The 72,089-nt window shown below is 37.2% G+C and overlaps 1 long non-coding RNA gene across 2 annotated transcripts; it reads left to right on the top strand.

Annotated features, from left to right (window-relative positions):
- Positions 1-29,207: 29,207 nt before the first annotated feature.
- LOC134548615 (uncharacterized) lies at positions 29,208-49,269 on the top strand. Of its 2 annotated transcripts, none has more exons than XR_010079822.1 (4): positions 29,208-29,294; positions 31,298-31,412; positions 31,959-33,503; positions 48,162-49,269. It is a non-coding gene; the product is annotated as an uncharacterized LOC134548615 (long non-coding RNA). The 2 variants fall into 2 exon arrangements; XR_010079823.1 differs by lacking the exon at positions 48,162-49,269 and adding an exon at positions 36,750-38,319.
- Positions 49,270-72,089: the final 22,820 nt, after the last annotated feature.

Below are 72,089 nucleotides of genomic sequence, written 5' to 3'. Positions count from 1 at the left end.
TCAGATTCACTGAGGGAAATAGGAGAAGGATAATGGGAAGTTAGGTCTGGCCTTGTACTGTCATGCTTTAATGCACTTCATGGGAAGCAGTTAGGACACCTAACATGTTCCTCCCATATTACAGTTGAGTCCAAAGTGAATCTGTCCTGGACTGATAATCTAGATAAAGACAGATAATGTGTCGTAAGTCTTAATTAAGTAAGTAAGGCTATATTCCTATCTTTTTGTATTTTGGATATTTTGTTTATCTTTGATGATTCCTAGAACCAGAGACACCTTGGAAATTACCAAGGAAGGAAAATTCTAGAAACTTTTGAGATGATTTTTCCTCCTATACCCCTCTTTTTTTCCTGCATTAGAATCTGACTATTCTTTTGCCAATGTATCACCAGATGTCGGTAAAGCAAACAAACAAAAATGCTTTTTGTAGAAAATCCATGTCATAACTGCTGGCAAAATTCTCTATTAGTGTGCAACTAAGAGGCTCAGATGTAGATTTGTTATGTCCAGGCAGAAATAACCTGTGTCTGGAAAGATAATCCATGGTTATTAGATACTCTAGATTTCAAAATTGTTAGAAACCTGGCCTTATGGAAGTCAGTGCAAATGGTAGTTATTTCAGTGGATCAGGTTTTCCTTTCTTCTTCTCCTTCTTTTCATTTTGTTTGACAACTTACCTGACAATAAATCTGTAACCACAGGTCAGAAAAATTAATAATGTCAGGGGAAGAAAATGAGTCTTTGAAAAGTTACCGAATTTTTAAAAGTTAGATAACCTTTATTCATTGACCACATAGTGATTCCTGAAGAGAAAATCATCATCTCTGGTCTTTTAAAATACTTTACATAGTGTTAAAACTGTGCTAGAAGGGCATAGGGGCTTAAATGTATGCAAGTTTTTCTGCAGATCTTCAGCCATTGTTTTCTTTCTAGAATCTTTGTTTTGCCAGAATGGAGTATTCTTATGTATTTGTTTTTGAAAATCTGTCTCTCTGTGGTAATATAAGAATCCACTGATGAATTTAATTAAACCTATTCAAATTTGATTTTGATTAATATGGTAAATTGTAATTGCAATTTTGGAGGGTGTCTACTGTAAGACACAGTGATTTATTAGCATAATCACAGACTGTCTATTTAAAGGTCATTTTTACTTCCCAGTTTATTTGCAGTAACATAAAATATAACTTGCCCTCAAGATAAAGCAATATGAAAAGAACTTTAATGTATTTCCTTTAACAAAAATAGTTATTTCTAAGAAGGTCTGTTTTAATGACCATTAATTGCTTTGAAAAGCAACAGCTAGAAATCAAAAGTGTTCTAATATGTTTAAATCTGAGAATTCCTAAGTTCCGAGTATGTTCAGTAAATAAAATTGGAGTATTGCTGGAAAATTCAGTTCCTGTTTTGACATTGCCGGAATCAGAGAGGTGAATTTCATTCAATTGCTTTGTCAGAAATCCCAAGGCTACCTTAGGGTTTTTAAATGCTCAAGTACATTTCAAGGAAAAACAAATGGGAATAAATGTTAAAAATATTAGATTAAAAGTGATGATTATGTCAGACAGTGAGTAAGTAGAAAAATGACCCTGCACTGTGTTGAAAGAGAGTAATTTATCCCTAGTATAGACTAAAAATAAATGGTAGATTAAAAAGAAAACTCGTTTTAAAAGGAAGAGAGTGGTATTCTTGTAGAGATAGAACTGATTTGGTCAGTTTATTCAATCATCTATATGAAACATCTAGATAAAAGGCACTTTGGAATGCTACAGTAGAGGTAGCTTGCAGGCAAAATCAAAATACAGCTCCTTCAAATTTATAAAACTTGATTGAAACTAGCAAATAAATAAACTATTCATTATTGCCTGACAAGACTCAGCAGCACCACAGCTTGTGAGAGTCTGGGATCAGTGATTACCATCTCCCAGCTGAATGCCATGTCTCAGCTCCTCAGGGTAGATTTATCATCACGTATTCAAGTGCTGGTGCAACATTTCCTTCTCTGTGAATGTGAGGTTCAGAGTGCTGTCCCACAGATGCTTTTTCAAAACAACAATTTAATCCTCTTTTAAAAACTCTCCCATTAAAAAGAGAAAGTATTCAAGGTGTTCATCACAGTCCCACAACCGGGCTCGCTCTCATGTGGAAGCAGTAAACAGCCCCGTGGCACAGAAGCCAGTGTCCCACCTACAGAAATGTACTTCTTTCACCTCAGCACATGTTACTCCAGGCTGAATCTTGATCAAATATCAACTAAGTGCTATGGCTTCATCTGGACCATCTGCCTATAAGGTCTTCTTGTTAAAAATACTTAAATATCATTGGGTCCCTCTGCTGAACAAAGACGCTCCTGACTCAGGACCACAGGTGTACCAGCTGAGGGCTCTTGGACATTATGAGTATCTGAGCATCTTCAGCTAGATTAAGATGGACTTTATTCATTTACTTTTACTAAGTCATCATCAGAATTTTTCTTCCCAACATACAGGCCTGATTGGAGTTTTGTTTTCAAATTACAATAAAAAAATATATTATGGCTGTTTAGTGTGCTTAGTTCCATACAGGTGTGTGGCATTTGTGCTATGCAAGCTGATTGAAAAGAGCAATGCTATGAAGATAAAGAAAATCTATTTTAACTATGCATGAACTTGCCATGCACTCTCATTTTAAGGTTTTTTTCCATCATTGAGGCCGAATTCACCTATATTTTTACTCTGACACTTCTGCAGTTTTCTCACATGAACCATGATCATGAATAGTAAAAAAGCACTCATTTTATAGAGGCTAGGTTGCTGCAATGTGGGTCAGAGCCACACCACATCACCTGAGCTGCTCTCCAGGATCATTCCCTGCATGCTACTCAGTACCAAAGTACAGGGGTACCATGAATGCAGTTTGTATCTGCCATGAGTTTTCTCAGTGCCTGCATTCCTCCTACAACCCAAAATCCACTTGGACCACACTAGATAAGCATTCCTGTGCCTTAATCCCTTTAATCCCCTACAGATTAATCCTTCCCTTGGCACTACTGCTAGGCACCTGGTGGCTGCTTCCACTCTGCAATCATTGCTGGATATATGCTCTGCAATATATCAGCTGCTGGCAAAAGCCAAGGGGTGATGCAAATCCTGCTCCTGCTTTTCACCAGCTGAGGCAGCAGGAATGGGAGCGAGAGATTTCTCATATCAGGGTGAGAGCAGACATAAGCACAACTCTGCAGGCTGGACAGTGGGGTGCCTGCCTGGGACTTGAGAGGCTCTGGGATGTTTAATGTGGGAGCCACGAAGCAGAACTCCCCTTGTACAGATTGCATTTGTGCTCATTTGTGCAGATGTGCTGTACCTGTGACTGTGAAACCAAATCTCATACCTGAGGCTCCAGAAATTCCCTTTGGTCACAAGAAAACTTGGATTTCATCTGTTCTCCTTCTCTTTGGTGTTTGCTGATGCCAAGTGTAAGTGTTTGGCATGCCACAGCACCAAGCCCCACAGAGTTCAAGAAGCATTTGGACAATGCTCTCAGACACGTCGTGGCAACTGGAAATGGTGCTGTGCCAGGAGTTGGACTCCATGATTCTTGTGGGTGCCTTCCAACCCAGCTTCTTCTGTGATTCTGTGACTCACAAAATGTTATTTTATATTAAAAAAAAGTCTAATAGCTGAAAGTGAAGAATTTATATCCAGACCTGACCTGTAACTGCAGTGTGGCAGTGTCGTATTCACCAAAGCCTGGAGCAGCACGACAGAAGGGCTGTGGAGTGCCAAGCCTGACACGTTCTCATTAAGAAGGTTTAAAAACCTGAACTCACTCTGGTCTCTCATGTTTAGGGAGGATCATCTGCTGCGAGTCTTCATCTGTATATCTGTGAGGTTTGAGATGGCTTAGAAATTTGGTATATGTGGTTACATAAGCATGTATGAGGCACATTTGCTAAATGTGTGAGCATGGGAGACACACACCTCTGCACGTAGACCTTGGGTAGGTGTGGTTTAGGGTGCAAAGTCCTGCACTTACCTTGCTCCCATCCAAAATGGGGAAATTCCCTTCCTTTACACCGCCCAGGTTGAAAGCAGCAAGGCAATAGCAGCAATGGCAGAGGAACAACTCCAGGGAGCCTTTTTATCTGTCTGCAGTGGGAAACAAGGCACCTCAGTGGTGGGCAGGACTGACCAGCCTTACTGTGGAGTGTAGCCTTTGAGTTTCCCTTCGTGGCTGGTGTCACTGCTGCTGAGCTGTCCCTGGCTTCACTGAGGCCACTTCAGAGGGACACTTGGGTGGGGGCCAGAGCAGGGTGGAAACTTGAGTTGCACAGTGGTGGGTTGCCTCCTCTGGGTGGGTGGCTCTGGGGACAGCTTCATAAAACTCAAGCTGAGCGTGGGTGTGCTTTCCACTCCACTCTTTGGGCACCTCTGGACACAGCTGCAACCACGGAGGGCACACAGGGCAGCATGGCCTCCCTGTGGCCACACCGCCAAGGATGCTCACTTCATTTATCTTTCAGGAAAATCCACTCTTGATTAAATCTCCTGGACTATATTAACGTTAAGACCAGGTGCCAGATTTCTTTATATTATAAATGAATATGGCTAAGAGGGCTTGGGCTAAATTACTCCCTAAGTAGGTTTGACTCACAATTAACAAAGGCTGTTTAAAGTGGGCTGAGGTTACAAGAAGGCAAAAGACATTTTGCTGTCACAGACTGTGCCAGCACTGCAGATAGCCATGACAATGCATGACTGAGGGATGCATTGACCAGGTGTTGGCCTGAAATACCTGCTGCCTTTTGAGATCTGAAGAAGAAATCTTCATAGTAATTAATTTTGTTTTCTTTTTCATTATTAAGGCATATAATTGTTCAAACAGATAGATTTCAGAGCCATTTTAATGATGTACAAAAAGTGTAATTAGCATGTAAAATAATATCTCACTCTGAATTTTCTGTGTTTGCTCTGGGAAAATGTTTTAGTAATTATGCTGGAGATGCCAAATGCCATGAAGAAAACTCATTTGTAAGATATTTGGCATATGTTTCATTCTGTCCAATTTAGTTTTCTGCGTGTTGATGAGAAATACCAGCTTTTATTTTTCCTTTTTTTTTTTAGTGATGGGATTGCTTTTGTTAGCTTTTACATGCTTCTCTTGCTTCTCTTCAGTGTAATTTCTTTATCAAACAAACAAGATAATAAGACTAATTTGAGACAATAGCCTGATCCTTTATAGACCCGGAGTGAAATTTTTATTAGGAAAATTTTATGCTTTAAGGTGCACCAAAATGAAATCATATTACTTTTATAATGAGACTTGAAGTAATTTAGGAAACATTTTGAAAAAGAGTTTCATTAAAGAAATAAATTAGAAAAAAAAATCTGCACTTTCACTTGGAGCTTAAGTCCTGAGGAAGTCGTGAGGAAGCAGACCAATCAGAAATATTTTTTATACAATTGTCTAGTATGTAGGGATCAAAAAAATGTTTCATTTTGGGGGGACGTTTGACAACTATATGGATGCAGAAACAATCTGCATTTGTTGAAGAGACTGTTGTTTGCTTTTACAGGCTTAATCCTTCAAATATGATGGAGCAGTTTTCTTAGTAATTTGAGTTCCTGAAGTAAAGATATTAAAGATACCACATCAAAAAGTAATTACGAAAAGAAAGAAAAAAGGATTGTAAGCTCTATGATGACTTGCTCTCATTTGTAGGCTTATTATTAGCATATTGCTGTTTCTTTTTTTATCACTTATTCTCAATAATGTCATCTATTCAGTTTATAATATTCTCTTTCTGACGTGTCTTATCTTTCTAAAAGTATTGCAGTGTGATAAAGTTTAAGACATAGTTCAGGCCATTCATTTAAAGCTAGTTATAAAACTCCAGTTACGAGAAAAGGGTTCTTGTCTCTGACACTTTCAGCATCCGGACAGAAGTGTCAGAGCATATTTGAAAATAATCTTAAAAATGAAGCATGGTGAGATTCTAATGGATTATCGTGACAATTATTCTTGATAAATTTCCCTGGGATGCCCAGTGAACATAAGAGGACAGATGGGATTCACTGGTAATCTCACAACAGCCCAGAAAGTGTTGTCATTTTCTGTATCTTAACAGCCACAAATAGATCTTTAAACACTTCCTTTATGCTAAGACTTGTCTTGATGCCTGTGAAGGATAAAAAGTCATTGAAAGCCAAGCTGTGCAGCAGACAGGCCTTAGCAATTTTATGCTCTGAAGGAATTTGATCTCACTCAATGCGCTGATGTGTGTGGAAATTTCTAGGTCATACTTCATTGTACTTAGTACCATCATAGCAGAATCCATGCTGACATTCTATAATTGTAATTTGATTATAGATCCAGCATTCATAAACTGATATCTGAAAAAACATACACACAGCAAGAGGAGACCATAGTTCCTCATTGCAGATGAGGATAAGGAAAGATAATTCTTAGGCATTTTTTGTCAGCAGTTCATACTGTGTTTGCTTCTGAAGTCCAGTTTGACAACCTCACCTCTCCCCAAGAGAAAAGTTAATTTGGTCAGAATGATGTAAAATGGCGATGCTTACAAATACACAGACCAACTTACACCTTCCAGATTCAGGGTCAGGAACAGAAGGAACTAAAACCTTACTTGTAACTGCTGAGTGATACCACTGTCTCTCTAGGAGAACAAGTGCTTTATTCCAGTCAGTGCCATACAATGTTTCTACATTATGGCAGTGATGTCACTGATACTCTGTGTGAATCAGTCTAGTTTCAAAGAATGACTGTGAAAGTCTTGTTTGTCTAAAGATACTTTGCTTAAGACAGAGATTTCAGTCAACATTTCCCTCTCCAACTTATAAGTATAAATTGCATAAATACTCAGTTTACTCTGGACCAGTCTACAAAGTGGGAATGTTCAAATGTAGAGAAAAGATAATATATATTATATATAATACATATTTTAGCCTGTATTTTCACTCATTTTGTAGATCTTTTTTTGAGATAAACTCTGAAAATGAGCAGATTCCAGACATTTTCAAGTAAATGCCAAAAGTGCATACCTTCTTTCCTACCCTGTGAGAAGACTTGTCTGAGTCTTTGGGGCTCTCAGGTTTTTCTGTACTGAGATGTGTGTGTAGCCATGCCATTCCACAGGCAGAGATGCTGTTAGGATGCAGCTCAGTACACACACGTTTAAAATCAGATGCAGCCAGAATTTGACTGGTATGTGACGGGCTGTCACAGGGAGATGCTGCTCTAAGGCAGGGCCTCGGTAGGTCCCAGCTCATACAAAGGTTCAGAGGCAGTTCTGGATCACACCTGCTAAGATCTGAGTCTGGAGCCAAAAGCTTCATCTTCTCGCATGGTGCAGGTGAGGGGAGTTGCCATGACACATCTCTGAGAGAAAAGTTTTCCCACCCTCCATTGCATTTCTATTGTCACACTGAATCTCAATACATTGTGGTAAAACCCTTCTGAGAAAGGCAGTATTTAACAAGAATTCTTTCAAAGCAAAGAAGTCAGTCAGAAAATGATCAGTATCCTAATATTGTAACACCAAATCTTTCACTAACAAAAACTGTACTGGGATCAAAATACAGAATGTTCAGATAACCACAGGGTTCCTAATTACAGTTATTAGGATTAAGGCTTGTGTACTAGTTTCTTGTTTATTTCATTGCTGATAATTTGCCTGCAAATATGTTTTACTGTTCTTAGATTCAGCTAAAGAGTATTAAGCCCAAATTAATGGAATGACTCAACTTGTAAGCTGATGACTCAGGTACCTCAATAATGGGAGTTCAGGAGAGGTTTGCAATAAAAAACTCTATCTTATCATACAAAATGAAAACTCTGGGTTTAAATGCTCTTTTTGGTTTACTGCATATTCTATCTGGGCCTTGGTTTGCTCCTTTCTGAAAGTCATAAATGTGTTGAATTAACTAGGGGTTTTTGTACTGTGCACTTGAACTTCACTAGGATCATATCCAGCAATTCTGTAGAGAAGCTACAGGCATGAAGAATGTTGCTGTTGGACAATCATATACTAGACTACTGTAATGTCACACTTTAGCTAAATCCAAAATAATTAACCAATTTATATTGACTACTCAACAAAGGTATTCCACAGTCTAACAGAACTAACTGGGAATAACATTCTTACTGGGGAAAAAGAAACATGAGACTGAGCCTGAATTTTCTCTGGAAAATTCCAGGCATACAGCATAGCAACTCCATGACTTTAATATTTAATTTGATATAAAATGTTCTTTGACAAAGTTGGTTCATATGACTATGAATTGTTAAAAATCAAAATAATAATATTTAATCTGGATTAATACCGCAGTTTAGGCACTTTGCATGATTTCACTGTGTTTTATATTTTTCTAGGCATAGTAGTGCCTTTAGTCATTACAAAAAAGGACTTTTTGTTCCCTTTAAAAGACAAAACCATTCCATAGTTGCAGCAAAAGGACCCAAACTATGCAGGTTATCACTTATGCTCCATTATGCTATCACACAGCTGTATTATTGCCACATTCACCTTTCTTTCCTCATTTCCCTCAAGGTATTTGTCATTTCACATGTATTCAGAAGAGCTGATTTTTAATTGTCACTCTCTGAGGAAATTATTTTTCAGAAATGTATCAGCCATGTGGTAACACTTGTGAGCCCTAGGCAGAGGTGAAAGCTACCCTGTACTACCTGCACTGAACAAAAACATAATGAAACACAGCCTTTTCTGGAAAGCTCTAAGTGCAAAAGGAGAAAAGCAGCAGATATGTACGACACAATTAATTTTTGTCTCCTGATTTAATAATGCAGAAATCAGGACAAAGTCCCTAATCTCAGCTGGGCCCTTCTTATAGCCCAAAGGAGTTGGGGGCCCCTCCAGAACTGCTCAAAGGCAGAAATCCAAGTGGGGTGAACTGCACTTAGAAGTCATTATTTTCTTCCAAGGACTTCTAAGGGACACTGGGCTGACTGACTCTGATTAGAGAGACAGTTTCTAATGACTAGAATTCAGCATCTTACTGCTGTAGCAATTATCACTATTTCCTTTCTTTGTTCATAAACAGCTTAAATGCCATCATAGTCCCTCACTGTGAACTTTTGTCCTAATGCATCTGAAAAAAAAAGTCTTTCTCTTCCTCATTACTTTACTGGCTAGCATTAAGTGACTTTTTTTATCTGGTGTATTATGAGAAATAATTAATGTTTGTGTACTGCTTTGAAAATGAACATCTTTGCATCAAGTGCTAGTTTGAGGAGAAGGATGCTTTTTGATGTTCTTATTTGTTTTGTTTAGGCTTTAATTGGCTCTGTGTTCATCTTCCTCTCACTGTCATGGTTGCAATTTCAACTCTTTTTTCACCATTGATCTTTGAGTGGTTTCTCTGAAAACTCGCAATTGTTACTCAATCTGTTCCACACATGTCTTTCAGATGTTTTAGAGCCCAGGAAGAAGAAGGAGATGAAGACAATTTTTCAGGTCACAGGGATGGTATGATGGTTAAGTGGAGTGAGCAGAAGATTTTTGAAGGGCTTGTAGGGAATCAAGATTACCCCTAAAGAAAGGAGAAGTCACCATTGTTGTCCCTGTGGGTTTTTTTTTTTCCCCACTCTGAGAAGTCCTTCCCTGGGATGGGATTTCTATCTGATGTGAAGAGTAGGAAGTTCTTTCAGTTTTTGGAAAGTTTTTGATTCGGAGTTTTCTTCAGATAGATGAGACAAAATGCAAGTAGAACAACTGATCAAATGATGGATTTATGACCTGAAGTAAAAGAAAAATATAATGACCAACTCTCACTGGACTTGTATTCACCTTATTTCTCTGAAGAGGAGAATCTTTGACACTTGAGAATTGTGAAAATAAACTGAACAAACACACACACACACAAAATGGTAATGTAGAAATAGTTCCAAAAAATTGTGATTTACAAAGTGTCCCAGAACTATTTGTATTTCTAGTTCTAGAACCTTGAGATTTTGTACCTGTACAAATAGTTAATTTTTCTTCTATATCTTTCACTAAAATGCATGGTAATCTAAACATATGAATATGAACAAACTGAGAGTGATTTAATTACGGGAATCTGAGAACACTGGCTAGGTTTTTTTCAAAAGCCTGACATTGTAAAAGCTGGAGAATACGTGACTGTTGTTATTTCTCAGACGACTCACAGTAAAACATAATAACATTCTGGAAACTCACACTTACACACACAAAAATCCAAATAAAGTACATAGAAGTGAAAAAAGCAAAGAAGAGATCCAGTCCTTGTAAGTCTGTAAAGAATTTCTTTGAAATATTATGACATGCGTCCAGATCTGAATACATTTGATCTGAACTGTATTTGTTTTTCAGACTCCATTTTCTAAAATTTAACTACTGCTTTAGAATGGATAGAGACTATTTTTCATTCTAAAGGAACTAAAGTAGACTTGGTAATGTCAAGTGAGTATTTGACTATATGAGGTTCATTTAATCATGAAAATAAAATGTCTTTCTAATACCAAAAATTCAGTTTGGCTAGAAGCAGCTTTTTATGATTACATTTTTGACCGGTGATTGCAAGGAGTGCCATGAGATTCATCTGACCATCTGTACAGTTTGAACACTGAGCAGTGATTCTCAGACTTAGTACAGTGTTTATGGTAGGCTGCTTGGTAGGTATTGACAAGCCAGAAATTCATTCTCTGCCCTAATGAATTTTCAGTACTAAGTAAACTGCTAAAACTCACAACCTGTGTACGCACAAATAACACAGCAAAACTAGTAGGTAAGATGGTAGGTTAGATTTTATGCCCTTTATCTTTTATAATCCAGAATAACCTGTTTTAAAGCAGTTTTCCTTTTTGAAGTAATTCTGAATTTGAAGTAAAAAAAAAAAAAAAATTAAAACCTCTCTTAGCTGTATTATTTTCAGGCAGAGCTTCTGAATAAGAGAATAAAGCCCAGTAGATTAGGTTTTAAGTGGAGAAAAGAAGACACATGATTATTTTTACCTTCTATTAATTACCAAATGGACAAAAAAAAATTAAATTTGTCTGCCAGTGATTTTGCTGGGTTTGCTTTCCCTAACCTGTGATTTCTTGGATTGAATCGCCAATCATGCCATGTTGACAAAGAAAAGTGCCCAGAGAAAATGTCAATTAATTCACACAAAACCTTTCTTGAACTTACCTGTCTGACCTTATGTAGGTGTTATAATGCTTCCTGCACTGCAGGCACACAAAAGTTTATCTTGACCTTTGCACAGTCTCTTGCATAGTTTAGTCTTTCATTGCTTCAGCTGACTTTGTTCCTGTATTTTGTTATTGTTGTTATCCATGTGATCAGACTTCACTTAATTACTATGAAAATGCATCAAAAGAAGTTACAAAAGTTTGCAGAGTTTTTTCCTTTCCTGAAAATGTACTTCAATGTAATGGGGTAATATTTAGTATAACCATTTTATCTCACAATTATTATCAGAGAAACAGCACAAAACATCATACCATCTCTTTGTCTCTGCTCCTTCCTGTCTCTCCAATGTTCCGCTGGTTCAAGTCAATAAATCTTTTTGTTAATTTCCTTTCAAGTTCCGATAGTAACTGTGATCTGGATAAAACTGTTGCAACCATGTCAAGCCATCATAAAGTTTCTGAGATTTATGTGGGAAGTAGAGGTCTTAGATGCTGCGGAGAGAAACTTTATGGGCAGAAGGGAAAAGGGCAAAGAACACATCAGGACTGACCTGCTAGTGAATAAACTCCTCAGTGCTTACACTAGCATAGAGTTGTTTTGTTTGGGGAACTGTGCAATAGTCTCTAAGCCTGCCTGTGCTTAAAAAGAAAAATTATATGCAGGTTAAATGCATATATTGCTCAGTAAATATAATTTGTAGTGTGTATCATATCTATTGGTGGTAAAGAAATGATGTTTTGTCCCAGGGTGCATCCCAGAGCAGTAGATGTGAGAGAGCTGTTGAGAAACACGTCTTGATGTGTCCAGGGGTGTAGCAGCATTGTCTGGACGTTCAGCACAGGTGGTCTCTGCCTTGTGTTCACTTCCACTCGTGTCCGTGGGCCCTGAGATGCAGCAGGAGATGGGATGACTGTGCCTATGATTCCTTGGCCATGCAGCATTCCCTGTGGTACACTTTGAGAGCTGCCATGAGCCAGGGGTTCCCCAGTCTGTCTGGGAGGGCCAGGGCACAGTTAAGCATGTGATTTTCTCTGCTTTATGAAAAGCACAAGCCTTTACTTAAATATTACAGCAAAGTAGCATTACATCATTTCCAGAGCTAGAAATAATAGCCAAAACCCTAATCTGGAGGGAGTACAGCCAAGTATCATCAAGATTCAATTAGCAGAGGACTACATTTTGAAAACAGCTCTTTCTGAACATTTAAAAGTTGCTCACTAAATGAAATACATTCAAAGTGCACTTGGACCTGTCCCTTCTTTAGGACATGTTTTTAGTACATGTTTTCAGTATGTTCTGTGACTTGCACCCTTACTTAGAGCTGTGTAGAAACACTTAATCTGTTTTTTTCTTTCTCCAAAATCAGGCAGATATTCTTTCTGCAGAGAAAGGACTTCGAATTTTTATAATATTTAAAGTCCTTAAAAAAGATCACCAAACCACACAGCCTGAGGACACCTTTTTAAAAAGATACTGAGCTGCTATTCAAGGATATATGTGCCTAGTGGATTTATTATTTAAAATGACTGTTTTCTTGTAGTTTCTAACCAATTTTACTTTTAAATATGGGCCAATTTCTTCAGTGTCTGTAGATCAGCTATATTTATCTTAGCAAATAATTTAGCACCACCACCATGCTCTACCATGCTGGTGGAGCAAAGAAAACTTTGAGCAGGTGTTTACTTCTAACCAGGTGCAGTTTGATTCCCTAGACAAAACTTCCTCTGGCTGCAGGCAGTTTGAAGATGCTTCAAGGCACAGTCACTGATTCAGACCCAAATGTCCCTTTTGGGGCTGAGGGAATGTGATGGAGAGTTCCTGCTTAGTGTCCTATGAAATAAGTGGCATTCATTTGTGCACAAACCACTTCCTCCAGAGGCCCACGCATGAGGACTGCAGGTTGTTCAGGATTTTCTGTAAAATGACTTGATTGTTCAGGATCAAAACAGTGTCAAAGGCACTAGCTTCAACACTGGTTCACTGCAAATATATATTTTGCCAGTGGGGTTTATCTCCAAACATTGCAGAAAATCTTGTAGAACAAACCTTACCAGAAGTGCATCACATGAGGATATAATACTTAGAACGGTCAAGACTAGTACAGAAATGATGAGAAAATATGATTCTTGAAAGCAGAATTTCTTTTATCCATTGTGAGTTTGTTAGCACTTCTGACAAAATGCTCTGTTTTTTTGGAAACTTGCAATTCTACCAAGACTAGATAGGAAATTTTGCCTGAACTGCTACTGCATTCAGCATTAAAAAAAGGTAACAATTGTGACTATGAAAAGTGACATTGTATTGGTTTTCTTATTAGTATTAGAAAACATTAGAGGCTTGAACGAGCAATAGACAATTATATGACACAAGGAGAGGAGAGCATCATACAGAATTGTGACAGAATAGGCAATTGATATAATTAAATTACAAAACAAATTTAGTGTCTGAAAGACAAGAAAAGAACATGAGCTCTTGGGTGAGCTCAGGTCCCAAAAATTATTAAGTCAGAACTGGGTTTTCATTTGAGAGATTTAATTTAATCAAAAATTTCTACTAACTTAATTTTATCAGATTTTTCTGCTACCATTGATATTTAATTTATTAGGTTGTCATGCTACACCTTTCATTCCCTGAGCATTAACACATAATTTCATATAATTTTTCCTCTTGGTTTTAAAGTCCTTCAATATTTAGAGGGATTTTAAGTCTAGGATTTGGATTCAAGCTTATCACACTTTATATAAAGTGTCTGTCAGGCTGAGGTACTCGTTTCACATGGAAGCTTACCCAAAGATTTCCACCAAGGCAGAGAGAGGGAAGTGGGACATCTCGGGTCTGTGTCCTCCTTGGGGTCCTGAGGGGGTTTGACTTCCCTTAGCACTTGGCCAAACAACAAACCCAAAGACAAAACACATGATTAGGGGCAACTCACCATCCCCATAGCTGGAGCTGTGAATCTGTGTAGAAATCTGTAGAAAGAGCAGGTAAATTATCAAGCCAAACAGAAAGGCTGAAGCAGAAACAGCATGGCTGAAGACATTTGTCTAGTGGTTCCCTAGGGCCACACACAGAAACAGGGCCTGCAACAGGACAAGAAACAAGGGTTTAATTTCATGTAGCTCTGTTTCTTAGTAGCTCTGGCAGGTTTATCAAGAGACAGCTTCTTCAAGCCCTTTTATTTTTAATAAAAATAAAATCATAAAAAAAGAAGACATTTTTAATCTCATCCTAGTGTTACATAAATAAAACATTCTGATGCATGGGTCACACTTTGCTGTAGCAGAGAATTCCTTTGGCAGCAAAAGCATTTTAATCCGGTCTGCAGTGTCTCAACAGGGAATCGTGGAGCCACATTCATCTCATTTGTGATAGCTGAACTTCATTTCTTTTGCTGTGCAGTGGCTATTATAACTGTGAGCCAATTGTTTCGGTATATGGGGTTTTTAAAAGTCTGATCAGTGTAGTTCTTAAAACGGATTAAATGCTTATTAAGTCCATCCTCTTTATTCACTCTGAAAAATTCAAATAAAAAATTAATCATCTAAATTAGATGTAACAAAATGTAAAAATTAAATTGATCATTACAGAAATTGAAACTTAACAATATGACAAAACTAACTGCCATTTATGAATCATGACAGAAATATAAACAAAAAATATACAAAAAGTAAGTAAACAAAAATATAAACTACAATAAATGTTATTTCTTCTCTTACCACAAATTCAAAGACAGTAACACTGGTGTTACTTAAACATGTTTTGGTTTATTGTTGAGAAGGCCTGAGCTCTGTCCTGAGAGGGGCCAGAAGCAACACCAGTTGGGTGGACAGTTTTCAGGTCATAAGTGTTATTCATTCTGCTTTCCTCAGTTCTGGCAAGATAAATCAAGAAAAGCAAACAAAACTAACTATGTAAGTAAAGATTTTCATGTACAGTAAGACTTAATGTCCAAGAAAGTTGGCTCATATGACCACCCCATCACATTCACACTCATCAACCATTTTGTTTCGGTGAAAAAAAAAAAAAAAGGATAGTGACTTTTTTACATAACTTCAAAGAAAGCACAAAAGTACCACAGTTAACTGGAAATGATGCCTAGCTTTTTTGTGACTGGCACTGTCATCACAATAAATATTTGTGTTCTCTTTATGAGTTCAAAAAGTTTTTCTCCTCTTCTCCTCTTCTCCTTCTTTTCTTCAGTTTTCTGTCCATGAGACAACAAAAGGAAGTATAGAGTGATCTTTAGCATTGGAGGGGACAGTTGTATGGATCCCAGTTATTTTTTCTCAAGAATCTTATTCCCAAAGTAGTGTTACAGGTACTGTTCACTTTATATTTTACTTTGCATATAAAGCATATGAAAATCTTTTGGCCATTCTTGTTAGCTCCTGCCAAGTAGATAGATCAGATATGCCAAGTGAGTTGAGCAACAAGAAAGACATTCTTTTCTCCCATTACTCTTTGTTAATTAGACTATATCAGGACACAAATCAACTTTTAACATAGCATTCAAAAATTGTAAGGAATTGCCATAATCTTTATAGCTATGACTGTACCCTAAAAACTCAGTGCAACATCTGCTTAGGGTTTTAACTAGGGTCTGAGATTTGATTGCAATTAAACAGAAGTTATATTATTGCAGAAATGCATTGAACTTGTATGAAAGGAACTACATATTTATTACAGTAAAACAGACTCATGAAATTCTGATATATTATGTCAGTTTTGGATAAAGCACATCAAAGAAAGATAATCATGATTTCAAATTTTAGGCTAGATGTCAAAACCAGCTCCATGAAAAAGACTTTTACCTAACAGGTTGTTCATCCAAATGTTTAAAGTAATTTTCAAGTACATACAATCTGGAGGAGCATTTCAGTTTCTTCACACCTAGCTACTATGTATGTAGATGTATTTATTTTAGCATATGTCTTCACTAGTGTTTGGTTTAGTATCTGAAAATGTATCATTTCCACCATTGAATATTTCAGCTAAGAACTCTAGCTTGTGATCCATATAATAGCTGTAAACCACTTGTTCTGATGAACTAATACTTATTTCATGATTAGGAGGGTGAAAGTTATTAAACCACATAATTTCTAAGAATGTTCACCCTTGTAAGGAAGAGTCTGAAATGAAGAAATTACTTGAACCTTAAAAAAGTGGGCAATTATGAAAAACAATTTCTGATGCTCATTAAGGAAGTTACTCAAATTGCACAAATGATAGCTTTTATGAAACCTCAGACAAACTGCCAAAAATATTGTCTTCACTAGGAATACGTGTACTGCATGTGTCTCAATAATATCTTAATTTTAGCTTTGTTGCTCTTGTTGCTTGATGATTGAAGGCAGAACAGTGATCATTCAACTGTTCCAATGGTTGAAAAAAAATTCAAAAGTATTTGTGAATTAGAAATATATTTTATCTTTTCTCTTTTTTTCATTTATATTTTAAAAAATAATAAAAAATAGGGAGGGAAATGGATTCTTCAAATTTCCAGAAAGTTTTACAGAATGGCTTTCTGCCAAAAATTTTACATTTTGGCTGTCCTACAGAACTGATATTCCTTGTGTTACAGCAGATAATTTTTGGACTATTTTAAGTAAACATAAAAAAATATTTCCCATGTGTTTGAATACCATTATCAGAACATCCTAAAGTAGAAAACTTTGCAAAAAATTAGATTTCTGAGGTTGCCCAAGTAAATGATAGAGATTTATCAACAGGCAGAAATATTTCATGATGAAATTTCAAAGGTCTTCTTCTGTTGCCTCCTCATCATGGCATCAATGTAACAGACAGAGTTCATGCTGCTCTGTTTTCTCAGGTCCTACTAAGAGCAGGAAACTACATAGAGATTTATGTTTGTATAAATAGCTGCTAAATTTCAGATGCTTACATGTGTCTATAAATGCATATAGTTACATATATGTAAGTACGTACAGAAATAAAGAAGAAGCATGTCAAATCCTCCAAGTGTTGGTTTTCATCGTATCAATAGGGAAAAGAAACAAAATAAAAAGAAACTAACTATCTAAGAACTTCTTTTCTTTGAGATCACAATTTCACTGCTGTTCATAGTTTTGACATAATTTGAGTTCTAACAGAGTTCCAATTTTGTGCAGCCATCAAGAACACTGATTTGACTCTGAATGTGCAAAAATTCTTATGGTCATATGGAAGGTATCTGATATTTCTAGGCATTTCCAAATTATTCTGTCTCTCCAAAAGCAGCTAGTTACTCTACTGGATTCATCTTTCCTGTAGTTTTCTGTAGCAAGAGCTGATTCATTTTTTGATATTTTCTTTGATGTTATCAAGGTAAAAGGCTTAAAGAAATGTAATTATTTTGAAAGGCTAAATTATTTTTCGTTATTCACTTGATTGCTTTGTGACTTGCACTTTTGATATCTGTTTGTTTAAAAACATTCTTAACTCCAACGTATTTTCTAGCTTTTGTCAAGGCCATGATATTCTGTCTTTATATGTCTACTTTTCTAAACCAAGCAAAACCAAATTTCCTCATCCAAACTGAAATCCTGTCTGCTGGTGAAGCTTTTCTTAATGTCCAAGAAGATAGTCAGGAGCAAGCCAGCAAGACCTCAATGTTTCAAAATTCATAAGGATAGTAGGAGTGCCCAGTAGAGAAGGTCTGGGAAACTAGATTGGAGTGGAGTTCAGTCTCACACACCATATTTTGATCTCTCACAAAGTTTGGTTACCAGCATACTCCTGGCTGAGACCTCCTCCTTAAGTGAGACCCCTCCCAGGCAACCCCAGACTGCAGTTCCATGTTTGCCCACAGTTCTGGAGATGACATGGACCACAGACTCTTCTTGATAGGCAGGATAGATGTGGGCATCATCTTTTGAGGCAGGCAGTTGAGCTGTATAACATAAACCATGCCAGACCACTTTTCCTGAGGGTAGAGAATGGGCACCAGTTCAAGAGAGATTTGTTCAGCATGTGCACACAGCCTAGCTTTCCAGAACACCAAGTTAGTAAGAAGCTGGATCTCAACTTCAGCAGAAATACTTTGGATAAAACAGTCTTCCAAAAGAAAATCCCATATGCTTGCAAGAAGGCTGCGTCCAATGCTTTGCCAGGCAAAGCTTTGTAGGTCGTGGTTATATATATATATCTATGTATCTATATATCTCACACACACAGTCCATTGGAAGCATGCAGCAAGTTTGCTGCAGGGCTAAATCCTGCTTCTTGCTCTGAATCAAGCAAACGTACAGCAACATTTTCAGAGACTGTATTGATTTAACTTGTTGGGGAAGGCAACAATTAGGCCCATGACAAGGTTATCTTCTTTCTTCTCATGGCTTCTGTTTTGAACCATCAGTATTTTTCTTTATGTTCTATTTATCTAAAGTTTGGTTTGTTCTCTATTTCTAAAAAGTACTCAGATTAACTTGCAAGGATTAATTGTCTCTAAATGAGTTCCCCTTCCTATCAACAGTTCCTCAAATGAAAAAGATGAGGTGTTGTTTCTGAGAAAAATTATGATGTGAATATGTATGTGGCATATGCAACATACAGCAACAATAATATGCATTCTATATGTAATTTTGTGTTCTTCCCCAGTTAATTGCATTAATGAAAACTATCTTCATACTTGGTTTCTTTGCTCATTACTCCTTCTCATGCTGCTGTCAAATAACAGACATACCATATGTAATTGCTGGAAAAAAGGTTAATTTGAAACATTGTTTGGTATCATTATCTGAATTTCAGATTTCACTTTCTTCTCACTTTTGCCTGCTTAAATATAAGTATTTTTCACCTGGATTATTTCTGGTTTTCACCAGTGATAGCACAAGGCAACTAGTCCCATAACCTTTCAGTGGCTGACACATGGCTCTGTTTGTACCAGCAAATTACATGTGCATCCCAAGCACCACAGCAAGTTGGTAGAGCTTTTGTTGATTTTCCTCGTCTCCAAAACCAGAGCAATCACACACAAAAAACCCGCTGGGAAAGGCACCTGCATTACCCTCTACTTGGATATCATGTCTGGGAATTATTAGCAAGTGATGCCAAAATCACACCACGGGACTTTTCAGGCACTTGACAGTATAGACAAACATCTACCAGTGTCTGGGAACATTCCTGGGCAAGATTTAAGACATTAATACAGACAAAGCCATTATGGTCTGTGGTTCTAATGGATAATAGGAAATGTGATTGAATAGCTCTACTGAAAAATGTTAAATGGTATTAAAAATTTTGTCTCTATTGTCTCATCTTCCACTCCATAAAAGTTAACTCTTCCACACACTCGACTGTACCAGGCTCACTAACTACTTCTGTAGTTTTTACCTCCTAAGGCAAAACAAAACATTTGTCTTAGAGAAATTCTTACAGCAAGTCTGCAAATCCCTTAATAAAACATCCATCTATCAATTGCTGTCACTTTCCTGACTTGAAAAGGAGTAAGAATATTTTTGTAGTGCACTGGCTGCATTCAAAATAATTTTTGAGACATTTCTTAATGTGGTTTCTTTCAGATGTCATCAGCCTTTACAGGACATGTCTTTTTGTTAGGTCAGCAATTGAATTTATTATTGTTGATGTGAAACTTGGTTACATTATGTTCTCCTTCCCTGATGCTGATCTCTGAAAGTGCCTAATGATCTAAAAAAGATTTCCCAGGTTTCTTGTATTGTGGTTTGGGGTTTTTTATTCACTTTCCTATGCTTTTCCAATTTGATTTAATATTGAAAATCCTCTTGGTGGCATGAAACATAAAATACGCAAGTTTTTTTATTATATCTTTTTCAAAAGTCCTTGAGAACTTAGGCCAGGATTTCATGGCTCTAACAAACTTTGCTATGTGAGTTGATTAAAAAAATTCCTTCTTGCTCTTTCTTACCCTGAATGGCAGGAATCACACTTCAGTGTTGGGATTAGAGCATTGTGGATCATACTTAATAAATTCTGCTGTGTGATGGCATGAAAGCACCTCAAGGACTTATGTCAGACCAGCCAAAACTTCCTTATTGATCTCATTTATTGCAAGTGGTTTTTTCCTCCTTTTGGGTACAACTGATAGTCTGCTTATCTAGTAAAACCATAGCAACTACAGAGCTACATCACAGAGTGGCCAGAAACATGGACAGGTTCACTGATGCCTGACAGCTTGGGACCGCTGAGAAATCACTGCAGAACCTCCTGTTGCCAAAGACCAGGGGAAAACACAGATTCCCTGGGTTTTCATGAGGGGCACATACCCAACACACATCACCATACATTGTGTCTTACACTGCAAGCTGTCTCCCACTGTCCTGTGGGATTCTAGGCTCTTCTTCATTTAACCATGAAGCACTGATGATTTTATACATGTATGAAATCCGGGTGGGAAAAGACTCTGGAAATTTAGCTCACATTGCCAATATTAACTTCTTATGGCTTAATTCTGGTGAAACTATCCCTCACTGGAAGAGCCATGGGTTAAGGGAGAGAAGAAACCTCCTGAGATGTCTTATGAATTATTGATGCAATAATAACAGAATTTGCTTGGTTTCTCTTTAACTCTGGAATACAGCTGATTGCACTTTTTATTTTCAAATATCACCCAGTGAGCTGATATAGAAAAACTACTTAACATGAAACAATTCTTAGGAAAAAATCCTTTCTAGATCAATAATTTAAAATAGATTATTTTAAACTTATTTGAAGAATATATATTAAGTACAAATTAATTTATAAGTTATAAAATTTAAATTATGGAATAATTTTCACATTTCTTTTGAGGAATGTGTTTTTTTAGGAAAATCACAACAGATGCCAACCTCCACAAATAAGAAGAAAATTTTCTCTATATATGTTATAAATAACCTAAAGATGGTTAATTCCCAGTACTTAGGAAGTAGCATTTAGGAAAAAAATAGGTTACTTCTATATTAAGTCTCCCTGAATATATGCAAAAATCGTGGGTAATTTAAAAATTAGAAGATGAAATTACCCAGGTCAAGGACAAATTGTGTCCTTAACCAATGTTATTTGGTTCAGGTTATGTGCCTTGAAGGTAGTTGCCAATCTATTGAATTCAACAGAAACACTTGGTTTCTATTAAGTGGACAAAGAATTTTAAAAGTTGTTTTTACTATAGCATATTTCTACTGGTTTCTCCTGAAAACATTGAATTTTTTAAAATGTGTTTCAGGATCAATACTTTAATTTCTCTGTATCTTGTTTAGATTAAATAGTTATGAATTCATCTTCACTACAGGGTACTTTCCTTCAGCTCATAATTTAAAACTGCACCAAGACTTTTTTTTTTTTTTTTAAGGCTGTGAAGGTCTGAGGCTCTCGCTTCTTGTCTGTCCACGTTTTCACTTCTTCAAAGTTGCTTCTGGTTCTTTATTGAGGCTCTTGCCTGACATTCTCTCACAAAAAAGCCAGAGGAGAAGGTGCACGCTGCACAGTTGAGTCCTGTATGTAGAGGGATGTTAGCACTTATAGGGTGAGTATTATCCAAGACAGGAGAAGCTGGAGTGCCTCTCAAAAAGGCACTTATATGTACTCACTTCAATGGCAGCTGAACATGCATTCAACCTTTTTTAACTGGTGGCAAGTTGTGTGCCTTCATCTTTGTCAAGTACCTTTTGCCAAACTCTCCTTCTTCAAACAGGAACTGTATTTGTGGACTGCTTTTTAAAATTTAATGTGCAACCTGTACTTTGAAATGAAAAAGCAGATGCACTTTCCATGAATAGAAGTCACTGAATAAAGTCTAAATCCTAAAGTGATGCTTTAGGTTTGCTTTAGATGTTGGGTTTTTTATAAATTTCTTTCCTGATCTGCATTATTTTTCTAGTAACCAGAGTGCTGTAAAAGCCAAACATTTGGACACATCTGTGAACAAAAAGCAGGACAAAAGTATGTACACCCAAAATTTGGACTTTACACTATATATAAACTTATAAATACTTCTATTCCATGAAATTCTTCCAAACTAAACTCATAGTTGCAGATTCATGGAAAAGTTTGGGTTGGAAGGAACTTTAAAGATTGTCTAATTCCAAACTCCTGCCACAGTAAGGGGCACCTTCCAATAGACCATGTTGGTCAAAGTGCTATCCAGCCTGGCCTTGAAACCTTCTAGGGATGGGCTATCAACAACTTCTCTGTGAAACCTGTGCCAGTGCCTCACCACCTCATAGCAAAGAATGTGTAATCTAAACTTACCCCCTTTTAGTTAAACCTGCTCCCCAGTGTCCTCATACCTTGCAAAAAGTCCCTCCCCAGCTCTCTTGTAGGCCCCTCTCAGGTACTGTAAGGCAAACAGAAGGTGTCCACAGAACCTTCTCTTCTCCAGGCTGAACAACCCCAAGTCTTTCAGTCTATCTCTATAGGAGAGGTGTTTTTCCCTTATCCACCACTGCATTGTTTTAAGCAGCCATCATATTCTTCAAGCACAATTTGCTCTTAGTGGAGCCATGTTAGTGTCACACATCACCTCCTGATTTTCCACAAGCCTTAGCAATTCTACTCCTGTGCATGGCAAGCTCTGCAGCTCAGGCAGTTTTCTGCCTTTCCTGGTTGCAAAGTTTGTGCGTTGTGTCTGTCTCAGCCACTACACAAACACAATACAGGCCCTGTTTGCCTCTCAAACACAAAATCAGGTGTTTGAAGAGCATCAGAGAGTGTGCTGGTGGGAGCGGTGGCTAGTTTGCTTTGCCATCAGTTCACCATCGTGATGTTTGGATCACTGATTTGAGGTGGCATCCTCCTGACCATTCCTGAGGTTATTCAGATCCACCCTTCCCAGGCAGAGAGCTCAGCTTCCAGCCTTGCCCTCAGCAATCTAAGGGCAAGGCTATCCTTTTTTTGGTGTTTTTCATAGCTCAGCATTGCATCTTACAAATGTGGTAACTGGTTGCAGTAGATGATGCCTCATAAAAATATTAACATTAAATAAAGGAAATCTCAGTGAGTAATTTTTGTCCTAACTCTCATAATTCATGGAATAAGAAGAGATAATATTAGACTGGCTGTTTTATGTGCTTATTAAACTGTTATGGTCATTTAATCAGGCTGGCTCCCTTCTGCATTTTAAAGAAAAAAAAAAAAAAGGAAATAGAACCACTTAGTAGTTTCTACATGAATAAAGGTTTTTAGAACAGAAGTGTAACTTCAGAGGTACAACTCAGGCATTTGTAAACTCTATCTCTGCTTAGTATAAAGAAGCCTTAAGTTCAATAATCTTTCCATAAGTGACATATTAAAAAAAAAAAAAAGATCCTGAAATACTAAAAGATACATTAAAAAGATTTTTAAAAGTCAGACTAATATATCATAGCAAGTCATAGTTCATCAGTGTTAAAATATGCAAATTGACTATGCCATGTTATTTCTTGCTAGCAGGACCACATTAAAATGCAAAAAAATTTCTCAGTGCAGAGAAAAATGTTACAGCACATCTCAGACATCCGATCTACGTGGAGGCTCCAAAAAACCTGAGATGAGCTCAGCTGGTCAGAGCATGGTGCTAATAAAGCCAAGGGTTGAGGGTGCAATCCCTTATGAGCCATTCACTTAAGAGTTGCACTCAGTGATCCTTGTGGGTCCCTTCCAGCTCAGAATATTCTGTGATCATTAGCAGTTCTGTGCTTTCTTTGTATTTAAAATCTTGCTTCAGCAGGGAAACTGGGCTGAATAGAAATGGAAATGCATACTATGTAATGATGTGTATAAAAGATAATGTAGTAGAGTGATACAAAGGTACCAAGTTGGCAAGTTTTGTTTGTTGCTCATGTTTGAACTAGTTCTAACTTTTGTCTCACAGCTGTTGGGAGCTTTTTTTTTGTCAGTGTTTCACATAAAATCCAGCTCCCCATTCAGAATGCTAAATGAAGAATCTACTTTTTGAAAAACTTCTCTCTACATGTAATAAAAATTTTCACTATTCCATAATTATGCCCTATTCCTCACAAGTGTGCACAACCTCTAATCAGTATTTTCTGCATTTTCTCAGAGGAGGAAAAATGGAAGACTTCTGTGGCCTGTGGGGTGTATACCCACAAAGGCAATATATCCACTTGCAGCCTTGAAATGTAAGAGCTATATTGATGTTAGAAAAAATTATCTTGCATATTCAGTATTGGAATGAACTCTGAAACATAGATATTTTTCAGAAATTAGGGCAATTAACCAAAGCAAATATTAATATGTTTTTCTCTAAATATTCAAAATATTATAAGGTAAATATTTTGGAAAATTGATAGCTTATTTTATCTATGGAAAGAAAAATCTTGACATTCATTTATAGCAATGATTCAGAATTTCATCAGACAGTCTTTCAGTGACAGGGCTGAAAGTGAGTGAAGAAAAGTAAATGTCTTTTGCTGGCATCTGCACAGCTATGAGTTTGCCAAAACCATGGATATAAGCCCTTGAATTTGTTTCCTTTTGAACAGAGCACAAAAGAGTTTAAATTCATAGGAAAGAAGAAGTCATTAATCACGTTTTGACTTATTACTGTGGCAACCACCAAGGTTTTTTAGACAAAAACCTGCAATCACAGTTTTCTAGAGTGGATTTTTCACTATGACTAGATGAATTAATCATGTAACTTGGAGAGATTTGCTTTGAAAAATAGAAAGTTTTGCTCCGTTTTTTGTACAAGTTTCACTTAAGGTTTTATATTCAAATTTTATTACTTGACAATGTCTTCACAGCATAGTTTTCATTAGCATTTGATCAAAATTTGCAATATTTTGATTTCTTTCCTACACTGTCACCAATGTTGCTTTTGTCATGATGGTTTCAAAGATCTTTTCCTTTTATTCAGCAATGTATGGGAGCTGTTGCTTTTTTTTTCAGATCTGTGCTGTGATTCTGTAGCTGTTGCTGAACAGTACTCGTTTGTGCGAGTCACATTGACTGCATAGTCAATGGTCATTTATAATCTCTCTAAAGTAAATATTTGCAAGTCAGGGTTGTATAAACAGTCCTTCCAGTTGCTGGTGTCTACTGAAGAGTTAGAAGAGCAAGCCAGGATGGCTGCAGCCCTGACCCTGAGACTGTTTCTGTACAGCAGATGAGGCACGGGCATTGTTCAGTGCCACTGCAGCCAGGCAGGATGGATTTGCTCCCCTCAGTAAAGAAGACAGGGAGTCTCACCCAAAGCCTTTGGAGATAGGCTGAGGAGGCTGCATGAGATGGAGGGAGTGAAAACAAGTGCAGCCTTGGGGAAACTGCTTATGAATCTTCTGACCTTAGAAGCAAGTGAACCATCCCCTGAACAAAAGCAAGATCCAGAGGAGCAAGCTAAGAGTTAGAGCAACCAGAAACTTGGGGTTTGAGTCTTTCCCTGCCTCTTTTTAGTTTGAAGAGGAGGTTTGCCTTGAGAAGCAGCAAAGCTGTCTGCCTCAGATTACTGTGCTATTGATCCTTTTCTAAGGAAGCAGAAGCATTACGAAGGATGCAGAAGCAATCCAAATTAAAAAGAAAAAAAAGAAGAAAAAATTTCATGACAGTCTTCAACATGATATAGGAAACCGAGTCACATCATTTAGGAAGAGAAAGAAAGGCATTCCTGCACAGTCCTGTGCAAAGAAAATGTGCTCACTGAACCCTCAAACTGAGTGAAATTATATTAGAATGAGAGAGCATCCCAAAAATAAAGATGTAGAAGCAAACAAAGAAACAAAGCTTAGCATAGTTTTAATTGTGAAGTGATTAGATCTGTAAGAGGTGAAGACAGTTGGCTTTATTTCTGACAACAGTTTTGTATTTTCAATGGCACATTGATAAAATTTGATCATTATCAAAAGAATTATGAAGACATCTGCCATTTATTTAGCCCACCACCCAAAAATATCCTCATCTACAAAAGTACCAGCTCATTTAAGGATTTTTTTTGCTATTTACTTCTAGTTTTTAATTATGAAAACAATCTCTTCTTCTAATTTGGCAACATTTTGCTAGAAAGAGGTTTTTTCATCAGTGTTTATCATATCTCCTTAAACAAAAACCTGTCTCAATGCCTATTTTTGTTGTTTATACAAAATAATAGTGAAATCAGTTTAAATGTTCTAAATAACCATTTCAAGCAACCATTAAATATTAAGTTATTAATTGCTGAAGTATTTTTTTGTCTACGTATGACAGACTCAGCTATTGTACCACCATAGAAGATCACTGAGCAGTCCTAGTCATAGAAAGCCTGCTCTTGACCTTTCCAGAGAAGTGAACAGTATATTGGTTTATAAACTTTCTGGAGTGAATGCACTCTGACTTAATAGGCTGCGATGGGAAAAACAAGCCTGAAAGCAGTATGGATAAGAAACCACACAACAAACTTCAGGGAGGCAACTGCAGGCCAATGGCATATGTCCAAGCCACAGGAGTCAGCTGTTCTGCTGGCCGGGAACAAGATGAGAGAGAAGATACCCTGCAGCTTTTCCTAGGACAGGAGTCAGCCAACAAATGGCCTGTGTGCAAGGGAGGGGAACCGAGAAAGGACAGCACCCCAACAAAAGAAAGCTCCTCCAGTGGACCTTCCTGAAGATTTTAAATTGCCCTTTTTTACTGGAGTAATTTGTTACTTTGTAAGAAGCATTTTTTTTCTAAATAGATGGCTCACTTATGACAGTGGACCCTTACTGCAGGAGAGGAGGGAGACAGAGAGAGATGTTGTTCAGCGGTGTTCTGGGAATTCTCACCTCCCCTGCAGGAGAAAGCTGGAGATATGGTCATTTAGGGGGGTGGTGCATCTGTGAAAAAAGTGTAGGTGGTTCCAGGTTATGTGTGAGGCGTGAAAGGGGTGGCACTGAGCAGAAAGTGCCAGGAAATTCCATTTTGACCAGAGGTACTACCTCCTTTTAATAAATGTAAAGTAATAAACGGGAATTTATGTATCTAAGCAAATTATAGCTTAGCACTAATTACTAACAGCAAAAATTGCTATTTGAAATAGAAACTCTAAAATGAAATAGTGGAAACTTCTTGAAGGCCTCAAGAATTTTAAAGATGAAAACCACAAAAGCAGTAGATAAAATCCATTCTTCATGCCTTACTTGTTTTAAGTAGGATGAGAACCAGCCTAAATCAAAACAGGAGCACATGGTGCCAAAATCCAAGACACTATCATCTGAAAGTAGATGTGCTTGATTTTTTTTCTTAAAATATTCTTTAGAATAATTAATAAAGCTGTCTTTCAACAGAAATTGTGCCCTAAAAACAATTTTAAAGGTAATTTTTATGCTGTTGAATTAGAAGAGTGAAGCCCAAACAGGATATAGAAATTTTTCTTTTATGTAATGGACAGTAATTCTTTTTCTGGTCAAGCACATACACTAACTCAGAGTGAATAATAAACAGAGCAAAATATAAATGTTCAGGAATAAGGATACAATTCTCAAAAATTTAAGGAATCATTCTGCTGCTCCGGTTGTTTTTCACTGGTATCAGAGTATACTATCCTTTTTGCTGAGACAGGGGACCTGTTTCCAACTTTTTCTGGTTTTGTGAAGGAAGTTTTAAAGTATTTTATTATGTCAACTCTCTGTGAATGCACATCTTTATTGGAATCTCTAAAGAGATTAAAGCACAGACTATGCATGAAAGTTTATTTGATCTTAAGTGTTTTATTTATTTGTTTGCTTTGTTGCCACAGAATCACAGAATATGATTTGGAAGGTTTGAGGCTGAGTTGATTTTTTTTTTTATTCTTCCAATAACAAAATAAAGATATATAGAGATATATATGGATAGATTCCTGTAGAGAACAATATTTAGAAATTTTCTGTTTGGTGGAGTCTTTCCATTATGACCAGCTGCTGTTGGTTTAACAGTAGCTTCTCTTTTGGTTAAGGAATTTCAAGGCTTGAAAAGGGTACCTAAAACTAACAGTATTTTTTTATTATTCCTAATATTTCACTGTGAACTGCCGAGGCTGAGAAGAACAAATTCACAAGGGAATTTGCATTGATACCTCAACAAGTTATGTGGAAAATATGTGGCTTGATCATTTTATAGGAACTTATTAATCATGCTGGAATGTGCATGTACCATCTGGCACAACATATCAAGTCTGAGAGAACAGGGTGTGTGATCCTGCTACCACTAAAGCTCCATGCACATAGAGATGAAGCTCATATCACATAAATTAATGCATTTCCTGACCAAACTCCACGGCTGAATGATTTTTCTCTGCAGAGGTGTCCTCAGTGAATATTGCATGTTTTGGAGAGATATCCCTGACTGATTGCTTACTGGTTCATTTGCAGTGTTAATTACACGAGCAGTGCTGCTCTCAGTGATGGATAGGAAGCTGTTGACAGCAAGCCCCTTTCCAGAGATGGAACACCAGTTCCCCACAGAACTGATTCTCCCTTCTGTGGTGTGCATTCACTAAATCTAACCCATCTAATGCTTTTTGATAATTGCACTAAAAAGGTTTCAAAACAAAATGAAAGGAAAAAAAAAAAAGCCAAAATCTAACAGGACTTAATCTGATCTTTGTTATTGTTTTTTGTTTTTATGGTTTGTCTCGGAATCATAAAAATAACTCTGACATAAACGCTTAATGCAGACAACAACAGCAACAACAAAAGAAACAAAAGGCTTTCAGGCTAACAAAACAACTGATTTTTCTTAGCAGGACCAGGTTTAAGCTACTGACAATACAAAACTAGGAATTTATCAGCATGATCAACCACCTTTGAACAGATGTCCAAACTGTCTTAATTGCAGTTAACTGTGTTCTAATAAAGAGCTGGTCTAGGCAATACCTGCAAGGTACCAGTCCAGCCTTATTTTCTATGGCCTCTAGAAACTGAAAACAAGAAAATATTTAACAAAGTTCTGCACATTCTGTGTCAAAATAGTTTTATTGTAGTATGTTTTCTAGATGTTCTGATATGGTGTGGTAAAGAAAAAGACCACTGTGACATCTGGACCATCCCACATTGTTCTCTTGAAAAGAACAATCTCAGAAGTAGAGCCCAAAATCTACTTCTCACCCACAAGAGGCTCATTTCAGTTTCTCTCTTTCCTGTTCACTGTTTAGCCAGCTATTTCTGGCACTGGTAGGGGATCAAAAGTACTTCCATTTTCAATGTCCATCAGCTGAGTGAAGACAGAGCAGGGCTCACCTTGGGTAAGTACAGACTGTGGATCAGAACTTTTAGCAAAGGGAGCAGCCACTATAACCTACAATTATTTGATTCTGGGGGAGGATTGCTAGAGGCATGCTTTACAAAAAGTTAGATAGATGGCATGCTTTATTCTAGTCATGACCTTGGCATCATTGCTCACTCAAATTAAGAAAGGATCAATCCTTGCCTTCGATGTTTCACACAAGCAATGATGAAAGGCTGTAATCTGTGCAGCAAACAAACATTGTTAAAGATGGGGTACAATAAATGATAACCAGTAGAGGTCAGAGCACATTGATAATTTTGTAGGGAACTTGGCAAAGAGGATTTTTATCAGAGTAGTAATAGAACAGCTTTGTCCCTTCCAAGTATCATGAGGTAGTAAGCCAAAACTTTTCAAATTTTAAATTAAAAGACTGTGCTTCACTTCAGCCAAGATATTTCAATGAGCTCTCTCCACATATTCTACAGCTCTCTCCACAGTTCTACAGCTGTGATGTCAGAGGACCCTTGCAAGTGTAAATTTGCGGGAGAAAGATTTTCTTTGTGATAAAACAGAGTTCAAACTTTGGTGAAACCGAAAGGAGCAAAAGTTTTCTTGAAGTTTCACCTGGCAGTCCTTAGCTTGCATGGGCTGGATGCTTGTTAGAGCATAATCCTTGTCTGTTCATGGAATGCTGTAGGGTACTCTTTCATGACTTTTCAAAAATCAGTGGTTAGAAATACTTTTTTTCACATATTGGTAACACAGGAATATCTGTCATGTATGTTCCTGCATAAAAAATGTTTAAAAGGTAAATGAATGGAATAAACTCCACTATCAAACTACCCTGTATGAAAGATTAATTCTACAATAAAGACAAAGTGAGACTGGGCCCTCAACATTGTCAAAGACAGATATAGTTGTAAGTAAACTCATTTTGTAAAGCAAGCTACATCAAATGCACAAAGTCACAGTCTCTGGTACAAATGGTAGTTTTGCCAGGTTGCAGCAGTATGTTTTGATTCAATTAAGCCAAATAATAGATTTCCCCCATATCTAGGACCTTTGGCAGCCTTTGCAACACCAAAGTTAAGTGTGTCACCTTCATTCATGCCTGTGTACATACTCTTTCTTGCATGCAGTCAGTCACATATATACACATTACATGTGCATATATTTGTGCTCAAGGGCTGGTAAAAGGCAGAAGTTCCAATCCCATATATTTTTTCTGCTCTCAGTATTACTTTTTTCATCACCTAAGAGGTCCTTTTGCTTTTACTAGTGCACATTTTCCCGGAGATTCAATGTTAGTTTGCTTCAAAAACAGGAGCTTTATTTCTCCTGTGGGTACTTAGCAGCTATTTGAGAGCATTTCTGTCTAGGGGTATTAAGACATTATCAGAAAACTCATTGATACAGCTGATTTATTATCTTTGTGCACTCTCTTTCCCCTTAAAATTGCTCCAGTTTCTGATCTATTCACTATCAAAAAGGGATGTTTATCATAGTTGTTCTACTGAACATCAGGGAAATGTTGCTTTTAGTCCTTGAAATGAGAATAAATTAGAAACAACTAATTCAAAAGAAACAACTATTTCTGTATAACTGTATAACTACTATAACTGTGTAATATACTTCCAAAGCTGCAAACTGAAACAGGAACCATCTCCTCACAGAAATTTATAGAATGATATAGAAAATGTCCTTCTATCAATAGAATTTTATAATTATAAAATTATATTATTCTTTCTTACAATAAGATTTATTGTGTTGTTTCAGATTATCTGCTATGCAAAAATTTCAGCAGAAATTGGTTTTATCAGTGAAGGATCTGTTCCTCACACATGACTAGTTAAAGAAACAGGGTTTACAGACAACTGTTTGAAAAAAAAAATCATGGATTGTGGCTAATTAATACTATGATTTTAAGATGTTCCACACCCGAATGAACTTTTGATTACCTCTTTTGTCTCTGAAATCACTTCAATGACTAGTAGTGGATTTCTTGATTTATCTCAGCAGCAGTTGCTCCATGTTTCCTGAAATAACACCTCATGTGTCCTTGGTGAGCTGCAGCAGATTCTTTTCCAGATCTATTAGAAAATTAGAGTGATCATGAGATCTTTCTTTCTACTGAGTAAGTAACAGTGCAACATCTCTAACAGAACAGTTGATCATGTCTAAATAATAGTAACATTTGATTACAGTGCTCAAAATTCAGAGATAGTAGATACGTCCCCAGGACCTCTGAAGTGGATATGTATTGCCATGCTTTTCTCAACCCTGCAATATTTTTTAAAAGATGTCCCTCAATGCCCGAATTCTACTGTCAGGAAAGCACTTATTTATTTATGCTTATTTATGCTTATTTAACTTGTAGAAATTTTGATTTCTACCTAGATTTCTGTTTGTTTCCTTCCAGGCACTGAACCTACATGGCTACTTAGAAAAATAAATACATGAAAAACATTGATAAAACACTTAAAATGTTCTTACCTTGCCTTAAGTTAAATTTTGTTCCTGCTTTGCCAATATTTTTACTAATCTCTTTACATTTCAGAAAGAATAAAATAGCCTTCATGAAAAATCTAAGACTAAAATGTATAGTAATAAAGTGATGAATTTTTTAAGTTGTTGAGGAACTAAGATGTTTGCAACATTTTTTTTTTCTTCTTATTTTTAGCATCAGATTGATTGGCCACTGTCTTTGTACAGTCTTCTTCGTTCTCCTCAGTCCAAGGATGTATTTCAGAAGGCTCAGGGAGGAATGGAGACCACAACTTTGCTACTTACAAAACCTGGGCACAAAAGGGAAGGTCTTTGGTCCACAAAAGGGAGCCCCAAGGATTAGACAGGGAATATCTGATTACTCCAGAGTAGCAATTTATGTTTCGGGCATTAGTAATTCCATTTAGCCCTTCTCTAGGTTTGTGGTATGTTTCTTGTTATTTTTTCTTTTTTCTCTCTTTTTTTTTTTTTGTCCTTTTAAATTTTTTTTTCTTTTTTTGGCAGTAGAAAAAGTGAGTATGCTCATGCTGTACAGTAAGTGTAGCAATCTGTCTACAGAAGTTCTGTCCATGCTGGACTGAGAAAAAGTGAGGTATGGTGTGCACTTAATTAAGGTGAAAATAAGTTAACAGCTTGCTTAGAATCCCAAGTGCTGAGACTTTTTCATTTGGAGAACAGAATACACTGTGCCACTTGTAAAGGCAAGTAATTTGTGTACTAACTTTGTCCTTAATAATTTGTATGTTCACCAGAGATTTTAGACACCTTTAAAACAAGTTTTCGTCTGAGTTACTCCTGACTCTAACGCTCACCCAAATCACCAGTTACATGCATAGGACAATTCAACCACAGGCAGCACTTTCCAGGTGCTCAGCCTTCTTTTTTTTGCTACTCTATTTCTGGTTGAGAGGAAACAGGGGTTTGAATGAGATTGGATTTCTGCTCTTGCTCTGAATTATGTTAGTTATTTCTCTCAATGCCCAGCTTTGTTGTGAACAATTCTGTACTGAAGGCTTTTAAGTCATAGATAGAGGTCTGAATGCAACTGAAATTCACCAGTGGCTGGGGAACACAATGCCTTTTCCCACAAACTGACTTGAGCAATATTGATTTAATTAGAAACAGGTATAGTGGCATTTTAGGCATAGATTTAGTTGTGCTATGTAGGTCAACTCTAGCGCTGAGCTGGAAAATACTGGATTGCCCCATGGCAGAAAAAGTTGATTTCAGACAGAAATATTTGAAATCATACACCTTAATAATCCATCCATTTTTGGGACCCCAATATAAGAGAGATCCAATCTCAAGGGAACTCAACAAGGGACCACTAGGATTGTTGAGAATGGGAGCAGTTTTTCTATGAGGAGAGGATGAAGGAGCCGGGCTGATTCCTCCTCAAGAAAAGTGATTTAGGGGAACTTTGGAGCCCTCCAGTGCTGAGAGGACAAAGCCAGGCACCCTACAGTGGAGCAAGGGATGACAAGAGGCAGTGGGCACAAGCTCACTGCATTGATGTTCAGAATACACTAAGTTGAACCAAGAAGCTTTTCCTGCCTTATGGAGGTGGTCAACTAGAGAGAATGTGCAGTCTCCAGAGATGCCCAAAACTCAGTTACAAACAGACACTGAACAACTTGGTCTGATCACAGCTGAAGGTTGTATTGGAGACCTCCTGAAGTCCAGCCTGAATTATTCCAGGATTCTATAATCCTACAGTCAGGTGAGTAGGCACTTAATTACCAGCTCTGTTTATTAAGTGAACAGAGTTCATGTGCAGTGAAAAACTTGCCACATGCTCAAGTATGTAAATACAGTTTTCAGAAAGGTCTGTAATGGTAGGTCCTTCTGAAAACTTCCCATGTGCATTTCCAGGTACCTTACTTTCCTAAAAATAACCCTCAGAGATTAGATCTCAGAGTCTGGAAGTCACAGGTTTCTTAGGAAGCTAACTGCCGTGTGATTTGATATTTCTATTTTCCACTGAACTCTGGAGTGCCAGTTTGTATAACAGAATGGTCTGAACATGTCAAGGGACTGATGTCATTGCTATACCAGAGTTCTGTGGAAATGTTTGGAGATGTGTGGCTTTCTTCTTCACCTCAACTCTTTACCAGGCCAGTGCAGTAACACTCCAGAAGCAATTTGCTATGAAGACTCTCAATGATGGCACTTCCTGTCCAGGTGACAGCACTGGCACATGTCTATATTCTAAGTGCCTGATAAAACAATACCTCCAGTGCAAGCACACACATTCCTGTACTGACAGTGGCGGTGGAGAGGCAACTGTTCCTGATCCCTTCCTAAGGGAAGTCCTGTGCATTTAAATGGAGGTAAAGATGCTCTTGTGAAGACCTCTTAAAGCACTACTCCTTCACTGGCTGCACTAAATTACCTTCACAAATATTGCTTTACTAAGGAACTAATATTTAGCTATTGGCTGGATGCCTACATGAGGTAGAGTTTGTGTGAGCTATAGCTCTCATTAAATTCAGATGCCAGCTAACAAAAACTGGTATTCACAGTAGCAGAGACCTTTTCTGTAATTTCTGTTGGTAGAGGCAGTAAGTGTTTTAATCAGGAGTTCTCTCGTCTGTATGTTCATCAAATCTAACCTGCATTTTAGAGGAATCCTGGCAGGCAATTGTTTTTACAATTTTTACTGAGGACACTGAGAAAGGAGTCTGTACTGATCAGCTCATAGAGGGGAAATTACAGAAGCCAAGAAAGTTATTTCTTTGCACAGGGAGGGTGGCATAATCCAGCTATCAAGATTAGGATTTGATGCTTAGAGAAAATCTGTTATGTCACTTAAGGTAGACTTTTATATTCTATTTTACTCAATGATCTTTGTAAAAGGTCACCTCACCTTTTAAGTATGTACTTTAAGATCTTATTGATTCACATTTAATGGAAACACATAGCTCTTAAAAAATAAATGAACTCTTTATCATGGATTATAATGAGGCCATCTCCATGGTAATTAATTTCCGAGAATGGCATTCACCTTGCATATACTATAATTACACTTTAATATTGAGGCTGATCTGAGCTACTAATTGAAATGAATTAATAAAATATGTTGTATTAAAGCTAAGCAAGCTATGATTATTATAGTAATTATAATTATTATTATTGTTATTGCATGGATCTCAAATTCTTTTAAAATAACATCTTTTTCTGGGAGCAAATACTGAGTTCATTTTCACTTTATATATTCTTAAGACCATACTGCTGTTAGACTGGTTTGCTAGTGTTTTTCAGATTAAAAAATCAACAAAAGAAGATAATCTCTACTTGACTGCTATGTGTATTTTTACAACCTGCTGATATATTAATACTTAGCAGCAATATATAAAGCAGTAACCATAATTATGCTAGTTTTTCAGATAGCAGATCTATGATATCTCCACATTGATAGCACAGACATAAGATGCTCTTCTGTGCTGTTTCATTTTCTAAAATCAAAACTAAGCATTCCTTTCATCAAAAATATCCTTTATTTCATTGATTTTATTTTTTTCCAAAGCAGGGGTAGTGGACTTTATCTGTTCATCAGGATCTTACCCTGCACTGATTGCATGCAGTTTGTGTTGAGATGCTTGAATTCACAAAGCTGGTCACAGACCTAATTTCTGGCTCCAATTTCTTTACCCTTTCAGCAATGCTGCATACTACTCCTTATTCTCTTGCTCTTACTCACTGAAAAACAAACCAGCAAGCCTTGCAGTTCTTGCCTTGCTCTCAGCCTAAGTCATTATTTCCCAACAGACACACACACAGACAGAGTTAATTATATAATTATACATTCTATATGCACAAATATAAAACCATTTAAATCACACTGGTGTATAGAATTGCATTTGGACAATTATTTAGAAGAATGTGTGCATATACACGGAATAAACTGGTAATATTGGACAATGCTAAGATGTTTATTTATTAAATGTAAATGAAGGATATAAATTTATAAAAAGAAATTTTCTTTACAATTAAAATGAAAATCAAGAAAGACTGTGATTTAGAAAATTTGACAAATTAGAACAGTGTTTTAAGCATTTTTGCTCAGGGTTTTCTTTAGATACCTCTTTCCTAAAACATGACTGCAAACACTGACAGGAAAAGTTGATGCCAATGGAAAACTGTGCAAGTGATGTTTTGTTAAATCATATTTGAGAACTTATAGTGTGTGTTTCGCTCACTACCCTTCCATAGAAAACAAAAAATGAAATTATTACTGGTATAGTTCTTCATTTCCAAACAATAGATACACAAAGATGTGTTTAAACAAACCAAGGCCTGGGTTATGACTTCATTATGTCCATTATGGTTTCCCCATATCAACTATAAAGTACATTACAGTAATTTTTTTAGGCTTTTGTTTATAATACATCTCTAGACCTTTTCAGAAGAAAGCCTAAACTAACCATGTGGGGTTTTTTTCTTTTTAGGCAAACAGGGTCTATTTCTGTTTCAAAGTTGCATTTATTTTATACTGATTTTGCACAGGAATAGTTTTAGCCAGAAAGAAACAATATTAGCTGCAATGTCATTTCAATTCTCTCAGGAGAGATGTATATGCTTTGGAAAAACTAGTTTTTGTAATTCTTCGTACTCTGACAGCCCATAAAGCAAAAATGAACAAGATGAGACTGGAACTGATTACATTCCAAACATTCGATTTAAAAAATGGAAATTGTAGATGATTCCTGTGCAGCTACAATATGGGTAATTTTGATAACCTTTTAATTTTTTTCTACAGCAGTGCTGTTTTTCTCATAATATAGTAGTAACTGGAACACAGGCTTACTCCTATAATTGCTTTCATACATTTTCATTGCTTTTATTACAGAAACTGTACTTCTATAATAAAGTAAAACCAACTGTGAGCTGCTACATATTGTAAATATTCTACTCTTATCTTGCTATACTGTTTTTGGTACCTTATTCCTTTCTGTTTGTTATCTAGATTTGTATGATGAAATCTCTATTAAAGTAAAATGGGTGATTGCCTGAAAAGCACATAAGAAACATGACATTTTGCACCATGCTAAAAGACTGTTTAGAAGCTGTTTGCTGTCAGAGCTATACTCCAGTAAGTACCAGGGAGGTCTGTCTTGGTGTGGTATTATTGAATAGTTTTGTTAATGACTTTGACCTCTCATTAGGACTGATTTGTAAAATTTATGGATGGCTTCCTGCCTCACAAATACTGAACGACACAATGAAAATTCAAAATGTCAGTGCTAAATTAGACAGATGGTTTGATGTCAACAAGAATAAAGTAGTGCAGGTGATGGCAAAGTGCTTCATGTTAAAACAGAGAAATGGAAGACATAAAGGCAAATCTGGGACTCCTTGTCTAGCCAGGATCACTCCAGTAAAGGGCCTGGGAATAGTTGCCACAAACTGAGTAAGAGTCATAAGTATACAATGCTACTGAAAAAAAAAGGGGGAAAAAAATCTAAAAAAAGGAAAAAAATTAAAGAAATAAACCCAAAACCCTCCAAAAAAGTTTCAGACCAGCATATATCAACATAAACTGCATGAAGGAGTCACTTGCATTCATGTGTACCTGGCAGCTGAGAGGCTTTGGGCAGAGTACTGTGTCCACCTCTAGGCACTCTACTTTGCAGACTGTGGGAAATGGATTTGTAGAGAATTCTCAAAGCTTGACAGAAGGCTCACATATTATGCATCTGTATCCAAATTTTGAGATAAGAAATGTCTGGCTTAGAAATGCCATGGAATAGGACAGAGATTGTTGGGAGAGAAATAGAACTAGAAACAAGTTTCACAGCATGGCCTTGCAAATAAGACTAGATACTTCGCAGAAATAGAACTATGAAAGATGCATTGTAGTAGGACCACAAGGGGTAAGTTAAGATGATTAGCTTTAAGGCACTAGCAGCATTGTGTGGCAAAAGCTGATAGGCCAAGAAAGGCTTATAATGTATTGTAATTAAGAAATAATTGGCTTCTGATTGTGATGGCATGAATTGCAACATCTGTATTGTCTCACTCTTCACATGAGACTAAAAGTGGAATAAAAGTTTATAAAACACCTCTCAGTTGCCCCATCTCAGGGTCAGAAAAGGGCATAATCTGGGGCCAGTAGACAGGTTCACATGTTGGACAAGGGAAACAACCAGAGGGAAATCAGGTTAGACAGCCATCCAAAGAACGGAACCTTGGGAGGAAAAAAAAGGCAGTTTAGTTTGGAAAAGCTAAAGCTAATGGAGGATAAAAAGGGGAAGGAGTTGTTGCATTGTTCACAGCAAATGTGAAACACAAAATAGTTGTTGTAATTCACCTCAGTGAATGTGCAGATTAGATATGAGGAAAATCTTATCTGTGAGATGAGTTAGACAGTACAGCAGGCAAGCAAGAGATGTAGGAATGAGGAATATTTTTAAAAACATAGATTTGTGTTATATGATATAGGCTCAAGCAATCCCTTTGGCCTCAAAGTGATTTCATGAAGTCATGTCTGACTGTGCCTTGCCTCTCTGAAGGAAATTCACTGCTACCAGAGAAAAAAATAATTTTGATCTACCTGTGCTGCTGGGAAAAAATAACAGCACCTAGACAAGCAAATTGGCCTTTGGGTCTCAAATGTTTAGATAAGGAGATTGCAAATAGTACTACAATAAGAATGGAATTGCCTCTTTATACAAATGCAATAAATCCTCATTTAAATCAAGTAATGAGATAACCCAATAAGATGGGTATATCTTTCTTGTCCCAACTAAATTAAAAATTCTAATGAAAATCCAAATAAAGAGTTCCTGGATTGGTGAGACAGAAGCTGTGCTCAAGTAGTTCAACTATTTTTCTCATTAAAAAGGGAACTGAAAGACAGCATGATTACACAGCACACATACTTCCATGGAAAAATATATGGGTGTGAAATATGCACAAGTAGATTCTCAGCCCCAGACATTGCTTCTAAAAGCTTTTTCCTTCCATCTGTATAGTATGTTCATGGGGACAACCAGAGAAGGCAGCAAACTTCTGATGCTCTGAATTACCCCCATGAGGGTCTTCTCTTTGGAGACAGAGCCCAAAGAGAGACTGCTTCGCTGGGGTACACGGACAACCATCCTGAATTTAAACTCCATAATTTAGCAGCTGACAGCTGAAAGCAAGAGACAGGATTTCAAACAATGACAGTGATTAAGCTTGGGGACTTTCTGTAAGGGAAATGGCATATCTTCTGCTATTTTTAAATCAAAGCTAGATGTCTCTCTGAAAGGTTTGCATTAGTCAAATACAAGGCATGATTCAATACAAGGAAAGTTACTGGTCTCACTAAAGGAATGAATGTCTTAAATGGAAGGGGTTAGGATTCAAGAGGGTGATCTAATAGCTTAAATAGGAGAAAGGCATTGTTTTATATGAGCAGTAAGAAATATGTCATAGTGTGTCTAACACTCAAGGTAATTTCAAACTGTCTTTGGTTTACCTTTTTATTTCTTTCTGGGTCTAAAGGAGGAAAATATATCTTTGTTGACAAGGTAAATGATTTGTAGTTTTAAGTAGAACTACACTGCTGTCAAAAGCACTGATGGGACCTGATGAGAACAGTCCATGCCATATTACCTCCTTGGCCTCTCTTTGTCTTCCTTTATTGAATTGTCTTAATTTGCATTTCCCTTATTTCTATTCTTAGACCTACTAAAGAATTAAAACTTTGCAAGAGATTCAGTATTGTAACAGTATGTTCCTGACAGTCCAAAATTAGGATTTTTAAACTCTTAAGGAGGGGGGAAATAAGAGAGCGCAATAATCTATAAATTATACCCTACCTCTCTTTTCTCCTTTTCTGTTAAAAAAACTTCTGCCCTGCCTGGGGATTGGAAGGATAACACTGTAGAAAGGGCTTCTCAACGTGGACCTTTTTTTAGAATCTGTTGTTTATCTGTCTGTCCTTCCTTATTATGCAAACTTTCACACAAAGTCACCTAAACATGGGATGCACATGCAGATATCTTGGATCATAATATTAAGGTGTATTAAGATACTTGTAGTCTTTCACTTAAATGCTTGCTCTCTGCTACAAGATAAAACAGCTGCAGAAGGTGGATTTAAATTAGATATTAGGAGCAACCTTTTTACTGTGAGGGTGGTGAGGCACCAGAACAGGTTCTTAGAGAAGCTGTGGATGCCCCATCTCTGGAAATGTTCAACACCAGTCTGGATGGGGCTTTGAGCAACCTGGCCTAGTGGAAGGTGCCCCTGCCCATTGCAGATGCCTGGGATCAGATGATCTTTAAGGTCCTTTCCAAGCCAAACCGTTCTGTGAGTTTATGAATCCCACAGTGTGTATTTTGTGATGTAAAAGAGCTTGGTATAATTCTGGGCAATGGAGCTGAACAGAGCCTTCTTTTCTTAAATCAGACTGACAGTACTTGTGAGAGGAATGTGTTGAAGACAGTGCTAGAAATATTCATGATGTGAAAAGATACGGAAATGGGGAGAAACTGAATAACCAGTTGTCAGCAAAATTTATGTTCTCTAAAAGAATTTTTTTCCTTCATGTAAGGGGAAAAAGAATATAAATACACATAAATGTCATGGAAATATGGTCAAAATTAAATTGCACTGGATTTTTTGTGAAAATATTCAGAACATCTAGTTTTGAATGATTTAGTTTTGAATGATAAAAGGTATGCTTTCTTTAGTGGTACTACATTGTTCTATAATGTTATTAAAATAAAGAAGGTGCTCTAACTATATCAGGCTTCTTTCAGTCTGCATAAATACATACACAGAAGCCCAAGATTTGGCAGAAAAGGGTGGGTAGACTGATGAAGGGTTACACTGCAGCAAGGAAAGAAGGTCTGCCTGTGATATGGCAGAATGGCAAAAGTTTGAACCCCTTGGGTCAGAATGGGCAGTGACAGTCTCTGAGAGGAAGACAGGTAAAATTATAGACAGTATAATTCAGATGATGCCCACAGAATCCCAGATTGTGCTGAGTTGGAAGGGAAGCACCAGGATCGACTCCTGGCCCTGCACAGGACAACAAGTGTCTGCACAGACACCTCAAGGGTCACATCATGTGCCTGAGAGAGTTGTCCAAACACTTCCTGAGCTCTGTCAGGCTGGTGCTGCAACCACTGCCCCGGGGAGCTGTTCCAGTGCCTAGCCACCCTCTGGGTGAAGAGCGCTCCTTAAAGGGAAAGAAAAAATGAAAAGGCAGAAAAAGGGAGGGATGGGAACGTCAAGTTCTGTTTCAGTGACAGAGAGTTAGAAGGGAGGAGTCTTTTAGTGTTCAGAATAAGCTGTGTATTCTGAAAGGGTATTATGGCATTTGCAGTTTTTAAAGTTTTTACCTTCGTTCCTTCAAGTTAGAAGAGCTTTGAGTTTAGCTCACACCCCCATAAACTGAGAACAAGGCCTTCAAAGTAAATGAAAATGCACATCTATAAAACAACCTGTGTTTGAGACTTTGAGTTAAAATCCAAATATCAAATCATCTTTATTTCAACAGAGATATGATTCGAGAAAAAAGTATCAAATTAAATCATCAGTGCTTTCTGAAAGCAGTGAAGGCAGTGAAAGCGTTCTTCTGCTGCAGCCAAAACCTGTGATTAAACAAACACAAGACAAAAAGAAATTTTATACTCTGGAATTATTACTTTTCCCTGCCAAAAGTATTTTATTAATAGATTTTGTATTCTTTGCTGTCAAATATTGTCATTCTCAAAAAGGATCATCCTGAGAATTATGAATTCATTGCAGTCTTATTTTCTAATATTAAGTTTAAAGTAGACTTTATATCTTATTGAGGAATATTACATCAAGGATGTGTATTCACTTGTTTTCTGCATCTGAGACACCAGAATATCTTTTATTTTCTCTGGTGAAAGGTCAGAGTATTTGTGCCTAGTGTGGATGTGAAGAATAACACCCAGTATCCTCTGTAGTTTCGTCTGCTCTTGATGGGACCTGAATGAATGGGATGATAATGACAAAAGAAAGGAGAGTGACCAGCTATGGACTGGCTCTCAGCATGGTTAACTTCTACTTCCAAAAGAAGGTATGCTGGATAGTATCTGTTACACATTGGGCCAAATATTTGTGCTTCTGACACAGTTCTGAGAGGCTAAAATAGCTGAAAAAATAGTGTACCTGTGACAACTTTTCAATTCAACACAATTGGCATAATTTATGCAGGTGAGAGCCAATCCTTTGAATGTCCATCTGCCTTTAGTATTCACAGGAAATTAGGTTTAAGAGGTTTTATCATTTAGTAACTTTGATGTTTTTATCTCATTCTAGTGAGTTAAACAGAAGTTATAGAACTAGCTTTGTTAGTAGATTGTTAAATAAGTAAATATAATCCTGAAAGTTTAATGTGCTAAAGTAGTGAGAATTAAGTGCCAGTCATATACAAAAATCTATGTTGAAGGAAGGAAAACAAATTGAGTAAGTATGAGTTTGTTATGGATGAAATCCCAATGTAATTTCAATAGTTACTATTTGAAAATAGGAAAAAGTCTTTGGCTGAGGAACTGTGTCCTTTGTATGCATGTAATTCTAATGAATTAGCTGTGTACATCTATTAAACTTTCAGTATGTATCAAAGTCACCCACTTGAATATTTAGCTACCATTTTTTGCCAAAGCTGAAGCCAGTTTAAAGGCTAATGCTGTCAAGACTTCAGACAGGATAATGAGTACTTCAAAATGTCACCACAAACTGGTTTAATGCAAAGATTATCAAGAAATGTCATGTCTTCAAAATGAACAGAACAGAAGCTTTGACACAGTGCATAGAGGATAAGAGAAATTTTTTTAAAGGGGTAAATATTTCTGCTGCATGAATAAAGGGCTACTGAATACTTTTAAGTGGTTATGCAAGATAAATAAAAGGGACTGAATGAGAAATAAAATAGGTTGCTTCTAAAGAATGAAAAAAAATCCCCATAAGTGACATAGGATAATACAAAGAGAAACTGAGCTGACAAAATTTTGAATCCTCCCTTTCTTTTTTTAATTAATCAGGAGAACTTGTAAAATGGTTTTTTGGATAATTTTGAAAAAGTCTGATACAAAAAAGGAGGATGGTTCTAAAATTTAAAAATTATATAAATATTATAATTGACAAAACAGTAAAACAAAGGAGGCAGGAGACAATTTTAGGTTAAACTATTCTCAGGATGACAATAATATAGTGTTTCAGATCTGTGTTTCTTGGAGTTTCTGTATTTACATATTTAACTAGTTAGAATGAGAAAATAGTACGCTGCACTTTAGGATTTGCATTCCCTAATAAAGCAGCTGGTTCCTTAGATAAGTGTAAGTAGAAGATTACATTTTATACTAGCTCCAGTACAACAAAAATGCAAAACACATCCAATGCCATAAGTCTATATTGAAGTGTATAAACTGTTTCAAAACAAAACAATGTTGAAGAAGAAAAAAGGCCAATGAGAATTGTGCATTAGTGTATAAACAGTCTGAAGATTTTGATAACAATAAACTGAAGATTACTATGATAACATTGGTGGAAGAATTCTACCAGACAATAACCCACATTTATGTTTTCAGTAAATTAAAGGAAGATGTCTTTGGTTATGTTTGCTGAGAAGTTTTCAACTGCATAATTTTAGGAAAAATGTACTGAAAACTCAATATTGATCTTGAAGATCACAACAAAATCTAGGCGAAATGGCTGGAAATAAAACTGGGGTAGGTTTGAACTGGAAGTAACATCTGCATGAGTAATAAGACACTGGAAACATTTATTGAGAGCTGCAGTACATTAGCACAAGAAATCATTAGATTAACATGTCTAGGCTTTTAAAAGTATTAGTATTCCTTCAATCAAAGCTCCCTGCATTCACTGGGAGAAAAGTTTGCATTTTATGATTTCATGACAGAAAATCAGTTTAAACTATTATATTGGACCTTCTGGCTTTAAAATCTATGATTCAAATAAAAATAATTTGTAAAAAGATACTTCATATGAAATCAGTGGATCTTAAAATCATTCATAATTTGGACCAGATCACTCAAGGCAGATATTTTCATGCATTTTTATCCACAGAGAATACTTATGCAGTGAATTTAATAAATGTAATAAAAAGTTGGAAACAACAAGGAAATCACCAGCATTTGATCAGCTCAACCCACCCTGCTGAATTTTGAATATCACCATGTCATATTACAGAATAAATAAATTTTCTTGAAATTAAGTACACCATTTATTTCTCATAGTGTGAGAAACCCTATATGACAAGTGTTATCCATAAACAAGCAGTGAATTAAGAAATTTTTTGTATTCTTTGTAATTGTTTCCAAATTATTCTGTGATAAAATTGCCACGAGCATTTTTGAAAACTTAGGTCTTTTGAGAAATTAACTTTCATAAATGAGTGTTCATGCAGGTTTTCATAAATATTTTGTAATAATTAATGGGCATACAAATTTTATTCTAATTTTGTTCAGTAGCTATTTTGCAAAGAGAAACATTTAAAACAGCACAGTCCTGGACACTGAACATGCTCCATGTATATAAATAGAATTTAGAGTTGCATTGCTGGTTTCCTTCACTGCTGTTTGTCTTAGCAAGCTCAGGGGATCCCTCCATGGATGTCTGTTCCACACTTCGAGAATGGGATCCACAAAAATCCTGTTCAACATACTGAGGATCACCATGCTCAGTAAGATGTGTCACCATGATGGATTATCTGAAAATCTTCAGATTTTCAAGGATACAGATCCCTATCTGTGAGCTGCAGGGAGTGACTTTATTGGAGTGAAAAATCCATGGTTTTTTTCTGTTGGAAATACAGAATCCTAGAATGGTTTGGGTTGAAAGGCACCTAAAGATAATTTAGTTCCAAGGCCCTTGCTATGGGCAGGAACACCTTACACTAGATCAGGTTACTCAAATTCCCATCCAGTCTGGCTTTGAACACTTCCTAGGATGAGGCATCCACAGCTTCTCTGAGCAACCTGTGCCAGTGTCTCACCACCCACACAATAGGAAATTTCTTCCTAATATCTAATCAAAACCTGCTCTCTGTTAGTTTAAAGTCATTCTCCCTTGTCCTATGTACATGCCCTTGTAAAAAGCTCCTCTCTATGTCTCTTGTAGGCTCCCTTTATACACTGGAGAGATCCTATAAGGTCTCCCTGGGGCTTTTTCTTTTCCAGGATGAACCATCACACCTCTTTCAGTCTGTTTCATTAGAAGAGATGTTCCAGCCCCCCAATCATATCTGTGACTCTCCTCTGAAACTACTCCAGCAGGTCCATGTCCTTCTTACATTGTGTCCAGAGCTGGACACAGTACTTTAAATTGGAGTAGAGGTGAAGAATCACCTCCTTTGACCTGCTGGTCCTGCTTTTTTTTCTATGCAGCCAAGCCCCTTTATTTCAAATTACAACTGGAAAAGGAGAAAAGGGTGTCCAGTGTCTGCTCACCAGAGTGAAGATCTTCTCCTAAAAGACGGGCTCAATCCTTTCCCAAGAGAGGATCTAGTCTACTTCTTGGCCTGCCACATCTTGGGCACTACTCTGTTGGATATCACTCTACTGAGCTGAGGAAAAAGCATCGATATTTGAATGGCAGAAACAGCAATCTTATGAGAAATGATGTCAAAATATATAGTGCAGGGAAACTTGAGCACATTTTATTATGGATTTGTGGCATTTCTGACTGTCATTATTTGTCCATATATAGGGATGGAAAAAGACTGTGTGAACTTAATTTATCAACAACTGACTTGAAAAAAAGATTGAAAATATTTCACGCTTTTAAATCCCATGATGTGTAGAGATATTTTACTTTCCTTTTTTGCTGCATTTCACTACAACTCTCATCTCTATAACTTTCCAGTACCCTAGTGATCTAACCTGAATTTTGGCTAACACGACCATTTACCCAGAAATAAGGTGGTCATATATACAAACAGGCAGTATGTGGGTTATACTGTATTTGTAAACATATTTCTACAGTAACGTGTGCTTTTGGACTTCTCTTCTTTGGTGGAATCCTGCAATTGATTAAATCATATAATTTATAATTGAATGGCCATTAAAAAATAAAATAATTACTTTTCTTGTGAGAAGAAAGAATTGTAAATATTGTGAGAAAGATGTTCTTTAATATAAATATTAAACTATATTTTTGTTTCCAAGAAAAACATGCAAGTACTTAATCAAACCCCAAGAATGACCATATCATTTGCATGTTAAACAGAATAAACTCTCTAAAGTATCCAGATTATATATTTTGATTATGGGTTTAAGTGGTGATTTATTTCACACTTAAAAGTAATTATGGACAATGTAGTAAGTGTAAAAATAAAAGTAAGCGTAAAAAGTGTAGAAAGTGTAAATTTCTATAACTATTTCTGTGTTTGTCTGTCTTTTGCAGTGTGTGTGTTTGATTTTAGTGGATTTTCATTACATAACACTGGCTTTTCATTGTATGTTATTGACTTTCCATAATTTAATAGACAAGGTGACAAATCATGCCTGTTTACTTCAGCACATCCTTTTTGTTCCTGTTTTGGGGTATTATGGCATGAGATGTCTGCATGTCTACAATACTTGAAGTATTGCAAGTAATATCAGATTCTGTGGTCTGATATTCAGAGTACTAAAAAAATTCTAGGTATACTATTAGTCTGTATTTAATGTGAGTAGGAGACACATAGTAAATAGGATGAAATGCTCAACTCACAGTGGAAGTCCTTTACAAGGAGAACAATCTGGATATAACCTGGATATAAATTATAATTTCTCCAAATGTTTGTCATGGATTAATTCTCCCAAACCATCTGATGTCAGTGAACTTATAGTCTGTTTCAGACCTGAGTATGTTCAAAAGATAGTCCATATTCAAAAGATAGCATGGATGCTCATGATGAAGGCAGTTAACGGGAATATGCTTATTTTGGGCAATATGATATTACTATGATACTAGTAGTTCACTGCTATGATTAAATTTTCTTAGGAAATCTGAGGAAAGAGCAGTTTGGAGTTGTAGATACATATATCTGAGTTCAAATACTTCACTGAAATTGCCAAAACTCAATGAAATGTGGAGATTTAAGAACAAATTGAAAGTATCCAAAATGAATGGTCCTTTCTTAATTGGTTTGGATGTGGACAATCAGTTTTGTGGCTAATATAATCCCAGAGGCATCTCTGACTCTGGGTGGGAGTTGTTTGCTTGTTTGTTTGTTTGTTTGTTTGTTTGTTTGTTTTGGAAGGGCTGAAGTGACAGTGCTGAGCTGAAAAACTCTAAAAACATTAATGAATAATACAGAAGATAGCTGTGCAGAAAGTGCAAGTCTCAGGACTGTCCCTCAGCAAAGACAAATAATTTAGTTATGTTTTTTGTCCTGAAGACCATGATTGTGATGAACATAGAAACATGTTTTCTATCATTCAAGTCCTGTTCTCTTGCTTCAAATGTACTGTGATTATATAAAATGAGTAACCAACTAGAAATATTATTTAGAGGAACTGGACATCTCTGAAGAGAGAAAAAGTGCAAGTCTGTTCAACAATTTCTCTCTTTTGTAAGTTGGAAAGAAAGTGGTGTTTCCAAAACAGGCTCTCATAAATGCACAGTCCTGTGTGTCTCTGTCTGCCATGCATCTTTCTGTATTCCCACTAGGACATGGCTTTTTGAGAAAATTAGCAATTTTTAGGCATGTGCAGTCAGTCCTGATTTGTTTGTGCTGTATGTAGAGCATGCCTGCATTTGTGCCTGTCAAATCAGACCTACAGCTCTGCTGGCAGTTCTTCCCTGTATGCATGGTAATTACCTCTCCATGTCAGTGGCTTGAGGAAAGCTGCTGCTCCTCCAGTCAGAGGAACTCCTAAAACTTCAAGATTTTGAGCGTGTCAGCACGGTCTGCTTTCTGAGTAGGAATTGTGGACCAAGCAGAAAACAGGGAAAGCAAAAGAAAGAAAACATATATATTCATCCGTCCTAGATCTCAGCAGTGCTTGGAAGGAGAGGGAGGAGACTTGTTAGTTGATGTAGCAATTAGGCAAGACACACCCCACGCTGAACAGTTGCTCTGTAAGCTGGATGAAGGTGCAGCCCTCTGCCCAAACTCACCAGTTCTGGCAAAGAACAGTCTTTTCATCAGGGAGAGACCATGTTTCGCTGACCCCTGCAATTGTAAAATGCCTATAAAAGGAAAAACATTTTGTATTTCTCTGAGTCTTTGTGTGCAGAATAGCTTTCTGTCTATGGTAAAGGAAACAGGCACAGAATTCTGGAGGGGATAAAAAAGGGAGGGGAAGTGGGTTGTTTCCCTACTGCTGTCATCTGAAGCAAGATTTTTCACTCACAGGAACTCATGCTCAGTATAAGAATGATGATGATTCATTTCATTTTGCAGGCCCTCCTCCGTCCAGGCTGCCAGAGACCACAGCAGCATGCAGAGAAACTTCTTGTTCCAGAAAAGGACTGATTTTTTTTTTTAATTATTATTATTCATCTGTGATGCATACTTTCAACTATATCTGTATTCTAAACAGAATGGAGAAATCTTTTAGGAGCTATGTCATGAGATGCCATAGCATATGTGCAGGATGCACACATTAAGACCAGTCATCCTTGCATTTGTTTTTCTTAATGCCTAGTGAAGGATGCTGACAGAAACAAAAATTATGGCCCCCAGAGGGTCAGTTGGGGGCCAAATAACAGACAGCCCCATTCTACAGAGCACAAAGGATAACATTTTAATAGAAAAAAAGCAAAGAAGGAAGAGAATCGTGTTGCATGTATGTTCCCAAAAAAGGTGTTTTTCTATGCAGCTCCTGTCATGCTCTGTCTGGATTTTAGCTGCACTTATTGCTTTGAGATATGCAGTTTGAAGGGAAAAGCATACTAGAAATGCTTTTCCAGTGGTGATTCTAGAGGAGAAGATTTCTCAGACACCTATCTAGCCTTATGAGATGCTTAGCTGGCTGCAGCTTTGCTCATCAGAGTGGGAGCAGCTTGATGTGACTGCCTGCTGGCTGCCAGAGGAGGCTCTTCCCTTCCAGGGGAGGAAGAGTGGCTGCAGAATGTTTAACTGAGCATCAGTCACTCTGGGAAGGAACTTATAGAGCTGCACTAAGCAGCTTCAAACTGCACTTCCACAGAGAAAACTTGCCAGCAGAAGGGCTGTCTCCAGTGAGTAGCATTTTTTTTCCCAAATCTTTCCTTTCCAAGGATAATGATGTTTATTTGTGAAGAACTCTGTTGCCTACTGTTGCCCAGAAATAGCCCACATATGTGGAACTCCAGGACTTGCTATGAAAAAACAACCCACTTTTGGTAAGGCTTATAAGGAAAATTGAGGGCATGTGTTTTTTCTCAGTTGAAAAGTCATCGCTGTGCATTCCTGCTTCTGCAAAAATTAATTGAACAAAATCATACATTATGTGTAATGCTCTGGAATTATGAAGTTATTAATCTGTTTGCTGGCAGGGTTCTCAAGTTCTGGTGTATACATTTTAAAAAATAAAATCCAACTAAAGTGACAAGTGATTGCCGGAGTTGCTTTTTTGTAGCTGCAGTTATAATACATGTACATTATGAATCACTGGCTGCTGGGTAAATAGTGAGAGAATAAGTAACTTGCTCAAAGTCACACAAGATGAAAACAGGCCAGGCAACCTGGTCACTGTGACCTATCTTATCCTAATCCAGTCTCATTTTTATTACTATTAAGAAGATCTGATTGCAAATTAAAGCTTTTATTACAGCAGGAAATAGACTAACTGCCTTTTCCCTCACCACCCTGAGGACCTTGACTGTCTTAATGTTAAAAAGAAGCAACTTTTACAGCCTCTAAGAGTGACAGGAACCAATTCTCTAGAAAGCTGTATTCCTTTCTTCTCATTCTGTGTATTCTCCCATGAGAAAGGAGAATTTTGGGATGGCTATATTCCTATGCAGCTCTTCACAAAGGAGGAAAATGTGAACCCAAAACCTCCACTAAATGAAATTCAACTGTTTCCCCAGTCTAGCAGAGAAGCAATATGCTTGGTCTTCTGGACTGTGCAATGGTTTTGGTGCCAGGGGCTCTCCTCAGGCTTTAGCCTGGAGATAACAGGTTCTATCCTGAGTGCTGTCGTTCACTGATGTAATGATGCCTCTCATTCAAAGATATTTCAGGCCAGGAAAGCACAGTTTAGCAGGCCTGTAAATTCAGAGTTCTTTGCCACCAAGAAGGCCAAAGGCATCCTGGCCTGGATTAGGAATGGTGTGGCCAGCAGGAGCAGGGAGGTCATTCTTCCTTTATACACGGCACTGGTGAGGCCATGTCTCGAGTGCTGTGTCCAGTTCTGGGCCTCTCAGTTTGGGAAGGACACTAAGGCTCTTCAGCACTTCCAGAGGAGGCAACGAGGGTGGTGAGAGGCTTGGAACACAAACCCTCTGAGGAACGGCTGGGGGAGCTGGGGTTGTTCAGCCTGGAGAAAAGGAGACTCAAAGGTGACCTTATCACTCTCTACAACTTCCTGAAAGGTGGTTGAGGTCAGGTGGGGATTGGTCTCTTTCTCCAGGCAACAACTGACAGAACAAGAGGACACAGTCTCAACCTGTACCAAGGGAAATATAGACTGGATATTAGGAAAAAGTTTTTTACAGAAAGGATAATAAAATCTTGGAGTGGTCTTCCTGGGGAGGTGATGGATTCACCATCTCTGGATGTATTTAAGAAAAGACTGAATGTGGCACTTGGTGCCATGATGCCATGGTTTAGGTGAGGTTAGGGTTGGGTTAGACTAGAGGATTCTGGAGGTCTCTTCCAACCTAATGATTTTGTCATTCTGTGATATTTTAACAAGGATAAGTGCTGTAAGTCCCCCTTTAAGACTAATGAGAACATTTAATTAAGTGTCATTATTTGGGACCGGGGGCAGGAGACAGGTCATCATCTTCCATTAGTGTTACAGAACATTTTTCACTACAGGACACTGCTGAGGTATGGAGTTAAATGTTAAGCAAAGCAGGTCATCAGGAAAATGCAGAAAGGCAGAGGAATGTTTTATCCATGAAGCCTAAGGATACAATAAAGACAATTGACTCATTTCAATGCCGTATATAAAGCAAGAAAAGAGGAAACACAGTCTTAGTAGTGATATTTGCTGTGTTTAAATATTAGGTTTATTTATTAGGACAATATTATTAATATTCAGTGAATTCAATTTTTTATTAATCATGAGTGATGTTGATGTCCACATTGCTTTGTTTGACCAGAGGCAAAGGAAGTGAAAATAAGAGTGTCTGAGAAATTGCCCCATTTCTCCTTTCTTCCTTCCTTCCTTCCTTCCTCTCTTCCTCCCTTCCTTCCTTCCTCCCTTGCTTCCTTTCTTGTCAGGGGAGTAATTGTTTTAGTCTGCAACAAATTTAAATAAAAACCATTTTCTTGTTCTCATTGATTTTAGGATCACAGTGATCAGTAACCCTTGGATTTTGCATGTAACTTTTCCTAAATCCTCCATCCAATAGAAATTCTAAAAAGGTCTTATCTATTTTAGACAAGAAAAGGGTAAAGGGTGATCAGGCTATGCAACAAGCTACCCAGGGAAGTAGTGGAATCACCTGGTCATGGGAATGTGGTTTAGTGGTGAACACGGCCATGATTCAATGATCTTTGAGGTCTTTTCTAACCTACACAGTTTTATGATTCTGTGATTTTTTTAACTGCAAGGTAGGTAGGTAAAAGTTTATTTTCCCCTTTAATCTCTATCAGATGGTTTCTTACTCACCTGTTGTAAGCAGAAGGAAAATTATAATACACACAGTGAAATTCCAGTCTTAGGGTGGCAAATGGCAGGACTTCTGTTTATTTTAACAGACAACTTTTAAACACTACCAGGCTTTTAACCAATTTATTTTTAATTTTAAAAATCATCCCAATCCCTTCTCAGTAAAAGGATACGTAGTTGAAGGTATCCTGCAATATTTGTTATGTGTGCTCCTACCAAGACTGAAAGCAGATGCTATGATTTTTATGCAAATTGATATACATATTCGCTCTCAGATGATGGAAGAGATAAGGACAAATGTGGGAGAAAAAAACTACATTTTTTTATAGTGTTGTGATGATCTTTGTCTCTACCTCCCACCATCTCTCCCCAGTGAAAGCAGCAAGAACACATATTGGTGTTATAGACAGATGTTTGCCCTGTTGTCTAGCCAAAAAGAAAAGGGATTTATGTCCTCAGGCAGTCATTGTCAGGGCACAGAGTATGTCCTTCTCTTAGAAGTATCCCTGGCAGCATTAGGGAGTTGAGCAGAACTGAGTATAGGGTCACCTCCTCCCAGGCATGAACAATTGTGGGGCAGGTGTGACGTTTCTCTCCCTGCTTTTAAGCTGAAGGGATGTAGCACGAGCAGGAACCAGCTGTGCAGCAGCTGTGCCTGCATCCAGCCTCCTGCATCCTTGATGCTGACCCTGACCTGCTGGCTTGGCTCTCCAAGGCCTCCCTCAACTGCAGGCTTGATGGGACAGCACTGCTCAGCACATTGATTACACAGTAACACTGATTGCTGTCCCTGGGCCTGAGATTGACACAGACTGCCTGTTTCCTATCCAGTTCTTTGTTTTTGACATTGTCTGAGTGCCAGCAAGGATGTCTCAGCCCTGCTACATGGTTGCAGTCCCCCCTGCAGCCTAAGATAATAAGAGCCAGGGTCCCAAGAAAGAATCACTGCAGTTTGTACAGGGAGGGATGCCATCAAGTGCCAGCTCAAGAGCTGGAATATTGCTGCTGCTGTTGTTTGTCAGGAAGGCATCATCAGGGTGGTAATCAACACCAAACCCAATCCTTTCTGTCTCTCCTGCAGTGTCAGGGTCCATCTGGGTGGCACAGATCCCAGTAAACAGCCAGCAATAATGCAGCATCTTCTTTAAGGTCCAACAGCTTTGGTTGGTCTCCAAGAGCATGCATCTGAGATGCTGGCATGCTACACAGAGTAGGAAAGAAACAGCAAAGACCTTGGGAGAAGGGCTTTCAGGTATTATTGTAATGAAATGTCTCTCATGGGTCTGTTTTCCTTCTGCCTTCCTTCCTCCTACCTGTGTCCTCTCAGCATGTCTAACATTTGCAGGTTTGAGCTGAGCTGCTGGCTAATGGCTTGCAGAGCCTCCCTCAGAGGTGGAACATAAAGAGGTGGAAAAATGAGGATGACAGAACTGTGTAGGTGGCCATAGCAGGAGAATGTTACAGAGACACATACCAGAGGCAGAAATACCTCTGGGATTCAATAAAACAAGAGTTTGACATTTAGTTCTTGGTTCTTGATTTAAAAAAAATATTTTTTCTCTGAGTTCATCTGTTTATTTCTCTTGTAAGGTAGGCCAGGATTTCTTCACAGAAGTTATGATTGTTGCTGAATACAGGTATTGGAAGGATATTATCCTTGCCAGTTTTATACAGACCCTAAGGAGTATGAATTACTTTAATCTTTCAATTGGTGGGATCACAAGAGCTGCTGTTTCTGGGTTCAGAGGTGAGGGTGACTGGCACAGTTTTGTGTTCAGATGTCTTACTGATTTTCTTATAAGGTTGGATGAACCAGCTCGTTGAAACTAGAGCTGACCTACCACAGTTCTCAATGTGGTGTATTAAATGGTCACCAATTGCAGATTTCTTTGACAGTAATTCTGTAAATGAGCTGCTGATAACTGAACATCAGCAGATGGCTCGGGGTACAATCCATTACAGCTACTTGGAGATAAACTATCATGGCTTAGAAACTGGGTCTGGGGATCTGTCTTCAGAGCTCCATATATGGAGCTCAAAACTGTCCATGTCAGAATTATCCCAGTGGGGGGGAAAGGCTAGAGGGGAGGAATTTGCATGATGCACAATGTGGTAGCTGGATTTTTTTTTAAATAACCTTTGCTATTTGCTTAAATTATAGAGTTATCCTGCTAAAACAGGATCTTGCAATTTTTCTTTTCTGTTCACAGCTGGAAGCTATTGGATCAAGTATGCTAAAGTTAACTGGTACTAGACAGAATGATGGCTGGCTGTTGCCTCAGTCCACACAAAATAATCCTCTCCCTTTTATTTTTGATTTCCAGGCATAATAGGATCTATCCTATTAATTCTCTTTCCACTATTAAGTATTCAGTTAAAGAACTTCTTCTTTCTTTGAAAGAGTTAGATCAGCTGTCCATTTTTCACAGCTAGTTGCCTGTCTTTATAAGCAAATATATTTTTTTCCTTCCCTGTGAAGAATCATTATTTTCATTATTTCTGCTTTTTGCCTTGAAAATGCTCATCTTCATCCCATTTCCAAACTCTTACACACAATTTAGAAAAACAACCTGATTGTTTAGACTGTAAAGTTTTCAGGACTTATGTTCTAACATCTGCCATGGGAAACAATGATCAAAATACTGCTATCAGAAAAGCTTGGGCTTGTTTAGCATTCAAACAAGTTGGTTCTTTTTTGAAAGAAGTGCATGAGTTTTCATCTGATACTTGCTCAGAATTCAAATTGATCCACAAAAACCAGGATATTCCTGAAAAACACTGACAATATTTTTTTGCTTTATCAAAATACTTTGTCAGAGAAATTAATGGTAAATTAATTATATTTGAAAAAACCCACACATACAATAGCATGATTGATCTAGTGGCAGTCAGGTGCTCTGACTTACGAAGGATCTGTGCATTAGCCAAAGCGGTTTATATCACAAGTAATATTTGGTGTATAGCAAAGCTGTTAAAACAAAGATAACTGCATTGTTGAAACTACACCTCATAAGAACAGTCAAGTAAGATTAAACTTAAGTCTTGCAGAACAATCTTTCAAGAGCACAGTGTGAGATATAAGCCTTGTGATGGTCACATGGACTCATTTTCTAACAATTTTCTTGCCATTTAAGGCCAACTTATGTTACATGGCAATAGAGATATTTCAACATCCTTGACCACTGGCTTATCACTTGCCAGGAAGGTAGATGTGGCTTTCATGGAAGACCTTCTCATTAAAATTCACTCACCTGTGCTTCTGCTTCAATTAGGAGGGAAAAAAACCAAACAGATAGTGCAATCCATATCCTGTCCTGCCTAATATACATCCACTAACCAATAGACATCTGAATTGATGAGCACTATACTTGGCCCTATATCTCTGTTCCTTTTCCTGTCTATACTTAATTCCTTTCATTAATAGAGATTTTGCTGCTATCACTTGTTTCAGTGCTGGTGTACAGTCAATCACAATAACCTAACCACATCGCAGTCCTTACCTGCAAAACTCCCGCATGTCTTTCACATTTCGCATTCTTCCTTTAAACTAATTTCTTTCCAGAATTAGCTTCAGCAATAACTTGTACACAGCATATCCTAGCTGGATGTTCCATTTTTTGTGCTGAGTTGTAAGCATGTATCTGTGATAGGTCATAGTACTTTGGAAAGGACTGTGTGGTCTTATAATATTGCATGGATGCTAGTGCTAACATGAAATCCCATCTTGCTGTGTAAGAAGTCCTGGCTGTGTGATTAATTTTTGCTCTTGCTCCACAGGCTGCCTACAGCCTGACTGCCACCACAGGATTCTTAATTCCGGTACATTCATCCAGAAATAACAGAACAGAGGAAGATCCTTGACATCAACACTTGTTACTTTAGCCTGTGCATAACCTAATTCTCTTTGTTCTGTCTTCATTACTACTACATAAAATACATCCATGCTGTCTCTGACCTTATGTCCTAATTAACTACTGCATGACAGTGTAAGTGCCTTCAGCCACTGCTGTCTTGTCTTTTTCTGCCTCCCCGTGACAGATCTCCACTTAATATTCTGTGAAATGGCAGTTCTTGTCCATGTTCTGTATACACCTTCAGCATTTCATATTTCCTCAAATGTTTTCAGAGGGCACCAGGTTACCCTCTGTTGTTAACTTTATTCTGGCTGTTCTCTTGTTGTCACTCTTGTTTTACCGAGTATTTGAATCTTCTCTTGCAATTCTGAACCTTACATGCCACAGACACAATGAAAGTTTTATCATTCCAAGGGAGCGTCTCAATTTCGTCACTATCATGAGCACAGCTTTTGATTTGGTTTAAAGGGAGTAATTCACATTCAGGCACTTATGTGTAAGTGTCCATGTAGGATATGACCACATGTGATGTGAGTGCCTCAGGTCCCATAGTAGATGGTAGACATTTGGTAACTGGTCCACAGAGTTGAGAAAATTTTTCATCTGGTCATGTGTATGATTTCCTAGGCTTGGTTGACTTTTTTGATGGAGCAGAAATAGGACTGAATAGTCTTGTGATCTCAATAGGCAACTAAATGGGCTTCAACAGGAGTGGAGAAAAAGAAAATTACAGTATACAGATTTCAATTGTCTACTGGCAAGCTGGATGCTTATTTTATTTCACCTACTGATGTTCTAGAGTAATTGTGGATTAGCTGGCAGCATGTGCACCTGCTGTTGTGATATCTTGAACTAGGCCAACTGCTCTGAGCTCCAATATTTTATGTAGCAACACTGATTTGATTTGTGGGGCATTAAGTATGGTATATGCTTTAAAGGAGGTGATTTGGACTTTGCTGAGGAGCTGAACTGCAACTTGAATTGGTTTTAGTTCTCTGACAGCTTGGGGGACTCTGATGATTTTCACCATCTGAGAAGCTTACATTACACTTCTCAAAAAGACTCTTTCCAAAACAGACAGCCCTGACAGACACTGTTGATGTAGGGTTGCAATTGTCTGTCTGACTCATAGTGAAAAGATCTGCCAAACAGCATATCTTTGGTGCAAAATACTTATATCTGCTAATGTAGAAATAGATTGTATTGTCATCCAAGTTATTAATATCCACAAGGAAGCCCAAACACTGTGAGAAATCTACCTCTCTATATTACTTGCTTCAGTTTGGCTGAAAATGACAAATTTTAAAACTGTTATTAAACTGAAGTTATTGTACTAGCCCCTCTGTAGGACAGAATAGAATATATTTAGGTGTTTTCTGGACTAGGAAGATAAAACATACATCAAAAGTATTAGCTAATGTTTGTTCTTTCCTTAAATATTACCAGAAGCAATGTTAGCCAAGGACAATATTATTACTATTTAGGTAGCATTTGATTTCCTCAGTTTGGACAGGACTTTAGAGAAAGAAGAATACTAACAAGCTTTTACATGAGCAGTGAATACCAGAAGTTTTTTTGTTACACATACATGTGCAACAGTTGGTTTTGTGGTTGTTTCATTCTATCACCACCCAAAAATGACCTGCTTGGAGGGCCTGGGGTCCTTGTGATCAGTGTAAGACAGGGAAAGACCTCCTACAGCTGGACCTTTCCCTCTGCCAAGAAACGCACAGTACTTCTCTGTGCACTTGTCCGTATTCATGAAACTTTAAGGAAATGTGAGACCTTTCTCACAGTGTCAGAACTGGCTGAAGGTGAGAGAACTAGACAATGTAGGCACAGAAGGACACACAAATATTAAAGAAAGGATGACGGCCTAAACCTTTTTTCTTCTGTAAAGCAGCCTAAAATGAATCATAGTATCCTTTAGGTTGAAAAAGGTCTTTAAGATCACAGAATCCAACTGTAAACCAGCACTGCCAAGTCCAGCACTAAACCATGTCCCTCAGTGCCATGTATCACCTGGAAACAGCCTCTCCCATAAGCAGTAGGCATCCCCAATACTTCTTTTGCAATGAATGGTTCAACACACGCACACAGAAACTACTGCTCAGGAGTGCAGGATATGCTCCTTATGACTCAGTGTTTTTTGTTATTCCATTGTGTATTGTTTTAAACCATAGCAAGCATCAGAAAGGGGATGTAGTACATAGAACCATCCTCTGGTGACTGTCATTCATATTTCAGCCCATGAACTAGGGAGCATAAAGAAGAAAAATGAGCCCTTTCACATGTCTAGAAGGATTGGCAGCTGAGCTGGTAGCAGCAAATAGAACAGATAAATTGGATGGTCCAAATATTTGCTGTATTTGCTGCAGATATGGAGATTCCTGTGCTTTTTAAATTAAGAGTTCCAGGTTTTGTTCAGATTTCCATCTGCTTTCCCCTCAAGGGACAAAAAGAGTTCTCAAGTCGACCAAAGTAACAAGTGGTTGGCATAACTGTCCTTTTCCAAAATGAGCACAAATGTCTGTCAAGAAATGACTCTGCTCTGCTTCTATACCAAATGAGTGGAACTGCAGGATATGAAAGGCTTTGAATCCCTTGAGAAGAAATGCTATGCATTTTACAATTGCATGATAGCAGTAGACTTGCTTATCACTAGGAAAAGATCTATGAATCTTATCCTGGTTTAATAAATATGAAGTACAACAAGGGGATGACAGGGATGACACTGATATTGCCTCTTCCTGGTGCAGTGTGCCCTGCTCACCTTGCTTTAAATCCAAAGTCGCTTACACAATAAATATTTGCTTCCACTATTCACAGGGAAGGATGTTCAGTGGAAAAGGGAAAGAAGCCTCCACATTAGAACATAAGCACCTTTCTGGTACTTTCAGTTTCTGGAAGGTGGGAAAGCACAGCAATGCAGTCCAAAGAAGGGCAATGAAGCTGGTGAAAGGTCTGAAGCACAAGTCCTGCAAGGAGCAGCTGAGAGAGCTGGAGGTGTTTAGCCTGGAGAGGAGAAGACTCAGGGGAGATCTTAGCACTCTCTACAACTGCCTGAAAGGAGGGTGTAGCGAAAGGGTTCAGTCTCTTCTCCCCAGTCAGAAGCAGTGGGACAAGAAGAAATGGCCTAAAGTTGTACCAGGGGAGGTTTAAATTGGGTATTAGGAGAAATTGCTTCACGAAAAGGGTGGTTGAGTAGCAGAAATTGTTGCTGAGGGAAATGGTGGAGTCATCATCCCTGTAGGTATTTAAATGATGTGCAGAAACAGCACACAGGGACATGGTTTAGTGGTGGACTTGGCAGTGTTGGGTTCATGGCTGGACTTGATGAACTAAATGTTTTTTCTCAATCTAAATAATTATATGATTCCATGAATTGTAACTGATGCTCCCACAAGCAGAGAAGGTTATTAAATCTGAGCCTTCTCTGTCTGGAATTACTCTAATGACTGGGAAATTGTGCAGGAGCAGCACAAGACTGTTGCTATACTTAAACAATGTGGTTTTGCAGACTAGGTGTTTGTAATAAGATGGGGGCAAATTCTGATTTTGCTTAGTAGTTTGAACCTTTCAGGGGTCATAAACTAAAGAGGTGCTAAGTAGTACACCCAGGGAGGGCTTGAGTCTGAGCAGTTGCTGAACTGCCTGGAAAGGCTTTAGGGAAGAACTTTAGTGAACTTTACTGGGCTAAAAATAGAATCTGTGGTGTTAGAGAACACTTCTTAGTTTCAGTTCAGCCTCGGTTAAGGCAGCATTGTGAATCAAATAAATTACTTTTTTTTTTTCTTATTTTAATCCAAAATAGTATTTTATTATTTTAATCCAAATTTTTATTATTTTAATCCAAAAACCTGCAGCTACATCTCCTAAACTTGGGTACTAAACCATGTTGCTAACAAGAAGAAAATGTTATTTGTAATAACTTATATATGTATTATAATATTATATATATGTATTATATTGTATTACATTATAAATGCTATTTGTAATACCTGTCATCAGCACAGTGACACTCTAAAGAGATAACAGAAATCAGTTACTTTATGAAGAAAAGAATTTTGTGGGTTGCAGAATCCACACCTTCTTTTAGCTGATTAAAGTCCTGCAAAAATTGTGAAACAGTAAATATTACACCTTACCTTCAGTTCTGGCTGAATGCCTTAGGCTGGAGTTCAAAGCAGCCACTGTACAGTTTCCAGATATTGATTGCTAAACTTGTTAATTCTTAACTAAGTACCTGTAATGCCTGTGATGAGCATATCTTTCTTTTGAGATCAGAAACATTATTTCATATTGATGCTTCATGATTTTGTCTCCAGAGATGAAAGAGTTTGCTTAAGTTTATTGAATTCACTTAGGTTCATAACCCAGACAGAACCAGCTGTGGCAAAACTTCCTCTGCCTTATGTTCCTTATTTAGTAAATAGAACCTGTAGAGTGAATTGCTATCTTCTCTGAAATCTTTGGCTTTGCTGGACTAAGCTGGAAATGAGATATATAGATCAGATGAACTCAGAAGAAAAAAAGAAAGAGCAAGAGATCTGCTGCTTTTGGAAAGAAGCAAAAAGGTCTTTTCAAGCCAAGAAAATCTGCCTGTTAATAGCAGAATTAAACATCTATTGAAACTTCGTGGGAAGCTTTGCAAGATTTTTTTTTTTAAATAAAAAGATCCTAAGCTTATATTATTTGTCTTCCTAGAAAAAATAAGGCTTGCCAAACAGAAATATAGCACTGTATACATGCAGGAAATCTTGCACTTGACCGAAGTGTCTTTTGCATCAGGCAGTTAATACAGATTTAAGTCCTGTCTGCAGTGCATATCACAGTGCAACATCGTTCATAAATAAGAACTCTTGCAGCCTTAGTTCTGCATAGGCTAAATTCTCTGATAGGTAAGTATTTCTTACTGCATAGATGCACATGGCTTAGATGAAAAGTCCTTGCATCTATCCTTTCCTGGATCTAGCCACTGCTCCTTGGTGGCCTCCTCAGTTATCACCCACTCATTTACAGATCATTAAAACTAAAAATATGTATCTCTGTACATGTTCACCACCTGTGGAATTAGAAATTTTGATTGGGGTTTAGCTGCTTTAAGGTTATAGACCCCACTTTCCCCCTCTATCCTCTCTAGGTAAACATACTGACACTGAGCTTGCCTTTAAGTGGCTTTTTAGAAAAAGTCTACAACATTCAGGGATCCCTGAATGCTGCTTGACAGAATAAAACATAGAGAAAATAAGCCCTATTTCCATACTAATAATGCTCGGACTAAAAGGCACCACAACAATGTCAAGTATCTTGCTGTTTGATGGAATGTCAGAAAGAATTTTTCTAAATTCAAAAGGACAAAAAAGACATGGTAGGAGAAGCCATAAATGTAGTGTGGTGTTTCAAATCATACATCTGCCTATCTAATCCACAGAACACCTGCAAGTACCCAGCAGAAACCTAGAAGGAATTCTGCATTTAGCTGAGGCTTGTATATTACTGTGCATAGGTATGCTAAAAATACATATCTGCAGACAATTCCATCCTGCATGAAAAATTTTTCTTGAAAGTTGAAGAAAAATGGATTTGAGAAGATCATGTAACTTTACAAATAATCATAGTTGTAGCAAGCACATGCTACAAGAATAGCTCAATTCTACAGACTTCTGATGGCAATAAATTCAGAAATGTCCTGCATCATTAGACACGGTATTAGTCCCTTAGTAATGTTCTATTCTTGTTTCTATGTGTATGTCTATGCTGACCTGCTCTTAAAAGGCGGTTTTCAAGTCATACAAAACAGAATCAAGCAGGGTGTGATTCAAAGGTGTTTTGAGTAATTTATAGATTAGATTTGCTAGCAGTTACCACTGCAAGGCAAAACTGTTAGTCATTTAGCAAGGTTTTTATGCAGAAAATCATAGAACCATAGAATGAGTTTAGTTGGAAGAGACCTTAAAGATCATCTAGTTCCAGCTCTTCCACTAGGCCAAATTGCCAAAGGACCCATCCACCTGTCTTGGAACATTTCCAGGGATGGGACATCCACAATTTCTCTGGGCAACCTGTGCCAGCACCTCATCATTATCCTCACAGTAAAGAATTTCTTCCTAATATCTAAGTTAAATCTACCCTCTTCCAGCTTAAAACCATTGTCCCTTATGCTATCACTACATGTCCATGCAAAAAGTCTTTCTGGAGCCTTCCTGTAGGCCCTTTTTGTACTTAAATCACCCTTTTAAAACTAGAAGCCATAAAAGACATAAACTTTAAGAAACTTAAGTCCTGAGTCCCTGCTTATGAATCAGCCTAGTACCAAAGACATTTTAATGGGGAATGACTCATGAGAAATCTCTAAGGACTGACTTCACTGACTTAGAAATATAGATATTAGTGAGAGCTGGGAAGCCCACGGACTGTCTGCATGCTTTAAAAGTTGAGTCAGCAGTCTCTGATAAGATGACTGTGTGTCATGAAATTTCAGGCTTTGATCTGTAGCCTGTTAAAGGATTTCCATCTTTCTGCTCCCTGATTATTAACTCCAAGATGCAAGCTAAATATTTTTAGCATGAGCCAGTAGAAAGTTGAGCGAAGGGTAGAAGGAAAGGAGGACTCAGATGCCTTAAGTTTTAGGATTTCTAATGCAGCTCTTGGTTTGACTAATCTTACTGCATCATTCTTCTTATTAAGAAATCAGATTCCTGGAGGTGTTGTCTTCCTTCCTCAGTTGAATTTTCTCCCATTGGTAGAAAATCACCTGAAAAGAAAAAGTTCTGACTTTGAATTAAATTCTTTCTAAATATTGTGAAATTCTGGCAGCAGTATCTTGGACTTAAGGGCCACTTTGGAAGAGTAAATATTTCTTCTTTTATGAAGTACAGGATTGCACTGGTCCTGGAGGTATGAAGGCTTTTAGGAAGCTGGTCCTTACTGGAGCAAAATTAGCAGGATTTTTAGTCTTGCTTCCCTTTCAGGAAGATTAACCTGCATGTATTTTATTTTAAATATTACAATTGTAGTGAAATGTATGAGAACGAGAGGCCGACAGAGTGTTTACAGTCCTGAATCCTTTGAGATTTTCCATACGGATGTATTTTAGGCACTGAAAGTCATGGTAGCAATGCTGAAAGTAAAGTGCTCTATTATATATTGTGCCTAAATATATTTTGTGCTGGCTGAAAAGAAGTATTTCATTTATATGAATAAATGCACTTAAAGATACTCAAGTCTTTCACTTTCTGAAACTGAAACTCCTAAATATGAGTACCTCTGCTTGACTGATTGGAGTAGGCTTCAGTTCAGGCATTGTGCAAAGCCAATTTTTCTAGGAAAATACCTCTTTAAGAAACCGTGGTAGAATGTTGACTAGATATGTCTTCTACTGCTCTGTGCTCCTGTACTGATTTAAACTCCTTTGCAAATGCCGTGCTGGGGAACTTAGGCTACCAACTTCCAATATTGGTAAGACAGGATGAGACATGCCTTGCTCTAAAACTAGGAATCTACTAGAAGCCTTGAAGCTCCTTTGAAAATATCTGCTTCTGTAATTGAAGTTACTGGATTTCTACTTGTGTTTTTTATAAAACAATAAACATGGTGTGTATCCTATCTCCTTGAGCCTGTGTGTCTATCTAGCTCTTATAACACACATGCTTTTCTACTTTTAACAATTTTTTATCTTTGAAGTTCAGTTAAATGTATCTATAGCTAAGAGATGTTGAACTTCATGTGATCTCGTGGATGGGATTCCTCGTTTGACTCTTCACACACACAGCTGAAAATTTAAATATATGCACTTGCCATCTTGCTTGGACTGTCTTTACTCTCTGTGGAAAGCAGAAGTATATTATTCTGCCTACTTTCACTGTACATTTTAGGAAGAAATGATTCACTCCTTTTAAGGGCATCTTTCTCTTTGTTGTAGATAACTGGACTGCCAGCTTAATTTTATCATCTATTCTATGTAGGATATGCATGTTTGTTCTTCCCTGCCTCTGGATCCTTTTTCCTTTTAATGATGAATTTTTTTCCTCTTGTCTCTGGCAACTTTTTTGTTTGTTTTTTTGTTTTGTTTTTTTTGGTTTTTTTTTTCTCTTTACAGAGCTTGCCAAACATATTTTAGTGTAATCTGTCTTGTAAATGGGTTCTTGTCAATATGAAAGTGTTTATCCTGGGACAGACTGTTGTAAACTGAACAAAATGTGAGGTTCTTTCCAGCTGCCAACCACTTAAAATTTCAGGTTCAGAAGCAACATTTTTTTGTCAAGAAGGGCAAGGAATTACAGGCTTGTCCATCTCATTTCATTCCTGGTAAAACTATGGAAAAGATTATTCTGGGTAGCATTGAAAAATACCTGGAGGAAAAGGCAGTCATCATTCACAGCCAGCTTCATGGCTTCATGAGGGGAAAGTACTGCTTGTTGAGCCTGATTTCTTCCTTCAACAGAGTAACCCACCTACTTCATGTTGTACAGCCAGTTGATGTCATCATTTTGGACTTCAGCAAAGTTTTGATAGTGTCTCTCACAGGAACATCCTGTACAAAATGTCCAGCCCACATCAGGATAAACACATCCTGGGATGGGTGAGCAACTGGCTCAAGAGCTGGGCACACAGAGTTATTGTAGTGAAAGGGGTGACATCAGGCTCATGACCTGTCCCTAGTGAAGTTCCACAGAGCTCCGTCCTTAGACCAGTTCTCTTCAACATCTTCATTAAGGATTGTTAATAATTGCTGTTCTAGCTGATGTCATATGCAGAGATTGTATTCTGAGATTTTGTTAATGATTAAAATACATTAAAAGTCAATGATCTGACCCTAGATTCTAGGACTTGTTAAATATATATTCTAACTCTTACAGTTTTGACTTGGCTTGTCATTTCAGCCTTACTGCAGCTATAATAATTCATTTATAGCTATGGTGTGTATTTGTTGATAGGACTAAGTGGACTGTGGAGCAACTGACACTCTGTACCATGCAGCAGCTCCTTGTGTGGATTTTGCCCTGTCCAGGACCCTTTCCATTCCTCACTTATATCATCACATGTAAGAATGCTGGGAAGGCAGTTACAAAGTTATTTGATTACAGTAATACCATAAATATCATAAAAGATAATAATGAAAATCACACTGAGAGCCCTTTCAGATCATCCATTGGGTCAAAAGCTTAAACCACTCCTGACCAATGAATCTTCAATTCATATTTGAATTTTCGCTTGAATACATAAAAATTGTGAATGAAAGGCGCAATTACATTCTTTTCAACAGAATATTTCCATGCACATTCACATACAGAATATACATAAAATATCAGAATTGCAGAATATGAGATCCCTAATACCCTTAAACTATAGAATTATTTACGCACTATATTTTTCCAATGTGAAGATGAATTTAAATTAATGTTATAATTAATTTAAACAAAGTAATCCTTTAACACGTTCTTTTATCCCTAGGTTTCATGAATAAGCATTTTATGTGGCCCAGATTTTTGCAAATAATAAGTAGCAGCTAATTTATTTAGTTAAAAGCTGTGACTAATTTTCAGTCCTAGAAATGGATATTATGAACTAAGGCACATTCAAGGAATATATAAAAAGATATATGTGTGTTGTTTTAATTCTGTTATTGCTGAGGATAGAGGGCCTTTCAGAGTTTGCTTCTCACAAAATATACCACCCTATATAAACATAATCTACATTAAAACTTTATAAGTCTCATCTTTGTGTTAGTGATACATCTTTTGTATATAAACATATATGTAGGCTTCTTAATTAGAACACTTTATGGACACATGAATTAGTTCCTAAAATCTGTATTCTTTCCAAATTCGGTTTGTGAAAGACTGTTAACTCAACTGTTGGTGCAGTGCATGAGATTTTTAATTTTGCCTTTAAGAAGTTCGTTTGATGTTTTAGTGTTAAAATTTAGTGAACAAGAAAGCAGCCTCCAATCCTGAAATATGGGTGAACTGATGCTTGTCAGAGCAGGGGGTAAAGGCACCAGAAGGCACCAGAACTATTTTACTCCTTCCAGTATCACAATTATTTTGAATCCCATCACCAAACACAAGCTGCATAGAGGATGCAGAAAAGACTCCCAGGAAAACCATGGTCAAACACCTGTGGGGAAGAATTTCAAAACAGGCTTTTGAAACAAAGCAATTATTTTAGGAAAGAAAAAGATACTGCACCTACTGAATGTTGAAAAGATTGAAGAATGTTCAGATAAGAAATTTACTGAACATTTGGAAAAGAACCTACTCTTTCTTTAGTAAAATATTTACTCTGGCTTAAGAGTTAGGTGTTTTAAATTTAAATTGCATCTCTGTGGTATGTTTAGTAACTATAACAATGTTATTTCTTGGCAGTAGTTTGGCCTTCAGTCTGATGTCTTGGCTAAGTGTATGCTAATAAAAATATTTATTCTTTGGTAAAAATGAACTTTTAGAAATATATTTTTAGATTAGGTAATGATATTTTAACTACACAATTACACATGCAGCTGTTTGCCATCTTAAATGTCAGTTAATCTTTCAACATCTCACCTTTTTCCCCTGTCTCAGTTTGCAGACAATTTTTCAAGGAGAGATGGTCTGTCATGTTGATCACGTTGATGGAGATTTTAATAAACACTCTTTCATGCAATTTATTTTAGTTTACATTTCTTTTAACAGGTATGACATTTTAAGCATTTTTTTCCCCGTGCACTGCTTTTACAGTCAGCACAGATGTGAAACCTGGAACAAACAAAGCAAAATCACAAAGAGGCTGCAACATTATGGACAAGTAAGAAAGAAATATATGCTGTGTGTCATTCATGGTTTCAACATCAAATGAAACTCTTTGTATACTATTCTTTCACATCAAATCAGAGGATGACTGGAGAGCTCCAAAAGAAATGCAGTTCTCTTTGGCAGCTCTGGTGAGAAGACACAGCTTTGTTCATGTGTCTTGGCTAATAGTTTTGAGCTTCTTCTGCTAATGTAATCAAATTTCAAAGAACAAAACCGTAAGCAAAGTCAGTACATCAGAGTAAACGCAGAATGTGTGCTCATTTCATGTCTCCCAACAAAGCAAATACTCTCTGGTAAGACCAGTAAGAGTGGAAATGACATTTTTACACACCATCTAGGCTTTAACCTGAAAAGAAGGCTGTGAAAGTAACACAGCTTCAAACACTGAAAAAGAATAAAGACTTCTCTTCCTCTCCCTCCTACAAAGTTAGTGAGAGGGAAGCATCTAACAAGCAGTCTTTGCAGTGCTGGGTAGCACAGAGGTCTCCAGGCTACAGCCCATGCTTTTCTTTGAAGTGAACATAAGTGCTGCAATTCATACTGGCTGAAGGGCTGCATTTCATTCAGGTCAAGTAGCTCAGGAATCTACATTACAACAAACCCCAAGTGGAATTATGCTTCTTCCAGAATTAAATGTGAGATGAAACCATGCTGATATATCTGGTTTGGGGAATCTTCTACATTTGAAGTATATGTGGAATGGGAAGGAAAAGCAAATAATGTAAATAATTTGGATAATGCAAATATGTAGAAATGAGTGTTCCATTGCATGCTGCATTGAGATATTGCTTCTCAAACATTTCCTTCATTGGATTTTTCTTACTATGTTGTCTGTCACTTGCATTAATAATAATATCACATCAGGAGATTTTTTTACCCCACAGTGAACATTTGCATAAAAATGTTTAGAAAAGATGTCTGAAGAGTTCACAATGGCCAAATATCTCTGGAAATGGCATGACATGATTTTGAATGAAACCTGTCTAAAGTAGAGTTGAAATGAAACACATTATATCATACTACACCATAGTATAAATATTTGCATTGTGAATGCTATTTTTGCTGTTCTATCTTTATAAAATGAAGCATCCATAGAATCACAGAATTGTTTGGGTAAGAGGGCATCAAGTTCATCAAGTTTCATCAAGTAAAGATCATAAAATTTCAAACCCCTTGCCAGGGGCAGGGACACCTTCCATTAGACCAGGGTGCTCAAGGACACATCCCACCTGGCCTGGAAGATTTGCAGGAATGGGGCATCCACAGCTTCTCTTGGCAACCTATGCCAGTGCCTCAACATCCTCACATTAAAGAATTTCTTCCTAATATCTAATCTAAACCTACCTTCTTCCAGTTTAATGCCATTATTCTTTGTCCTGTCACTGTATACCTTTTTAAAAAGACCCTGTGCAGCTCTCTTGCAGGCTTGCTTTAGGTACTGGAAAATGCTAAAAGGTCTTCCCAGAGCCTCTTCTCCTGGCATAAAAGCCCGAATTTTCCCACCTATCTACATTGGAGAGGTGCTCCAGCCCTCTGATCCTCTTAACAGCTCTCATATGAACTCCCTCCAACAATTCCATTCAAAATTGCTTTCATGTTTAAATGAATTGCCTCAAAATAAGGATTATATTGCACAACAACCAAATTCATGTATCTCTTTCCTGAGGTTCCATTTAAGCTTTAAAAGTCTGCCTCTGTACACACAGAGAAACACATGCTTTCCTATCAACAGCTTTAAGTTAAGTTTGCTTCTATTTAATGTACTGTTGAATGTGATTTAATGAATCGTGACTGACAAGTAGACTTCCGGGGATATGTCACTGTCAATGCCTTCTGTCTCTCTGACATGTTGTCACCAGTGATCATGCTTACCCTGGATGAATGGTCTTGTGTTCCTTTCTAACACATAATTACTGATCTGACATGCAAACCTAACAGAAAAAATAAAGATATAACAAATGAAAAATGATGGGACTTGTGCTAGTTCCTGCCATGCCATGCACTCCAGTTCCTTTTCCTGACTACTCATTTGTCAGCACTGCTGATTCTTCTAAATTAAATTATGAGGTATTTGACATGTGAAGCATGATCCTACTGTCTGGAATTAACTGAAGTCCTTTATAAATTATAGATTTGATCTGAAGTAGGAAGACATCAGATAGTTGAGGGTAGTAATGCATTTCTGTGGTTTATTAGATTGTTTGGTGTATATCCGCATGGGAATTGTTAGAGCTGGAAAGCATCTGTTGAAGTCAAAGGCAAATATCCTTTTTTTTTTTTTTTTTCCCCCAAGTGAAATCAACTTTATACCTGCTATGGAAATGGTTTCACATTCTAAGATACACTGTGCTATCCTTTCACTAGGGAACAAAGCCACTGACCACATCAGTGGGAATATAGTCAGATTGAAGTCTTAAGGGGGAAAAAAATAAAAACCTGCACAGTTTCAGTGAAAATATTTGACCACAAATTTTTCAGATTTCCATGTTTTCTCATTTCAATAGAATTATCCTAGTGCATCTTTAGGAGAAAAAACAGCAGTTTTCTACAATGATGTCCCCAACTCCAACAGGCCTAGATTCCATAAGAATGACACCCACAATTGCTTTAAAAGTAGGAAACCCTTACAGTTCTCACTGTAGAACTCTGTTCCTTGAAATCCAAAAATTATTTAAGAAAAAAAATTGCTAAATATACCAGATTGTAATCATTCTCTCACAATTAGTCTTTCCTTAAGACAATCATATCTTTGGCAAAAAGCAAAATAAAATTATGTAATTATTTCTAATTATCAAAATTGTTTAGCTCTGAAGAAAGACAATCTAGAAAACTTGATCTTCCAGTCCTGTCAAAATCAATGGTTCAACTCCAGGGTTTTGATCAATCATTATTCCATTATTTTCAATCCTTCTAAGTAAAATTTGCATTTTTAAGTCAATATTTAAGTCAATATTTAAGTTGACTATGAATTCTAGTAATAGTAATTCAACTTTCACAAATCATGTCAGATTAGTTAGATTTTCAGTATGTGAGAAATTAATTGATTTATCTGAAAAAAATACTTGCAAAGAAATTATGGTGAGGTTTTTTTTCAATACTTGTTTACATGTGTTTTACAAACCCAGAAGATTATATGGTAGAGAACAAACTGATCTCATGCAGATTTCAGTGAGACTGCTCCATCACCTGCAGTGAAATGTCCCTGATGCGTGCCAAAGCAAGACATGAACCAGGCTGAATCTTCAAAGCCCTTCACTGCTCATCATTGGCCTCTCAGTGCTCCTGTTCCTTCTTGTCTATTCAAGCATCTGTTATCAGCACAAGCTCAAGAGCCCTTAATGAATCATGCAATTTTTGCATTATATCCAAGATTTTCACCTACAAGTTTTTGACTTGATCATCTCTGTATGCTTGTTTTTATTTCACCCTATTGTTTAACACACTCTTGCTGCTTTTGTCTGACAAAGGCTATAAGACACACTCAAAATGATGAAGAAAATTAGGAAGAAGAAATCCTAGCATGTAAAGATAATGAATCTATGAAAAGTCAGAACAGCTATTATAAAGAAAAAATATGAAAAATAAGGGGGGGGGGGGGGGGAAGGAAAAAAGCCAGTACCCCCAAAAAGTACAAAATCCTCTAGATTTTGCTTTATTATAACCTTGAGTGTGACCCAACAGTCTGGTCTGTCAGTGCATGGACCCAGAAACAGAAACAATGTAGCCAATAAATGAATGTTAATACTGATGCCTTGGGAAGAAGTCCTGACCTGAAACAGAGACTGTATAGAGCTTGAGGATAAAATAGGTATTTATTGAAAGGCCTTTAGCGTACACCTTGGGCAGGACAAGAGCCTGGCCAGGGCTATACCCAAAGTGGACTTAGAATGGTCAAAAAATGCCCCAACCAGTCACGAGGACTTACACTTTTATAAGTTTTACTCCATTTGCATATTGGGGTTTAATTCTCCAATTACAGCTTCAGTTTGTGAGGTCCCATCCTTCTTTTGTTCCTCGCTTTAGTCCACTGTTGTTTATGCTTTGGGCCTGAAAGTTGTCCTTGGTCTTCAGCAGGAAAGGATTTGTTTTGTCTACCTACTCTGTTAAGGGAGCTTACTGGCCCTTAATATGAGGCTCAGAACTACACCCCTAGGCATCACAGAATCTGAAAACATGAAAGCTAAAACTTAAGGTATCAATACTTTTTCTGTTTCTGATTTCTGGTGTGATGCCCCCAAAATCAAATGGCAGTGGTGGGCAGCTTTCATTCTGTGTGACCCTATAAGAACACATGGGTTGTCTGGGCATGGCCTTGGGGTATAAGATCTAATGCATACTCAGGTTCTTTCATTTCTGTGAGAAATATTAAACTTTTTTTGAGAAAAACTGAAAAAGAATGTTTTGCTGTATATTTTAAAGTGCAGGAGTTTAAAATATTTAGTCATTCACGTAAATGTTAAGCACAGTTCTAATATAGCCCCAAATATCTTGATTTCTAAGGGTTTTTTTCTGGTTTGATTTTGAATATTATAAAAAGCTCTGTGATTTAGATAGTGGTAAATTCTGTTTACAGAGAGAGCATGAGAGCAAGTGTTCTGCATGACTGTGCAAAAAATAGGAATCACAGAACAAAGGTTTGTGTCTTAAATTATGTTGAATGTGTCCTGGAACTTCTTTTTCATTGGCTGACCATCTGACTCTGAACAAGATAAGTGAAGTGATTTTGCAAATTGTAACACACACCCTTATCACATATTTTGACTCACCAAGAGAAGAATGGTTTCTTCTCTTTTTTTTACATACCTAATTATTAACATATCAGCAGATATTGTGACCAAAATCTGATTAATATTATTAAATATATATTGAAGGCATATGAAAATGTGCCACTTGGCAATATGTAATTGGAATTACAATCCTGAATTTAGACACCCCAGAAACCACAGAAATTAACTGTCATTAATAAGTTAAGTGTGGTCATTTGGTTCTTGAACTTATGTCCCTTATAAATAGCAAAGTGTTTGAGTTTCCTTAATCTGACCGAAATAGAAATGAGTGTAACATGCAGTAATACATGTACTATATAGTAACATCTGAATATTTCTTTGCCACGGACTTTGATTTAAAATATCTTAGTGAGAAATGGATGTTTAAACAAATCCACCCCAACATGAGGAAAAGAATCTGTAAATAGCCTGTAGAAATAAAATCAATGTATATAAATAGAAGTACTATGTAATGGTTTAAACAAATATTTCTTTGAAAAATCATTGTACTGACTGGATCAGGGACATTTGTAGTTCGTGATTTACTGATTGGCTGTTCTTAAACTCTGTGCTTTTGGTTTCAGTCGACTTTTCATCCCCTCTATCTTACATCTTGAACATACAATCCATTGTTTATTCTGGATATAATATATGATAAAACATTTTTGACACGTAGTCCAAACATCCCATGAAAGATAATCTTTTTAGATTGTGGGAGGTCTTTTTGCTGCTATGTGTTGTGATTCAGACTTATAAATGAAGGATGTGTAACAGTGTGTGGGGATGCACTGAGACAACAAAGCATCTTTGTAATAATATACCTGATGGAAGGTTCCATGAAGCTTCAGGAATTGTCTGGACACGGTTGTCTTTATGGTTTTGGGGTTAGAGGGGTGAGATCTGAAGGAGTGGATAGGAGAAATACATTTTTAGACATATAATTTATCTATTTTCTGTAATATCTGTATTTTCAGGACAGTGTATTTAAAAAAGAAATGAGCCAAAAAAAAAACAAAACCCCTGTGGTTAAAATTTTCACAAGTGGCTTCTTTTGTCTAATATTTTTCCTTTCTGTATTCTAAAATAAACACTTTTGCATTGATCTCAAAGAGTGCTTAATCATATGCTTTTGAATATTGGTTTTTAGA

Source organism: Prinia subflava, chromosome 3 (assembly GCF_021018805.1).
Source record: "Prinia subflava isolate CZ2003 ecotype Zambia chromosome 3, Cam_Psub_1.2, whole genome shotgun sequence".
NCBI lineage: Eukaryota > Metazoa > Chordata > Aves > Passeriformes > Cisticolidae > Prinia > Prinia subflava.
The sequence above is the reverse complement of the archived record's forward strand: the minus strand, read 5'-3'. Positions and strand labels throughout refer to the sequence as shown.